General features: G+C 37.2%; 6 protein-coding genes and 1 long non-coding RNA gene across 8 annotated transcripts; 4 read left to right on the forward strand and 3 right to left on the reverse strand.

The window, feature by feature from the left end:
• Window positions 1-20,289: 20,289 nt before the first annotated feature.
• LOC121051005 lies at window positions 20,290-22,718 on the reverse strand. The gene is made up of 4 exons (XM_040512752.1): window positions 22,659-22,718; window positions 21,676-21,745; window positions 21,080-21,206; window positions 20,290-20,550 (listed from the first exon to the last, which is right to left on the reverse strand). Exons 1-4 carry the CDS (start codon window positions 22,711-22,713, stop codon window positions 20,485-20,487), a joined length of 318 nt encoding a protein of 105 aa, XP_040368686.1. The 5' UTR covers window positions 22,714-22,718; the 3' UTR covers window positions 20,290-20,484.
• Window positions 22,719-22,954: 236 nt separating this feature from the next.
• LOC112185584 (40S ribosomal protein S15a-1) lies at window positions 22,955-25,063 on the reverse strand (the record flags this gene model as incomplete). Its single annotated transcript, XM_040512804.1, has 6 exons — window positions 22,955-23,029; window positions 23,277-23,402; window positions 23,496-23,677; window positions 23,816-23,895; window positions 24,473-24,633; window positions 24,916-25,063. Coding segments are annotated over 3 exons (381 nt in total), but the record flags the coding sequence as incomplete, so codon positions are not given.
• Window positions 25,064-33,360: 8,297 nt separating this feature from the next.
• LOC112164642 (transcription factor MYC2-like) lies at window positions 33,361-33,741 on the forward strand. The gene has a single exon (XM_024300910.1). It carries the CDS (start codon window positions 33,361-33,363, stop codon window positions 33,739-33,741), a length of 381 nt encoding a protein of 126 aa, XP_024156678.1.
• A 6,613-nt stretch (window positions 33,742-40,354) lies between these two features.
• LOC112164650 lies at window positions 40,355-40,918 on the forward strand. Its single transcript, XM_024300924.1, has one exon. It carries the CDS (start codon window positions 40,355-40,357, stop codon window positions 40,916-40,918), a length of 564 nt encoding a protein of 187 aa, XP_024156692.1.
• A 7,865-nt stretch (window positions 40,919-48,783) lies between these two features.
• On the forward strand, window positions 48,784-51,951 carry LOC112188073 (G-type lectin S-receptor-like serine/threonine-protein kinase SD1-29). Of its 2 annotated transcripts, XM_040512659.1 has the most exons (3): window positions 48,784-50,422; window positions 50,577-50,761; window positions 50,843-51,951. In XM_040512659.1, the coding sequence occupies exon 1, from the start codon at window positions 48,823-48,825 to the stop codon at window positions 50,212-50,214; it is 1,392 nt and encodes a 463-aa protein (XP_040368593.1). In that variant the 5' UTR covers window positions 48,784-48,822; the 3' UTR covers window positions 50,215-50,422; window positions 50,577-50,761; window positions 50,843-51,951. The 2 variants fall into 2 exon arrangements, with proteins under 2 accessions (XP_040368593.1, XP_040368594.1); XM_040512660.1 differs by lacking the exon at window positions 50,577-50,761.
• On the forward strand, window positions 51,621-52,489 carry LOC121049225 (G-type lectin S-receptor-like serine/threonine-protein kinase At1g11280; the record flags this gene model as incomplete). Its single annotated transcript, XM_040505895.1, has 3 exons — window positions 51,621-51,862; window positions 51,943-52,093; window positions 52,187-52,489. Coding segments are annotated over 3 exons (696 nt in total), but the record flags the coding sequence as incomplete, so codon positions are not given.
• A 1,507-nt stretch (window positions 52,490-53,996) lies between these two features.
• On the reverse strand, window positions 53,997-56,046 carry LOC112188082. Its single transcript, XR_002931292.2, has 3 exons — window positions 55,783-56,046; window positions 55,539-55,682; window positions 53,997-55,417 (listed from the first exon to the last, which is right to left on the reverse strand). It is a non-coding gene; the product is annotated as an uncharacterized LOC112188082 (long non-coding RNA).
• Between the last annotated feature and the right edge of the window lie 4,902 nt (window positions 56,047-60,948).

The raw sequence follows: 60,948 nt of genomic DNA on the forward strand, positions 1-60,948 counted from the left end.
CAAAATCCTTCCTTCATCAAAGTTGTTCATCTCTGCCTCTTCTATCTGACCTCAAAATTTCAGCCCTATTGGAGTCGTTTTGAGATCTGTACACCATTTGAAGTGGGAGCTGTTCAGAAGCGAATCTGCTCGGAATTTCAACAAGTTTCAAAGATTAAAGTTCCTGCTTTCTTGTCTTTTAAATTCCTTAATTTTCTGTATGATTTTCAATATACAAACATGGGTTCGATTATTTAATAAAGCGGAATTGTGGGGATTCACGCTTAACGAACTAAGAGTATTCGTATGAACTAAGAGTGTTCATAATGCTCGGACTAAGAGCGTCCGTAAGCATCAAATTGTGACCATATTAAAACATTATTGTTTGATCTAATCCAAAAGAGATTCTTGGAAATTGTTTTCTTGGTAGCATAGCTCGGAAATCTTATTATTTTAGTTTTCGTGGAAGTTTAGCTCCGAAACTAATATATCTTCTCTTCTTATTTTCAGGATGTCGAATGAACCTAGACTCGACTTTCCCATACTTGACTCAACAGGCTCGGATTACCACAGTTGGGTAACCGATGTTGAGAACCACCTCACTTCAAAGGGAATATTACCCATAATCCAGGCACCTAACCTAGTTCGTGTGTTCGTGCGAACACCTATAAAGCATGCTCAAGCAGTTATCTTGATGCGACGCCATATGGACAAGACACTCAGATTGGAGTATATGTCGATCAAGGATGCAAGAGAGCTATGGGTAGCGCTAGAAGAGCGCTTTGGCAATGTCCAAGATTCCCTCCTCCCTGACTTGAAGGTTCAATGGAACAATCTGTGCTTTGCTAATTTCAAGTCTGTTGCTGAATATAATTCAGAAGCTCTTCGCCTACAGTCCATGTTGAGGTTTTGTGGACAACCTATCACAAAGCAAGAGCTAATTGAGAAAACTCTCTCCACCTTCCCCGTTTCAGCCATTGTGGTATCAAATCAATACTGCACTGAAGTCAATGCTGGACGGATCACGAGGTTTCATCAGCTTATCAATCTCATATATGTAGCTGAGAAACATGATAACATACTCTATAGGAATTATAATTCAAGGCCCATTGGAACTAAAAGCGTTCATGAGGCGAATTATAATGCACCCAAAAGAGGGCGCAAGGAGCGGAACCCTAAGAATAACGGATATGAGGGACGTATGGGTCCATATAACCGCCCTAACAAGGAAGGAAACCACAGGTTTGGTGCGGTTACACGTGGTGGCAATGCCACATGTGGGAGAGGTGGTCGTGGTATCCCTGGTCGTGGTGGTGGTAGGGGTCGTCAACGGGCCGGGCCGGGCCGGGCCGGGCCTTGCTATATTTTTAAATAATTGCGGGCCGGGCCGGGCCGGGCTTTATTAAAAATCAAAGGATCCAAGCCCGTCCATATAAAGCGGGCCTTGCGGGCTTTTTCGGGCCGGGCCGGGCTTAGCCTTGCGGGCTTTTTTGGGCCGGGCCTTGCGGGCTTTATTTATAAATAAATATTTAAAGACACAAGTATTTTTTTTTTTTAATCAAGCTTTGGAAATTCAATGGATAATGATCAAATACAACCAAAGATAACAATCTATATAACTAAATTGTACCCAAAAAAATCTATATTTATATATAGATACTAATTTGTTGATAAATAAATTTTTAAAGACACTAATTTTTTATAAATCTATATTTATACATCATACACTCCAAAGAGCTACATATAGCAATTCAAAGAAAATGAGAAACCGACCGTTGGATGAGTTTATTACAATAAATTATGAGTGTGGTAAAAAATTTAGCCAATTTCACCATATTTTTGAATCCGATCGGATTGGTCAACCATAGTCACTTATATGTTTTATTGGTTGACCGATGCCGTGACAACCGCGAAACGTGCTTATTTTTTCACATCACGTTTGTATATATTCCATCAATGGATGTGCGTGGACATAACATAAAAAAAAATTAATTTTAATTACAAACACATTGGTCTATACCAATTTTATTCCTAAAGTTGTATGACTTATACATTGCATTTAAATTGTTTAGGTTCATTCTAAAGCAACCATGAAGTAGAAAATGAATTCGGAGAAACCAACCGCTCGATGGAGAGATTGTAATGTTTTATGGTGATTGTAGAAAATCCAGCCAATTTGGTTATCATTTCGAATTCGATCAACTAGATCAAACGTAGTTACTCATATAAATCTATATTTATATATCATACACTCCAAAGAGCAACCCTTATCAATTCAAAGAAAATGGAAAAACCGACCGTTGGATGAGTTTATTACAATAAATTATGAGTGTGGTAAAAAATTTAGCCAATTTCACCATATTTTCGAATCCGATCGGATTGGTCAACCGTAGTCACTTATATGTTTTACTGGTTGACCGATGCCGTGACAACTGCGAAACGTGCTTATTTTTTCACATCACGTTTGTATATATTCCATCAATGGATATGCGTGGATATAAGATAAAAAAAAATTAATTTTAATTACAAACACATTGGTCTATACCAATTTTATTCCTATAGTTGTATGACTTATACATTGCATTTAAATTGTTTAGGTTCATTCTAAAGCAACCATGAAGTAGAAAATGAATTCAGAGAAACCAACCGCTCGATGGAGAGATTGTAATGTTTTATGGTGGTTGTAGAAAATTCAGCCAATTTGGTTCTCGTTTCGAATTCGATCAACTAGGTCAAACGTAGTTACTTTTATAAACCTATATTTATATATCATACACTCCAAAGAGCAACCCCTATCAATTCAAAGAAAATGGAAAAACCGACCGTTGGATGAGTTTATTACAATAAATTATGAGTGTGGTAAAAAATTTAGCCAATTTCACCATATTTTTGAATCCGATCGGATTGGTCAACCGATATGTAGAATATACATATGCACATATTTTATATAGAAGTATAATAGTATAAAAACTTCCACACACACACACACACACATATATATATATATATATATATATCTCTCTATATATATATATATATATATATATATATCTCTCTCTATATATATATACACACACATATATATTAATATATATATATATATATATATATAAACACACACACACATATATATATATATAAACACACACACACATATATGATATATTGATATATATATATATTATATTGATATATATATATATATATATCTATATCTCTCTCTCTATATATATATATATAAACACACACACACACACACATATATATATATATATATCTCTATATATATATATATATATAAACACACACACACATATATGATATATTGATATATATATAGATATATATATATATATATCTATATGACTATATATATATATATATATATATCTATATAAACACACACAAATATATATCTATATGTGTCTATATATATATATATATATATTTATAAACACACACACACATATAGATATATCTATATATATAACACACACACACACACACACATATATATATATATTAATATATATATATATATATAAACACACACACACACACACACATATATATATATATAATATTTTGCGGGCTTTTACGGGCCGGGCCTAGTGGGCTTTTGGCGGGCCGGGCCTATGGGCCGGGCCGGGTTTTTGTGGGCTTTTTTGCGGGCCTCCATCGGCCCACCAAGGCTGGCTTTTGCGGGTTTTTTGACGGGCCGGGCCGGGCCAAAAGCCCTGCGGGCCGGCGGGCCTCCATCGGCCCACTTGATCCGCGGGCTTTTTGATGAGGCCTAGGTGGTGGTGCCATGGCTAGTGGTGGAGGCGTCATGGGTCGTGGTGGTGGCACCAACCCTCCTAGGGAACGTCCACATCGTGCACCTCAGTTAAAGGGAGGCAACCACAATGACATGTGTCATCGATGTGGATCAAGTGAGCATTGGTTCAAGCAATGCAAGGCAAGCGAGCAACTAGCTTCAAGATACAGGGCATACAGGGACCTGAGGGAGCAAGAAGTGTACCTTGTAGAAGAAGAAGAAAATGGTGGAGACATCCATCTCACCATAGAGGACTTCAAAGCTGACGATGAAGTGCACAAGGATGCCGCAGACTTTGATTAGATTAGTCCTTTTATTTTTCAAGAATTTTTGTAATGGCAATATGCCTTAGTCAATAAATGACAATTGTATTAAACTCTTTCTTATGTGGTGCACCCAATGAAATATGATGTCTAGGAAAGTCATTGAGATTAATGGTACTTAAGAGAGCCTCGTTCCACCAACATCTCTCTTTACTTTCCTGGTCATATTTGATTGGAGTTACCAAACGGATAGAGTGACTACAATGTGTCTTAGTTTGATTTTATTTTGGATTAGACTTTTTGGGACCTTTGATGTAATCATTAGCTATCTTTATTAATAAATTATCATATTATTATTCGATGTCATGGACATGTTTTAAATCCTAACTTTATTATTTTTCAGTATGTTTCCTGGAGAGTTGGAATGCCTTGTTGATAGTGGCACCACACATACTATATTGTGACATAGGCAACTATTTCTATGGAAGACGCCTAGTCGATCTTCTATGACTACGATGGCTGGACCATCACAATTGATTCATGGTCAAGGACCAGCTCAATTTATGTTGCCAAATGGCACAAGTATTAATGTCACCGAAGCTCTATATGCTCCTAGGGCTGGAAGGACCCTATTGAGTTTTAAAGATATAAGAGCCAATAGTTTTCATGTGGAAATACATTGTGAGAATAGACAAGAGTTCCTTTGCATCACCTCTAATGATTACGGACATAAACCAGTATTAGAGAAACTTATGTGTTGATCTAGTGGGCTGTATGCAACCACTATTCGAATTATTGAATCCAACCATGTCATGAGAGATGACTTATGGGATTCTGACACATATAGGCTTTGTCATGACCGTTTGGGACACCCAGGTCGTGATATGATAATCCGTATATTAAAGACTTCACACAGACATCCATTTTTCAAAACGAAAAGAATTCAAAACCAAAATTCGATCCAAGGTAGGACTGGCGCCGCCTACCCCCTGCGGCCCAAAAGTTGTATTGATGCCACCAATACCTCGTTGGTTCCTTTTTCTACTTCTAAAGTCAATTATGACTTCGTGGCTCAACTGGATACTTCCCTGGTTGCTTTTAAAGCCCATCTTTCGTTTTGCAAAGCCTGCTCTTTAGCAAAATTAGGATCGAGACCATCCTGTGCAAAGGACACTAAACAAAATATTTCATTCTTACAAAGAATCTAAGGTGATATTTGTGGACCTGTTCAACCAACTTGCGGACCATATAGATATTTAATGGTGTTGGTTGATGCATCGACACGACGGTCACATGTCATGCTATTGTCCACAAGAAATGCTGCATTTGCTAAACTCCTAGCACAAATCATTAAATTAAGGGCTCACCACCCTGATCATCCCATTAAGGCTATGTTTGGGGGGCTTTTTAGCTCCCCTGCTTATAAGCACAAGAGGACTATGCGTTTGGTTAGCTGACTTATGCTCAGCTTATTCGAAAAGCCACTGCAGCTTCTCGTGAAAAGGAGAAGCTGCCTGACCCCAGCTTTCAGAAGCCAGAAGCCAGCAGCTACTGTAGCGGTACTTACTGTAGCTAAATAAATGTTTCAAAATGACAGATTCTATCCTCCCTTGGGAGAGGCAATTACGGATTGCCATCAAGCCTTCGAGATGAGATCCAAGGCCGCACAGCATTTTCATCTCTATCCCATCTCCGCTCTCCCTCTGACGCCGTCGGGCTCTCATCACAGACGCCGCCTCACCCTTTGACGCTGTTTAAACCAGAAATCGACCCCAATTGACCCAAACTCAGTTCCAAGAACTCACTGCCGAGACTGGAATGGTGACGAACGGATGATCTTCACGCCAGCAACTCAACCAGCTTCTTGGTTGTTGGCCTGTAGGTGCAGCCGAGCAAGAAACGAAGCCCAAAAAGGCCGAGGAAGTCGCCGGCGTCGGTGACGGCATCGAAGCCGAGAGGAACCCAGAAACAAAATTGTCAAAACTCGATCAAATTCAAAATCTAATTGTATAGGCTTGCAGAGTATGACGAGGAGATGAGATTTCATACCAAATGTAGCCCAGAAGGTGGCCGGAGTCGCCGGAACTCGCGGAAATCGCCGAAGAAGTCTCGGAGCTTCCAGTGGTCGATTCTCCGTTAACGGGTTGGGTAAGGGTTTGGGTGGTGGCAGAGACGCAGAGGCGTCGGCGGAGAGAGAGACGGAGCTTGGGCATGGGATTGGGAATGGGATTGAGCTTGAGGGAGGGACATGGAGCAAATAAGGATTTGATTTTGGGGTTGGTCTGTAGCTTTACTCTAAATATTCTTCCATGCTTTTCGATCATCTTCTTCAGCTCAAAATCGATAGACTGGATTGCAGTAGGGATTCTAGTACCACCATGTGGAGCCTCATTATTTGATGCTCGTCTATTGGATTTCCAAGTCTGCTCATACTCTCCCTGAAAGCACTACACACCGGCTCAAAATTGGTGCTTTTGTAATCAATCAAAGCAGAGAGGTATACCCTATAGATAGTTGCATTCATAATACTAACTTTAATATCAATATTAGTATGTAGTATCTTTCTTCTTTATCATCCAAACAGGCATTTAATTATTCTTGCCATGTCTGCTTCGTAATTGTGTTCCACATAAACTAATAGTAAAGCAAACCATCAGTTTGTAGTCTTGAACAATTCAAAATGTTAGGAATTACATGTTAATGTTGCCTTTTGGTTTGGTTAATGAGTGAGGAATCTATCCTAAGGAATGCTCTGATTCTGCGCAAAATAAGTGTTTGTACCTATTGTTAGGAATAATTTTAAGCAAAAAGGAGGTAAGGCATATGTTAGATAGGTGCTTTGTGTAGTTTTTTTAAGTCATGGAGTTGCGATGAATTCATTTAGGAGTTGGTTCTGGTTTTGTTTCTATTTGGATATGCTGCTGAATGACAAAGTTGAAAGTCTGGAGAACGTTATTTTAGCTCTCGGTGATGACATTATAGTTTCTAGTGCTGCATTGACACTCAACTTTAGCTATCGTGTTAAATCCCCACTCAATTTCATGTCTTGCATTGACATTGTAGTCTCAAGTGGTATGGTTGCATGTGTTCTGGACTTTCATGGTCATTTAAAAAGCTTGCTCACACTGTCCAATTCTGAAACTAGTGTATAAATCTAGGTATCATTATATTTTTACATGTTCAAGGGCTAATTGGAATTATTTTTTAATTCATGCATTCTGTTTCATCATATTAGGCACTTGAGACTAAAAGATGTTTACTTTTAATGATAATTGATTTTCTTTTTATAACTTACATTGCTAAACTCTTATCCATGTTCTTAATATAGTCATTTCTTTTTTTAGGTGAAGTGGGGATGTGATTTGCAGAGTGAGCGTGAGCGTTATTTAACTGAAGAGGAATTTAGTGGATGCCTAGTAATTGTCAGGGACTATCCGAAGGCATGAACTCTCCTCTCTCTTTTCCCATTTTATGGAATTACAGTAGAAGGGGAAAACAAATTTTGACGTTTAATTCCAGTTCTGAAACTAGTGTCCTGAACCTTTTCATACACCTTACCATTACCAAAGCATGAAAATGCATGTTTTGGGTCAATCAAATTGCAAAATAGTAGGGATACAGAGGAAGAGCATTCTAAAACCCCAAGGTTGTCTGTGGTTTAGCAATCTAATATGTTGACAGTAAAGTCCAGGTTCAGTATATCATGCCACTTTCAAGCTAATTTCATGTCATATATGGCATTATATGTTCCCATGTTAGGTCCAGCATGGTCTATATTTTCCTATGGTTATACTTGACGTCGTATTGTATATATGTCTATATGTAATGGGAAAGGTCGTGAATGAGCTTTAGACGAGTCTCATGTTTATTGATACTGTTATATAATATGTTGTGGTTGTGCTTTTGTCAGGTTGGAGAGCTTATCGGTGGAAGCCAGAGAGAAGAGAGGCTTGAATATTTTAGAAAACTGGTTGGATGAATTAAAGGCTGAATAAGGAGGCATACTGGTGGTATCTTGATTTGCATCGTTATGTTCAATTGAATAAGGAGGCATACTGGTGGTATCTTGATTTGAATAAGGAGGCTGAATAACAGCTGAAGAATACGTAGGCGCGTAATAACATGAACATTTGAATATGTTATGATATTTTTTGTGGTTACTTGATGCGAACCAGAAACCAATTGTTATTAGTGTTACTAATATATTTGTATAAGTTATTTTTAAAATTGTCCAATATTAATCATATAGTCACCATGATTTATAAAAATTGAAAGTTAACAAAAATTAATAAGGACATAATAAAGATTAAAAATAATAACAAGAGCATTTGAACAACATTGTTTTGTATACAATTAAGGCAAAATAATCTCTCATGTCCAATTTGGTCATTCCACAAACAAAAAGCACAAGCCAGTTTGATTTACCAAACACTTTGCCATTGCTTCTGCCACTCATAGCTCTTATAAAAAGCTAGTTTACCAAACACTCAGCAGCTTTGCTTTTCAGCCACTTATTCTCAGAAATAAGCAGAAGCCAGCTTTTCTGAAAAGCCCAGCCCTACCAAACATAGCCTAAGTCAATTCGTCTTGACAATGCTGGAGAGTTTACATCAAAAACATTTAATGACTATTGCATGTCCATTGGGATTGAGGTTGAACACCATGTTCCTCATGTTCACACCCAAAATGGTCTCACAGAAGCTGCCATTAAAAGACTTTAAATGGTTACTAGAGCATTGGTTATGCGCACCAATCTCCCTGTTTCTGCTTGGGGCTATCCAATATTGCATGCAGCTGTGCTCATTCATCTGAGGCCTACTACCACTCAACCCTTTTCTGCGTCCTAGATGGTTACTGGATATGAGCCTGATTTCTCACACTTACGCATATTTGGGTGTACAGTTTATGTGCCAATTGCGCCGCCACAATGCACCAAAATGGGTCCTTAAAGACGATTAGGCATTTATGTTGGATATGACTCTCCAACCATTATCCGCTACTTAGAACCCTTGACAGGCGATCTATTTAATGCTAGATTTACGGATTGTCACTTTGATGAGACAGTCTTCCCGTCATTAGGGGGAGATAGGAACAATAATGTTCAACAGGAACGACAGGAATTGTCGTGGTCTGTCCCCACTTTGTCTCATCTTGATCCCCGAACCGCATAGTCTGAAATTGAAGTGTGGAGAATTCTCGATCTTCAAAACGTAGCAGACTCTATGCCTGATGCGTTTTCTGATATCACTAAAGTGACAAGATCACATATACCTGCTGCAAACGTGCCTACAAGGATTGATGTCCCTAAAAATCATGGACATGGCGCCACCCATAGGGGTATTGGGCATGGCGCCTCCACCACTAATAGTGATGGTAATGTGGCTCAGGCCGGGCTCTTAGCAAGGAAACGTGGGAGGCCCAAAGGTTCGATGGATTCTCGCCCGAGAAAGAAAGCGAGTTTGGCACAGAAAGATCCATTAATCATCGACATAAATAACCCGTCTCATGAAGATATTCCGGATTATGGTTATGTCTAAGAGACATCATTGGGGGACGCTTCAATGTTAGAACTAATTCCAAGGAATAGGGTGTTCTCCATGAATTACACTAGTGTACATGAGACGTTGAATTGAGATTCTATTATCCTTGATGATGTGTTTGCATATTCTATTGCTCAAGGAATTATAGAACACGATGATATCAAACCTCGCTCCGTTGAGGAATGTCAACGAAGAGCAGACTGGCCTAAATGGAAAGATGCAATCCAGGTTGAATTGGATTCACTAACAAAGACACAGGTATTTGGGCCTATAACGCTGACACCCCTAAGTATAAAGCCTGTTGGCCATAAATGGGTCTTTGTTAGAAAGCGTAATGAGAAAAATGAGGTTGTTAGATACAAAGCCCGCTTTGTGATGCAAGGTTTCTCACAACGCCCTAGAATCGACTACGAGGAGACATATTCTCCCGTAATGGATGTTATAATGTTCCATTACCTTGTTAGTTTGGTAGTTTCTGAAAAACTTGACATGCAGCTTATGGATGTGGTTACAGCATATCTCTATGGGGATCTAGATTTAGAGATATATATGAAGGTTTTAGATGGACTTCAATTATCCAAGTCAAGTGGCTCTAAACCACGGAGTGCGTTTTCAATAAGATTGAGAAGCTCACTATATGGATTGAAACAATCCGGATAGATGTGGTATAACCGTCTAAGTAACTACTTGATTGGGAAGGGATATGTCAACAATGAAATATGCCCATGCGTGTTTATAAAGAGGACAAGTTCCGGATTTGCAATTATAGCAATTTATGTCAATGACATGAACTTAATTGGAACTCTAGATGAGTTAAAGGAAACTGGTAAGTACTTGAAATCCGAATTTGAGATGAAAGATCTTGGGAAAATACGGTTTTGCCTTGGACTAGAACTCGAGCACCGTAGTGATGGGATTATGATCCATCAGTTAGCATATACTCAAAAATTATTAAGGCGCTTTAATGAAGATAAAGCAAAGCCTACGAGTACTCCCATGATCGGTCGTAGTCTTGAGCCTGAAAAAGATCCGTTTCGTCCAAGGGATGAGGACGAAGATTTATTAGAGGCTGAAGTGCCCTATCTAAGTGCAATAGGCGCATTATTGTACTTAGCTCAATGCACAAGACCGGACATCTCATTCTCAGTGAACTTGTTAGCTCGACACAGTTATGCGCCAACACGCTGCCATTGGATTGACATAAAGACAATCTTTCGATACTTGAGAGGTACGATTGATATGGGCTTGTTCTATCCCTACAGAGAGAAAACAAATAACAAAAGTGTGGGATCGGACTCCACAAGGCAAAACGCCACCTTCCGTGCTCCTCCTCCCTTCCATCAAAATGACAACGATGTCTTGATGGGTTTTACTGATGCAGGGTATCTCTCTGACCCTCACAAAGGTCACTCCCAAACGGGTTATGTCTTTACTATAGGAACCACTGCGATATCTTGGAGGTCTACAAAGCAGACCCTTGTTGCTACTTCCTCAAATCATGTAGAGATTATCGCTCGACATGAAGCCGTGCGAGAATGCATATGGCTAAGGTCTGTAGTTAGATACATTCGAGGAACTTGTGGTTTGAAGTCTACCACAGATGAACCTACATGCATTTATGAAGATAATGCAGCTTGTATTGAGAAAATGAAGTTAGGTTTCATCAAGGGCGACAACACCAAGCATATATCACCTAAGTTCTTTTACAATCAGCAACAACAAACACTTCTAAATATTGAAGTGAATCAAATCCGTTCAGAGGATAATGTAGCGGACTTGTTTACCAAGTCGTTACCTAAATCCACCTTCGAGAAACATGTGAAGAGCATCGGATTAAGAAAGTTATCCGAACTCCCATAATTGTAGAAATCAGGGGGAGACCTTGACATCAGGGGGAGGTATGATGTCTACATGTTCGATCTCGAAGAGTGAAGGACGTGTTGTTCTCTTTTTTCCCTTCGACCAGGGTTATTTTTGTCGCACAGGGTTTTTGTTACCTAGCAAGGTTTTTAGTGAGGCAACGATCAAAACGTCATCACCGAGTTTGAGCGGCACAAGGGGGAGTGTGGAAGGATGTCGACTACTCCACATTCACGCATGTTGTGCTCTTTTTCTCCTTCGACCAAGGTTGTTTTTTCCCACAAGGTTTTTATTACTTCGCAAGGTTTTTTACGAGGCAACTTAGAAGCGCATAGCAGAGGCAACACTATTGACATGAAATATCCAAAGGGGAGTGTTGTAAATGATAATGACTATTCATGCAATAGGTATTGCTTAATGTATGCGATTGACAGACTCGTAATGTATGCGATTGATTAGTATAGCTATTATGTATTGCCTTTTATATACATGATGTAACCCTATATAAACCTCATGGTGAGATGAATACAATACAATTATCCAATTCTCTACAACAAACCTGATACGCTCAAAGCAAGCATATAATTTAACCCTAGAAATATCATTAGTAGTATAAGCAAGTAGGGATCGTTCTATTCCGGGGATTGAGGGTACACCTGTCAATGTAAGAAAATTTAAACAATTAAAATAAAAACAAAGTATAATATTCACACATAGACACTATTCACGAATTTAAGGAGGTTTTAGGTTTTTGGTTTTTCGAAAATTAAAAACAAGAATTAAAACTAAGTACAAACAAAAACACAAATACAAGAATGAAATGCAAGAAACAAAGATTAAAACCAAGTTCATGATTAAATTCGAATTAACCTTATAGTTGTTCTTCCAAGTCATGTGAAAGGAGTTGATCATGTGAAACATTAGAAAGCAAACGATTTCCCATATTTTACTTTCAACGCTAATTAATCTAAGTGAAAGCACAAAGACTAATCCTATTAAAATGCATTCAAGCTCTAGAAAGCTAGACAATCATACATATTCAACGCAATAAACACATAGAAAGGCTATCAACTCAAGTGTACAACTTAATATGAATAAGTTCATCTAATTGCAATCCTTTTCAATTGAATTCGATCTTTATCCAAAACCTTTACTACTTTCGATTTAAGTTCATAACACAAAAAGTTGAATCATGTTCTTATATCTAGCACCACTCATACATAAACCCTAAAAGTTTCGAACCAATTAAGATTAACATACAAGAGATATCAATTAAGCAAATTCAATCGAACAATCACACATAAGCAACTTTGGAATCACAACATAGGAATCGAAATTCTTTATTCAATCATAAAATTTCAGAATATAAACCTTGTTCAAACATCAATGTTAACTAGAACAATCTCTAACGAAATCAAACAAGGAGAATCAAAAGTGATTACAAGAAAGAAGGTTGAATTACACCGTGAATGGAGATGGTGATGAAGAACTCGAATGATGAACTAATGAAACTCGAAAGCAAGCTTCAAAGGAGCACGGCTTCAAGGTGGAATGATGGAGATGAGCACGGCTTGGTCTTGCTTCTTCCTTCCTTGCTTGAAAACGCAGAAGATGAACTAGAGAATGGAGAGAGCTTTCGCGTATGAAGTAATTTCTGAATTAGGGGGTTATATGAGACGTCTAGGGTAGAGAGTATATATAGGGAACGGCCAAACTTGGTCTCCAAGCCGTGGATTTTCTGTTTATTTTCCAAGGAATTAAATTAATAATTCCACATAGCTTCCACCAATGAGAAATTGCCAAATAAGCCCTAGTGTGTCATCCAACCAATCACAAAACTCCAAGATGATTCCCTAATATATTCTTGCCAAAATTCCTTGAATATATTTCTGATTTTCTTCTTGTAATTCGGCCAAAATACCATTAGGGTTTCTAGGAATGAATCTAGACGCCATTTGGTCCTTTTCTTGATTTCTTTCCTTAAACTCCACCCTAGAAAATCTCTTGGCGTAATCTTTTAATTTCCTCTTGATTTTCACGCCATCTTTCTCTTCTCCCTTTGGTTTTCACGGAAAAGCATCCCTAGGGTTTAGGTTTTGCATCACAAACCCTAATTCCATGGGCTTTCATGGGCCTTGATCCATTTTGCCGAAAATCCAACTCAAATCCATAGAGTTCTTGGGCCTTGTTGCTTCAACTTCAAGCCTTTTCATCCTCCAACGTCAAGACACTTTATTTTTCCATTTCTTTTTCATGGTTGCGTCGGAAACTTGCTTGGTAGGCCTTCCTCCATTTCGCAAGGTTTCCTGGTTGAAACAGGAAAGCCTATTTCTTCATTTTTGCTCATTTCTGTGACCCATTTCGTCTCATATTCGCTCGTCTTGATGTTCGCAAGCTCCTCTTTCCATTCGTGAGTTCATTTCCACTTTTTAGCTCGGAGGTCCTGAAAATAGAAACTACCATTAAAAATAGAAACTTTCCTAAAACGAAAATAGAAACTTTCTAAAAATGAAAATTAGAAACTTACAAAAAGTGAGAAATAGAAACTTTCCTAAACTAAGAATGGAAACTTGCCAGAAATGAGAAATGGAAACTTTCTACAATAAGGAACTTTCCCAATCAAAGAATGGAAACTTTCCCAAACAGGGATTTTCCAAGGAAATGGCGCAGAAAATGTAGGGAAATGCAGTTAAAACGTCGCATTAAAATGCTCCTATCAAAACCTCAAATTTTCCCAACTTCCAGATAATTAAACAGCTTGCAAAGCAAAATAATGGAAGAAAAAACAAAAAATGCGCTATCTGCCAAGAGAAGCCATCAGCACCCAGCTTCATAATTAAACCAAATAACCCCTATAACATCATGTCCAAGTAATAGCGACCAGCGTTTGCATAATAAGGAATGCATCAACCCATGCAAGAAAGGGAGTTAAACATGATGAAGGTAAGGGAATCCCAGATCATCCATACGAAGATAAGGAGATATATTAGGCAAAGGAGAAGCATGTCATACTAGGGATAGAGAAAGTAAGACCATGTTTACCATTCTATCAGCCACTGTATTTCCTTCCCGAAGAATATGGGAACAATGAAAGGTCATTGCTCTAATTCGTGCTAAGCAAGTGAGCCATGCAATTCGAAGCGGCCAAGGTGGAACAAAAGATGAGGATTTGATGCATGCAATTACACTAGTCGAATCACATTCAAGCCAGAGGCATCGCCAACCATACTAGAAGGCATATTCAATCCCAATGATCACACCCATAAGCTCTGAGTAGAAGGCAGATTTATGTCCCAAACCATGACAGTAACCGCCAATGTAATGACCATGGGTGTCACGAAACACACCACCATAAGCTGCAGGTCCTAGATTACCCTTTGCAAGACCATCAGTATTCAACTTAATCCAAGGAAAAATTAGAAGGTGCCAGAGAACTAACCGAGGCGCTACTCGATTTTTAGGAATAAGCTGATTACCCAACCCAACCAACAACTGGGTGTCAACCAAACCATTCGAATAACCTGGCATGTAAGGAGCAGCAAAGAGAAGTCGAGCCTTGAGAGAGCTGAAAATTCGCATGAGGGAAGGGCGCTTGTCCTCAAATCTGAGCTTATTGCGAGCTTTCCATATAGCTATAAGAGTGTAGAGACAACTAGCAAGCCAAATATTTTTTAGTTGGGGAGAGAAAGACTTGCCAATAATGGAGGTAAATAACCCAGCAATAGTGCCAACAGTTGGTAAGATAGTCCCAAAACAGCATGCTAGCCATTACCAAACATGTTGCGCAAACGAGCAAGTGACAAATAAGTGAGTAGAATCCTTGACATAGCCAAAGGTACAAACCTGGAAAACAGACACTGTTGGGATACCCCATTTTTGAAGCTGCACATCTGTAGGTAGTTATCATAGGAAAGGTGGCATGCTAGTAAAGATAACCGTGGTGGAATGAAAGAATGCCATACCTTAGAAACCTACTCATCTTCTGAAAATGATTGTCGGACTAGATGGTATCCATTAGAAAAAGAGAAAGAACCTGAGCTTGAAGGCTCCCAAATTAATACATCAGTTTCAGGTTCAATTGGTAGTGTAATTGAAGAATTTCAGCCTCCAAAACCGGAAACAAAATTGAAAATTCACTGGGCAAGGTCTATTGTTGATTAGTAATAAAAATTTTCCACCTTACTCATCAAACGTTTGGAAAAATTCGGAGCCTGTAATTTTACAATTAAGGGGGCATCCAAAGCCTTCTCTCTGTTTCAAAACAGAGTATTGGTGGCCCTTTTCTCCTCTGTCATTGAAGGCAGACTGATAGAACAGCCTTCAAGTCTTTCAACATTTTACAAAAGCACACTCTTTTAATAAGATTTAAACCCTGAATAAAGCCCTCAACCTCCCCACATTATGTTCATGAGAATATTAAAGAAAAAGTTTCCACAAAAATTTGGCTCTACATTTAACATTGTCCAACCATTTGCAAAAGAAACTAACAGGTATTATAGCTCCCTCTTAAACACTACCTAAGAAATCTGATAACTATAGATAGCATTTTCATGCTCTACTCCACTATAAATCAGAGTAATGATAATAACAATATACAGGTTACACAAATTTTACAAGAAGAAGAAGAAGAAGGTTCTTACATGTATGTGAAGCTTTCTCAGAGAAGAGAGAACAAAGGAGAGTAAAACCCAGATGAGAGAAAGCTGGAAAGACTTGACCTTTGAAGAGAGCAACAAATAATGTGAGATAGTGAGAGTAGAAGCAAGTACAGAGTGATTAAGTAGTGAGACCTTTAGGTCAACTGCAATAATTATGATCAGTTCTTATAGGAATCCAAAGTACAATGCAGATCAATGAATTAAAAAGCGCACCTCCTGAGGCTTAAAAAAAGAAAATTTGGCCTGAAATTGAGTGTGTTTCAGTGGTTAGGCGACGAGGCTACTGAGGCGTCCTCCAAGGAGCTAAAGGCATACGCGCATAAAAAATAAAAATAAATAAAAAAGTGACGTCATTTTGAAACAGATTGGGTTTAAAGCCTTTCTAGGTTGCGACCCCAGAGTAATTGAGTGTTGGAGAGCCGATTTCAGCCCTCTCTGTTCCAAAAGGTAGCAAATTTGATCCCTAACCCAGAGTTTAAGTTAGGAGTTCGATTTCGATTCGCAGCAGTCAATTTGAGCTAGATTGGAGCTCGATTCACAGCAGGCATTTGAAGGTATTGGAGTTGGATTCACAACAGGCCATTTGAAGGTATGATTCCGATCTATATTTATCTGGGTTTGAGTTGTTCCTGTCTAGACAATCATATATGTATCTGGGTCTAAGTAAATGTCTTACTTTTGGGCATCATTTGTTGATGGGTTGATTGCATAGTAAGGGACTTTTAAGTTGTGTGACGTTATGAACTATGTAATCTGGTGATTTAAGTTGTATGTAATCCGGTGCCTTTGTCAAATATAATCTGCTGAAGCTCTATCCAGCAACCCCACTAATTTGGTTGCAATAGTTTGTGGGTTACTGTCAATTATGCAAATTTTGATCTTTTAGATATTCTTTGTGGGTTACTGTCAATTTTGCAGATTTTGTGATTCCATTGGAATTGATTTAGATTTTGTTGGATTCAGTTTGAGTTTTGAGTAAAGACTTCATCTTTTTTTTATTGGGTGATCTGATATTGTCTAGCTATCCAACCGTGAAGGCTCCGGGAGTGGCTTGAAAATGGGGTTTAAAGGATCCTCTTCAGGTTCTTCTCCATCAGCCTTTTTGTGTGCTATGTTCTCGATCCTTCTCTTTTGAAGTAGTAGTTGGAAGATATTGAGATGGATTGACTTTTTATTATTCTTTGCCGTAGTAGATGAAAGTTGATGCTCTCATAGAGAGTCAGTGATGATTATGAATGGGAGCTGAACTAGGTTTACTATATTGAGGCCAAGTAGCTAGTATATGATTGTCTCTTATGTATGATACCAATTATATAATACCAGTAGAGTCTAGTACCATATTCAACAGTAATTGAGTGTTAATTTATATGCTGCCTGAAATAGTCATGTTTTGATTTTTGGCAGATTGCATGATTTTGTGTAATAGCAATCGTATATTATATGTAATTGATAGGACGCTATGTTATAGTGAAGGTAACAATGAGTTCTAGTACTACTACTAGTGGGACAACAAAGAAATATCATGCTTGGAAATGGACTAAACCAATGTGGGATATATAAGAGTAATAATTACATCAATAAAGGTCTTTTATACGTAAGACTTACGCCTTACCCCTCAAGGCGAACGCTTTCTTGAGGCTCATCAAAAAACGCCTCGGCCTATGCCTCAACATTTTAAAACATTGATGCAGATTACAGCAAGACGCTGGCTCTGGTTGTTGGTGTCGAAAAATTCCGTTGAGGAGTTTGACTCACCAATTAATGCGGACTGGAGCAGGAGCTGACTGGGAACAATCGAGAAGCTTCCTTCGAGCGTTGACTTGGAGTTTGACCGTCGGCTCGAGGAGAAAGGGGGGTACCTGCAGAAAACCCTCCGATGCCTAAGTCAGTACATTTCTCAGTAGTGGAGTAGAAATAGTCGGAATTCGATGGATTACCTGGACGTCGAGCCTCCTTTATATAGGCGATGACTTACTTCGGGAACAAGCCACCATTATTTCTTCTTTGATGGCTGCATTTATTTACACACTTATAATTACAATTATTGCTGCACTAATAACAGTTAATCATTGCGTACTTATGACCGTCATTCATTGCGTATTTATCATAGTCATTCATTGTGCACTTCTAATCATAATCATTGTGCGTAGTTAGTGTCGTAATAATTGCCGCATTCATGACTTAAATTTAACGTCATACTAATTGCAGAGTTAATCGCCTTAATTGCAGGCCCAACAGAATTTGCCTACTCCCACACTGGTCGTATGCCATTTTTGAAGCCATGCAGTTCTCTTCCCATTTTCCTTTTTCGGCAATTCCTTCCCTGTATTTTTATTTTTCTATATAAACTTTATAGCCAATTTGTCTTTTTATATCCAGTGTCAACTGCTGAATTATTTTGCTTGCTTTCTCCTGATAAACTTGAGGCTTGCAAATTGGTGGAAAGATGACAGCTTAATTTTCTTTACCAACATGCCAATGAAAGTCTCACGGGGCATTGCCTACTTTTGTTGAAATTAATCTCAGCATAATCGTTTGAACGAATTATTCGTATAATGTGATGGTGCATTGTAGTAATCAGAAACGTTTCGTGAATTAACCTTATAGACTATTGTTGCTCAGTATCAATCAAGTCGTACATCGTTTATTCATCTAATAGTATCAAATAAAGAGAGATTATTCAGAGCACCGCCGTGCACTTGCACCAACATAAATGAATGGTTAGATTGCATTAAATACACTTTTTGTTTATTAAAAATAAAGTTGATAATAAATATCAAGAGTTGAGATTATTTTATAAGTGTTGGGTCACTTACACCGTCGGTGCATAGAATAATTTCCATCAAATAAATGATTGATTAACATTAATGTTCACTGTAAACCAAATGATAAATCATTTGAGTGGATTTTCCAATAGTGATTTCGAAAACAAACAATGTTAATCCAAACACGTACACTTTATTAACTTCATTAATTTGAACATAATGAATTTTTTTTTTTCATCATGCACGGGCTAGTCACTCGTCACAAAAAAAAAAAAAAATAAATAAAGCTCCTCATGCTTATAAGCATCTGTATTAGGAGGAGGTTTTTGTAATTTAATCTTCACCAAGCTTGTAAAAAATGTTGTTGGTCAAAGTGTCGTATGGCAATTATGAAAATGATCATTTTGCTTTTCATGCGTAGAAGCTGCAGACTACTGGTGATGCTAGGGATCGTCCCTGGTAAAAGCTTGCTGTAATCTAATTTTAAGTTGGGCTAAATACAAATTACTACCCTGTAGTTTGGGTCCAAAATCATTTCAGTCTCTGAACTTCTAATTTCATCAAAAACACCCCTGCACTTTCAATTTTGATCTAATAGGTTCAATTTGTTAGTTTTCCGACAATTGAGTTATTTAACTTGTTAACGTGGCTCATATATGGCCTATGTTTTACAATGTGGTGTTGAGGTGGCCTGCATGGTCAATTTAGGAGTGAGTCCTACTATTAAAAATAAATAGTTTTTTCAACAAATAATTCAACCATAACTTGAATCCATAACAAAATATTGACGAATTGGACCTATTAGATCAAAATTGAAAGTGCAGGGATGTTTTTGATGAAATTAGAAGTCTAGAGACTGAATTGATTTTGGACCTAAACCACATGGTATTAACCAGTATTTAGCCCTTTTAAGTTTTTAATCTTTTGTTTAGTTTTCTCGGCATTTTTACAACACCGCTTCCATTAATTCATTAGGGTAAATTATTTCCTGAAAAAAATAAAAATAAAAAAGAGGTAGACAAGGAGATGAGCAACACTACTAAAAAGAATTGCTTTTGCAACGCCTATTTTGAGACGGCAAATTGGGCTTTTGCGACGGAAAAAACTTTTCGCGACGGAAAATTGAGCCTTTTGCGACGGAAATGTTGGCGTTGCAATAGTTGGCGTCACAAAATCCATTTGCGACGGTAAATTTCCGTTGCAAAAAGTATTTGCGACGGCAAACTGCTGCCGTCGCAATGGCTAAACTATTTGCGACGGTTACTTTGCCGTCGCAAAAAGATGTCATTTAAAAAAAAAAAAAGTGGGGTGAATTCGTTGCGACCGATACTTTGCCGTCGCAAAAGAATATTCCATTTATAAAAAAAAAATTTAAAAAAAAAAAAGGTGTGGATTGCACACCAAAGCTAGTATAACCCACCAAATATCATAAATTGAAAAATATTATGAAACCCATCATCTATAACCAACCAACAATCACAATTCTAAGACCAGCCAAAGATTGTTTAAAAACAAAGATGAGCCATGCCAACACTGCAACACCTTCATTAGAAGTAAAAAAAATGGCCAGATTATCAACCACAGCTGCTACTAAGCATACTTTCAAATTTTTATTAGAATCCACGCCAAAACACTTCTAGCTGGAGCAGCCCCATTCTTATCGAGTACCTATAAGGATGAGAATTTTGATCAGTTAGCTAAAATAAACTAGTGGATCATGAACAATCTATTCTCGATCAGCTGATATCATTGAAAGAATCATGAATTATATAATTCTGCACTTTTGAGAGAGCAAAGTACTTGTATATCTGAGATTCTGAAACCACTGATTCTTATCTGCAGTTTGCATTAAACCCCAATCCTATAATTTCAACTTAGAAAGAAAAACTTAAGCTCATCTATATACCAGTAATATGTTCATCAATTTCCAAAATTTCAATCAAGGCTCATGTATACATATACGACTTGAGTATTTGTTCATCATCCAAAAAGGACTTATTTGTAAGAATTTTCCTCTATTCATTTTGAATTCGTAAGTAATCATATATGGAACAACATAGCTAGATACACTAACAGATAAATGAATCTCCTAAGTATGAAAACATCTATACAGATAATGTCAGTAATTTCCATGTTCTAGGCTTCTAGCAATATCCCAAAGTAATTTTCACAAAACACCTAATCAACTACAAAATACCTTATTTAACACTTGGCAGTGTTTCAGGACTTCTATTTGTGGGTCGACCAAATCAAAGACCATTTGAATACATAATGTACTTAGCAGGTTCCAAATTCTCAGCCTCAACTTCTTCTTAGTCACTGTACTGCAGCAAAAATGGGCTCAAAGAATAAAGTGAATTAGTACCAAATAATACAATCAAGCATGACATAAAATCAAGAAGGGGGGAGCTTAATACGTTGCCTGCAAGAAAACACAATAAGGGAGAAACTCATTTTTTCCTTGCTAGGATGCTGCAGACAATTGCTTCACGGCAATTACTCTTCCATCATTAAGAGTACCCTATGAACAAAGAATCTAGGTATTATAAAAGGTATAACAGTACTTCATCCAAAACCAACTTATGACACGTATATGCTGTAATATTTGGTTTTTATTTCAGGCTAAGAGATACCATTTCGGTCATTTATATTTATAGGTGCTTGCGCTGACTAGTCAGCGTTTCCCTTATACGATCACATAGACGAATAGACGCGGATTGATTCACACTCGTACCAAAGTCAAGATCACAAAAGACAGTATTCAAATAAACACTTTACAGAACACTAAGTCACCTGCTCAGCAAGTTTGTAGCTGTGGGTTCGCATGTACTCCTTTCCAATGTACAAAGTTGGTAAATGACACCTGGAACAGAGAATATCAAGATCTTTGAAATGACAATACATCAACAATACGTTAAGTATGGATTACTTGAGAGACCCATGAATAATAAGATACTATGTACGTTTGCAGCCACAGTAAAGACCATATATTGTAAATAAATGTTGTCCAACTTTGGCACAGGTAAAAATTACAGTATGTCAGAGAATTACAGCCAAGGTCAATGCTAAGATTTTTCTTTTCTTCTCTTATGACAATCAAAGTTAAATTGTGTTCAATTCTGAATGACAAAAGCAAAGTGTACTTAAGGCTATCATGACTGATGCTAGCCTCTGAGAGAGAGAGCCAAACATGAAACAACATTATATGTTTATAGTAGAACTAACAAAAAAAGAAAAAGAAATCAGACATATCTTCTTTGCTCTACCATATAACCTCAGAGCAACCAAAGGGACATATCAAGCAAAGTCAATTAATCATACAACAATTTTCACTCAAATAGCTGTCTTCCCATATAATTTGACGAATGACTCCAATAATTTCCTTACATATTTTCTCAAAGGAGTCATAATTTCCTTACATAATTTTCTTACAAAAATTTTCACATATTTCCTTACATAATTTCCTTAATACTGCAAAGAGAGCTGATTAGTCATCCAGATTAATTATATATTCTACTGAAACTTCAATTTCAACCTAAAATCTGGATCTTGCAAAGCGATTCTAGAAGAAGATATGGTGGGAAAGTGTAGAGAAAGCATTCAACAATTAGCCGACAATGGAAATGTTGAAAAATACATATAAACAATAAAAGCATTGATGACATATTTTAAATGAAATGAATATAGAAATTTCACCAACCAACAGAAAATTTCTCAATTTAACAAAAAGGCAATTAACAACCATAAAGAAAGCACCGAGAGTTACAATAACTTACCCTGGAAACAAACGAGCAGCAGTGCGATAAATTGACATAGCTTGATCTCCCTCATCTTGAGCAGAATAAGCATTCCCATATCCTATCCATACAGGTGGAAAGTTTCCATCGACATTGGTAGCCTTACTATAGTGTATAATAGATACAAGAGAAATTAGAAATCAGAAATATATTTCAAACCCAAATAAATCAAAACTTCACAAACAGTAAACGTATAAAATTTCAAGTGCTCAAAACTATCTTCAACCATGCAGGGGCAACCCAGAATATAGGACTAATAATCATGATGACATTACCTGAAATAACGGCGTGACTGATCATACTTTTTTATACAATAGTAGTAACAGCCAACAGAAAACCATGACAAAGCCCTACACAAATTACAAACCTGATTAGTAATAAACTAAATGAATAACAAGAACAGCACAACAGAGAAATCCTAACGAAAATCCAAAATCCTTCCTTCGAGTGGCATCTCAATGGGGTTTACTGCATTCCCCAAACCCCCAAGAAACCACAATCCCGGTTGCACATCCTGTCTCATGCGCATTACCAGCGAACCACAATATACATGTCTATGCACTTAAGGTTCAAGCAGTAAGTGTTTCAACCACTCACTTTTGAAGATAGTCCTTCACTAAATTGCATGCCATAAGATAGAGCTCATTTGAATTCCCAAGTTCCATCGCAGCTGCTAGATGCACTAATGTACTTTTGAGATGTAAAGTGTCTTTTTCAAGTAGGCTGTTAAGAAAAATGACAAAACAGAATAATTATTTGCAGGAGCATTTCATAAGTAGAATGTTGAAGTTTGTTCCAAACCAGTTGCCAACTTACAAAGAGGTTAGTTCAAAGCATTTTTGATATTCACCACACTGATGGTAGTATTCTGCTTTGCACACCAGAAGGTCAGTGTTGGTTTTCAGAGTGTGAATGAACGAAAGATCGGAAGTGTTACTGTTACATCTCTCTTTTTCAAGTTCTCCAAAGTTTGCTTCTACAACATTTTCTTTGTCATACTGGAAAACACAGCAAGTAAATGCTTTAAAGTAAATCTTTATTAAGTAAAAAGAAGGCCCTAAAAAGTATAAAGATATAGAGATCTTTGATAACTTTCCACTTAAACTGCGGCATATTGGAGTTTCACTTATGTTTACCTTTTTTATCAAGCATGAGTAAAATGACGAAAGCCATCCATCTTGAGGACCAAATTGTATCGATGAAAGTAGACTTGCCTCTGAAATTCAGCAGCAAATCAAAAGGTATAAGTAGAGGATACCATCATCCTCAACCATATTATCGTTTGAGGAAATAAGGCCCAACTCATAAGCATCCTACCGATTACTAAAAATAATATCACAAAAGACTTAAAATAAATTTAAGCTAGTAGACAGAAGAAGAGAACAATGAGACACTCTGGAAAGCGGAATTTAAGAATCAAAATCAATCCAGGATGTTACTTCCATCTATGAAAAGTAAATCTTATTAAAAGAAAAAGATTGTTTTGATGACCCCTACCTTCCTCACATGTCAGCATGTGATTGTCAACAAGACATTCCAATGGTAAAATTCAAATCTGTGAAAGTCCTCAAAAAATCAAGCGATACAAATTTCATGTATTTTAATCATGTTAGATAGGACAAAGCAAATTATCCAGTTGGATTTCAATACTTGTGTAGGCAATGCTACTTCAAAACGGTATATTGCAACAACCAAGGCAAATGAAATTGTATCAACTGGGCAAACCATATTTAACATATACAACACTATGGTAACCTAACATCTAATACAGTGATGAGCTAACAAGGGCAAACCTGTCTTGACGGAAGAAGTCTAGCCGTCCAGCCTTCAATCTCCTTGACACCAACATCAAAGCGAGGACTGATAACCCCACACTTGTTCAGCCTCCCATTGAGTTCAACCACAATCTTTCCAGATCTGTGGTCATCAACATACTCAAACTCTCCAATATAACCTACAGAATTTCAGACCCAATAATCATACAACCAAACAATTCCAGACCCATTAATCACATAATAGCCAGCTTCAGAACCCATAATCAGATAAGTAGCTAATCTCAGACCCAGTATATCATCTAACCAAACAATTTCAGACCCAGTAATCAGATAACTAAGCAATTCCAGACCCAATAATCACATAGTTCGATCAGCACAACACACAACTCCAAAAGTACACATGATATAAAGATTCAAGCTTTATTTTTCAAAATTCAAAAAGGAGTGAAGAAATTACGAACCGTGCTTCTGCATAACGATAAGGAACTTGATGATGACCTTGGACGAAGGCCTGATCATGAACTGTCTCTTGCCCCTCTTCTCTGCGTTGTACATGCTCTTCAGAGCATCGTTCAAAACGCTGACACTCGTACCATTTTTCCGCTTCTTTTAGATCTGAAAGCACAAGAGAATCAAATTCAGAGTCAGAAATCGTGATGGGTCAGCTGTTATTAATCGATTCATTTTGTGGAGATAGGTGGAAAATGAAATCCAAACACTCAGAAAAGTATCCATCAGATTGATGGTGTAAACTTTATGATCAAAATTGCAAATCTGACGTCAAATCAAAGAATCAAAATCTCAAATTTTAATCAAATCTGGGAGATGAGATTTGAAAACCAAATTTTAATCAAATCTGGGAGATGAGATTTAGCCGAAAGGAGAAAGAGAGACAACAGAGAGATGGAGAAAGACAGAGTGAAAAAAAAAAAAAGGATAAATTAGAGCAAACCTAATGAGCGCCAGATTCGGTTCAGGCCGGCCTTGGAGGACCCGGCCGAGGGTGCGTTCGGGTCGGGATTCATGCAGTGCTGATCGATGAAGAAGACCGGGTAGAGGAAATTGGAGGCCTTGGAGGCATGCTTGAGAGCTGGGTTGTCGTGGATCCTCAGGCCCTTGGAACCTGAGTTTGGACAAAGACAGAAACCCAAGTTCTGAAGAGAGAGAGAGAGAGAGAGAGAGAGAGAGAGAGCTAGGGTGAGCTTGGGCGAGAAGAGAGAGAGAGAGAGAGCGCTTGGGCGAGATAGAGACAGAGAGAGCTTGGGTTAATTAGGCTACGGATCGATCGAGATGTTAGCGGGGAAATAGAAATAAGTTATGCGACGGCAAGAGAAAAAGGCGTAGCAATTGATTACAAAGTTACTACGGCAAAGATTTTCTGTCGCAAATGATAAGACTTAATTGCGACGGAACATTTTCCGTAGCAATAGAGTCTCAATTGCTACGGAAATTAATGCCGTCGCAAATTTCCGAAGCGAATGCAATTGTTTTTAGTAGTGCAAAACCTTGTGCCTCAATTCAAAATATTTCACCTTTATTCCAGAATCTGAAACCATTATTGTCAATCAAAGTAGACAAGAAACTAAGTTAACCAACCATACATTTCCATCACACCTCACAAAAAGCTCAATATGCTCATCATTTCAACTGCAATCCCTAAATAACATGATTCCTAATTAGGGCTGTCAATTCCGACACGACCCGATAACACGACTCGAAACCCGCACGAAATAAAGCGGGTTGAACCCGCACGACTAAAAAGAAGGTCAGCCATGGGTCAACCCGCCATGACCCATTTAATAAATGGGTCGGCCACGGGTCAACCCACCAACACGAAGTAAACTCGTATAACCCGATTATGCTATACTTCATCCTGAAATTTTAGACGTTGAGAGTATTTGATCATAGGATTAGACAATTTGAAATATTTTGCTTTATAATTATTGGATTTAATTATTTATGAATTATATATAATTATTTATATTATTCGTCTTGTAGAGTTTTTAGTGAATTTAATAAATTTATGCATTTTTTTAGTTAAATGGGTCGCATTATTAACCCTTAAATGAGTTATTTTGTCAAACACGACACAACCTATTTATTAAATGGGTTAGGCAGGTTGGAAACGGGTAATCCGTTTAATAAATAGGTTGGGTTTGGGTTTAAATTTTTGACACGATTATTAAATGGGTTGGGTTTGGGTTTGTATCTTGCGACACGATAAATACCTTGACCCGACACGAACCCAACCCAACACGACCCATTGACAGCCCTATTCCTAATACAACAACAAGGTCTCACTATTCAGATTTGGCCTGCCATGCATCAAGTGGTAAAGAGGCATAATTTAGTATCTGGAATATACGTTGAACCAAAAGCTTTCACTTACCAAATGATCAAAGGGTTTTCCCTTAGTTGGCACAAAGGCCACACACAAGCTCCTCATAATCTCAACAAATTGCTTGTATATACCTTGGTAACTTGTATCAATCCTCTTCTCCTTTTCAGTTTTAGGCCTAATTTGTTGTTTTGCTCTCTCAAAATTGTCAACCATGGGCAAAAGGCTCTCAATTACTTCTCCTTGAGCATCAGTCCTCACGGTAAGTCTCTCTTTCTCAAATCAGCCACTCCAACTATCAAAATCTGCTTGTAAGCGGATAAGCTTTTCCTTTAGATGATACTTTCTAGACTTATTCATTCTGCTTATTTCAATTACTTCTATCCTTGCCTCAATTTCGGATACAGTCTTTTCATCTTCAATCAAAATAGCATCCTAACCAGAACACATACCTAATACCAAGCAACACCAATCAAGAAACAGATACACATGCATATCCAATACACAAGCTAACTCTAACTAGAACACAATATTTTAATCCCAATTTCTATAGAAACCCAACTTTCAGTTCTAGATCTGTTTCAAGTCTAGAAACCCAACTTTCAATTTCTACAAAATTGCTAATGTAAGGAAATTTAGTTACCGAAATTGAATCAGAAGGCAGAGAGTAGGCGGACGAAATGGGTGGAGGACCTTACGCAGTCGTTTCGCTCCTCCTTTTCCCAACCTAATCTTCTTGCTTGAGCGCCACCGTTTTGATCTCATCGAATCTCTTGGATGTCTCAGCCACGAACCCGCGAGATTTGTTAGAGTTTTGAAGACCCAGCCTTCATTTCCCTTGATGAGCTTCTTCTTCCCACTGCGCAGAACCTGCAGAGCAAATAACCTCCTCTTTCAGTACATAGCCCTCCTCTTACATATCAAACCTGAAATCCTCCTTTACAAATGGAACCCAATCTTAAGTTGAGAGAGTAGAAAGAGGAGAATCTCATGCATCTTGAAAACCGAAAATCGGAGATCGAAGAAAAGAGAGGTTGGGGTTTGCGACTCAGAGAGAGAGAAGTGAAATGAGAGAGGGGAAGTGTGAATTTTATTATCTTTTTTTTGTCTGAGTGGATCGAACCCTAATCGGGTGTTTTGAGAATATGGGTTTCTGGAAGAAGATGGGCTTCCAAAAGAAGATGGATTCGATTCTTTAAGAGAAGAAGATGGGTTCTGCTTTTAGAATCTAGAAGAAGATGGGTTTTGCAGTTTTTTTGGAAGACTAGCCAAGTCTTGAAAACGGCTAAGTGGGAGACAATGTGCATAGGCACAGGCGCATTAAATGTAGTTTTTTACTTTGTATAATCAATTCGGACAACGCATAAATGAATTTTGGTTGTCTGATAGTCTACACTTGAAATTTAGGGACCCAGGCTAACAAGCAAATCTCTCGCCTAGTGCAAATCACAAACACAATTCTCCTGCCTAGGATTGCCATCTCACATTCACACAACAAAAATGGCTCATTCTGTTGAAGGAGCCTACAAGCATTTCACGCAAAAATTGGCTGTTTTGGGGGTAGTGACTCTCATTTTAAGGGACATCTATTTGTCTTCCAAACTTGCACAACACAAACAAAAAATGTGTTGTATGATATTTTGTAATTTACTCTCATACAACAATACTGTTGTACAAGTTTAGTCAAAATTTCGACCTAAATTTGGCAAAAGGTGGGAGGGAAATTTTTTTCATTCAAACAACACACAAATCCTTGTACATGTTGTACAACAATCTTGAACAAAAGAAAATCTGATTTCTGACATCCTTATACAACTGAATCTCATTAAACCCGTTGTGTGAAGCAGTTTTGATCAACACACAACGGAAGTTTTTTTTTCGTTGTCTAAAAAGTGTATTCTGATAAGGTTTTTGCCATAGTGTAGGTTGAATTTGACGTGAATGACTATTTGTTCTTGAGGGTCTCACCCATGGAGGGTGTGGTGAGATTTGGCAAGAAAGGAAGGTTATCACCAAGGTTGTTGAACCTTTTGAGATTCCTATAAAAAGGTGTGGAGATTCGGTGTTTAGGTCAACTTTATCTCCAAGATTTTCTGTGATGTGACATATTTTCTTATGTCTTTGCCGATGATGAAGTCTACAATGGATCTGGTGTGGTTGATCATAATAGTGTTGAAGTAAAAGAAGTGGTGAACATTGTTAATGTTGGATTGCTTTCTATATCGACTACAGAGGAACCTTGATCAAGGATGATTGACTAGTTCAATATCCTGTGGAGGCTTCGGAGGGAGAGCTTTTCTTACTGGGGAGGAAGAACTGGATTTTGAAGATGAATTTATCCGTACTTGTTGGTGTGTAGTACGTTTAAATTTCGGGACGAAATTTCTTTAAGGAGGGTAAAATATAATACCTCAGAAATTCGTTATTATTTTTCGAGGATTTTCCAGAATTAATTCAGTGGTTGTTGGTATGAGTACGTGGTTCAGGAATGCAGTGGAATTATTTTCAGATGAATAATTATTCTAATTTCACAGTTTTAAGGGGAGGCACGAAGTTTGACTTTTTATACGTTGGGTTTCTCTGAAAACTTCCTTCATGAAACTTGTAGAGCACGTCGATACGAATTTGTGGATATGTGGATTATGGAAATTAGATTTCATATGAGAAATTTACTGGCGATTGAAAATTTTCTATAAATAGGAAAAATTCTGAGATTTTTTCATAAATCCCAAAATTTTCCATTTTCCCATTTTCTTCTCCAGAATTCTCTCTAGTCTCTCTCCTCCGCGTAGCCCTAGACCTGACCCAACTCAATCTCTCTCCTCCGACCACCTCCGGTGACGGGACAAGCGAAGGACCACTCAGACCGACCTCGCGCTCCTCCCCGTGGTGGTGGCTTGTGACGGAGAGCACCGTACAAGATGGATCGAAGCCGCAAAGCTAGGAGCTTCGGGACCCGGTAGGATTTTGCCTATTCCGGCGTCACACAGACCAATTCTTCCCAATTCTGGAATCTCCTTCTCCTCTAGATCATCCCCCTTTGAAGGACGATTTTGCGTGTGGAGTGAAAGATCAAGGTTTGAGGAACAACGGTGCACAACGAATCTAGAGCTTGGTCAAACGGCAGAGATTGATTGATCTTGCAAGCTTTTTCTAGGACGATCTAGACCGATCCAGACTTAGCTCCAGGTATGAAAGTTTCTCAACTCTTCATGATGAACATGTTTGATGGCCTTGATTTTCAGTTGCCGAACTTGACCCGGTGGCGGCACCACTGCCTGTGGCAACGCTTTGGCAGTGTTTCGGCCATGTAAAGGATAGTTTTTGGTTTTATATATCATCTACACGTTGATATGAGTGTTTTGATATATAATACGTAATTTTTGGAGATCGTATGAATATGCTATGATTTTTACGGTTTCGAACCGTTCGAGTATTCGATCTGTGAGGATTTGACCGTTCGATCGACTTGTGGTTTTGACATATCAATCGGAGTAATGTTCTGAAGACTTTGGGTGGTCTCGGATGTGGTTTCGCCTCGATTGGAGTTACTTTTGGGGATTTTAGTTCAAAACGGGGGTTTCGGACTTAAATCGCTTGTGATTCTTATACTAAGTCAAGACCGTATGTGATTAGGTACATAACGAAGAACTCTTGGACGGATATTTTGTGGTTGTGCTGCTTTGTTCTGTATAGAAGACGCAACAAGAATTTCGAGGTGAGTAATTTCACAATGTTCATTTACGAACAAAGTTACCTTTATTGTTTTGGAAGTTATTTAGTTAACTGCAAACTATAGTTGGTATTAGTGATATTCCTGAGTGAATGACTATGTATATATATATATTTACGTGAAATATATATGTTCTTGTGATATGTGATGAAAGCAATATGCTTGATTTTGTTGACATTATTGTTTTGAGATGTGACTTTTCCGGAAACAATATATTTTGGAAATGATTATTTCTATTGTTTTGAAAAGTATTGAGATTGGTGTAACATTTTGGGTCCAGTGCGACTCGCTTAATGTTGTAATCTTGTCATAGATGGTGAGCAAGATTGGAAAATCTTTGAGAGATTTGTGGAATATTTTGGGTCCAATGTGACTCGCTTAATGTTTTCATCTTTGTCACAGATGGTGATCGAGATTGAGTCACAGATGATGACTGAAATTAGATCACAAATGGTGATCGTAATCTGTGTAACATTTTTAAGTCCAGCGCGACTTCTTTAAAATGTTTTAATCTATGGAGATCGGGGTCTGAAGACTAGATGGGTCTGTTCAGATGTCACAATTGGTGACAGTCACAGATGGTGACAATGGCATGTTATAGGGAACCACACCTTTGGCCGGGTGAGTGGTTACGATCAGTTAGAGTCTAGTCTGTCTGCCAGGATACTTCATGGGGGTAACTACGGGTTACCGAAGATCATGAGTACATGTTTTAATAGAGAGTCTCGAGAGTAGTCTTTCTCTTTATTGTCCATGAGGGACTTTGACTTCATATTTAAATTGTTGAGACTTCAATTAATATGATTTGTCACGGAGTGACACGTGTTTTCTTCGAGAAAAGGGTGTTGAGTTTTGGAAAAGAAAACAATGAGTGATCGAGTTGCTTCCTCAAGTAGATTTGAGTGGATTTATCATGGATTATGTGATTTTGTGATTCCTCTCAAGCATGAACTTGATTTCAAACATTACTTGAAGTGGTTTTGTTGTGAACTATGATCATGAAATTGAATGTTGATTGGACGTTGAGCATATAGATTTTGTCACGAGCAGACTTGTTGATACATGCTATTGAATTGTGAGAAATTGATAGTTGATGCTGTGATATATGCTTATTGACTATTAGGTTGAGAGAACTTAAGCATGTGTTTTTATTTCTGGTAATTGAGTTTACTCATACAAGCTTGCAAAAGCTTACTGAGTTTGTGCTTGCAACCCGGTGCACTATTCCATGATGTAGGGGTTTATCCTGCAGGTTAGGGTGAGCATGGTTGAAGCCGTAGAACTTCCTTATTGTTGCAGTGGTAGGTTTACTACCTAATTGTGCTACGCACTTCCACTGTGTAATGAGTGTAGTATGTGCAGTTACTTATTGAATTGATGTTTCAGTTTAATTTGTAAACTTTACTTAATGTAATATATGACTCTAAAGAACGAGTCTGTATTCACATTGTGGGTTCCGAACGTCGTTGGTGGCCTTGTTTAAAGGAAAAAATTTCACAGCTATTTAATATTAGTGTCCGAACCATCACGCCCGGTGCTTTGTATTTGATGTAATTGTATTATTATTTATGTCTGAAATTCGGGGTTTGACAAACATTACACAAAATTATAAGGGTTATTATCACAAATGGTACCTGATGAACTTATCCTTAATCTTATCAATGGTACCTAAACTTCAATTTTGATCACAACCAGTACCTGAATTTTTCGATTTCATTTCAAATGGTACCTATCACTAACTTCTATTAATGTTCGGTTAAAAACTAACATGTGCAAAACACATGACCTATATTCAAGAGTAGTTTGACGAAAATACCCATTTAAATAATTTTGTTTACTAGATATTTTGATCAATTAATATGTTAATAAAAAATAGAAGTTCAATTAAAAATAGAATTAAAAATGTATCTTTACCTCTTATGAAAATAAAATTTAAAAGCAAGATCTCAACAAAAATTAATTTGTTTTATAGATACAGACAAAACATTGCAAATAAAACTATAAAAAAAAATTTTTTGGACAAACTATAAAACATTTAAAACCAAAAACTTATCAAAACTTTCATAATTCTTTTTTTTTTCCTGTCATTCATATTTTTAATTGAAGTTGAAATTTTTCCTTTTGATAGTCTCATTTTTTATAGCCACAATATAAGTGAAAATAAGTGATATTACAAAAAACAAGAAGGTAATTTTACAAATTTATCCTTGAAAAATGAGTCACATGTTTGGCACATGTCAGTTTTTAACGGAAGTTAGTGATAGGTACCATTTGAAATAAAATCGAAAAGTTCAGGTACTGGTTGTGATCAAAATTGAAGTTCAGGTACCATCAATAAGATATATGATAAGTTCATGTACCATTTGTGATAATTACCCAAATTATAAATCATTACTCTCAAATTAAAGGGAAAATTTCACAAACAGTACACCAAGTAAAGACCACTAATAATTCTTATACACAAAGTTTCAAACCAAACATTTCGGTACACGAAATCTGAAACTCGACCCACTATTAGTACACGACGTCAATTTTTGACATCAAAATGTCCATTATGCCCTCAGTTCTTTTTAAAAAAAAAAAATTTCCTGTTATTATTATTTTTTCCTTCGTTTTTATCTCTTTCTGCTTCCTTCTTCCGGGCTCACTCCCTCACTCGATCTTTCGCCGTCGGGGACGGCTTTGTTCCCGGCAAGGCCTTCGGCTCCAGGACCTCAATCTGGCTGAGTGGGGGCCCACGAGCTTCAGTTCAACAACTGCGAGAGAGCCAAAGAGGCCCAAATCCACGGGATCGAGACCTTGATCTGCATCCCAACTTCCGACGGTGTTCTTGAAATGGGTTCCTCCGGTTTGATCAGAGAGAACTGGGGGTTGATCCAGCAAGCCAAGTCGTTGTTCTGGTCGGATCAGCCCGACTCAGAAACAAGACCGCTCGAGTTCATCAACCGGAACTTCTCCATTTTTGACATCGACATCATTGCCGGCGTGCAGGAAGAGGATCACAGCTCATACAATGACGACAAGAAACATGTTTTTGGTTCTAGCAAGAAGAAGCAAGGAGCTCCGAACCCAAACCCAGACTTCGCAGATTCCGACTGCCAGATTAAAACATCGCCGAAGAAAAGGGGTCGGAAACCCGGGCTGGGCAGAGGCACTCCGCTCAACCACGTGGAGGCGGAGCGGCAGCGGCGGGAGAAGCTCACCTCGCAAGGGTGACATTGGAAGCGAGGGAGTGAGTGTGGAGGTGAGGAAGGCGGCGTTGGAAGCGAGAGAGTGAGCCCGGAAGAAGGAAGAAGAAAGAGATAAAAAAGAAGGAAAAAAAATAACAGAAAAAAAAAATTTATTAAAAAAAAAAAGAATTGAGGGCATAATGGACATTTTGGTGTCAAAAATTGACGTCGTGTGCTGATAGTGGGTCGAGTTGTAGATTTCGTGTACCGAAATGTTTGGTTTGAAACTTTGTGTATAAGAATTATTAGTGACCTTTACTTGGTGTATTGTTTGCGAAATTTTCCCCAAATTAAATGAAAGTTATAATGTGGAGATATTGCCAATTCAGTTCCTGAATACAGTATAGCTCTGTATATCTCTCCTGCTCATTTGTGGCCTTAGAAGAACAACCTCTAACTTCTTTATTCATTCTGCTCAAAACATACTGGTTTCATTAATAGTACAAACATCTCGCTTCTGTACAAGGAAACAAATAAGTGGACTTGAGCTTTTTTTTTCAGAACCTGCTAGTAGGATTTTATTTTTTGTAAAACTTGATTGAAAACAATAATTGATACAAAGTGAGTTCGTTGTGAAGGGTAACTTGAGAACATAAGAATTCCTAGTGGAATGAAAGCAAGTGATTAACAAATTTATCTTTACTCCATTTCTAGTGCTATCTGAAGCCTTCTCTCTGTTTCAAAACAGAGTATTGGTGTCCCTTTTTCTCTTCTGTCATTGAAGGCAGAGCGATAGCACAACCACCAAGTGTTGCAATATTTTACCCTGAATAAAGCCCTCAACCTCCCCACATTAAGTTCATGAGAATATTAAAAGAAAAAGTTCCCACAAATATTTGGCTCTACATTTAACATTGTCCAACCTTTTGCAAAAGAAACTAACAGGTAAAATAGCTCCTTAAACGGTACCTAAGAAATCTGATAACTATAAGTAGCATTTTCACGCTCTGCTTCACTATAAATCAGAGTAATGCTAATAACAATATACAGATTACATCGATTTTTCAAGAAGAAGATTCTTACCTGTGTTTGTGTGTGGCTTTCTCAGAGAAGAGAGAACAAAGGAGAGAAACGGATGAGAGAAAGCTGGAAAGACTTGACCTTTGAAGCGAGCAAGAAATAATTTGAGATGGTGAGAGTAGCAGCGGGTACAGAGTGATTAGGTAGTGAGACTTTTAGGTCAACTACAATAATTATGATCACTTTGGAGCTCTGATACGAATCAAAAGTACAATGCAGATTACAGCCAGACGTTGGCTCTGGTCGTATGCCATTTTTGAAACCATGCACTTCTCGTTCCATTTTCCTTTTTCGGCGATTCCTACCCTTTACTATTATGTTTATATAGACTTTATAGCTAATTTGTCTTTTTATATCTAGTGTCAGCAGCTGAATTATTTTGCTTGCGTTCTTTCTAATAAACTTGACGCTTGAAAATTGGTGGAAAGAATTTGAAAACAGGTTTTTTTTTTTTTTTACAAACATGTAAATGAAAGTTTCATGGGACTCTGCCTACTTTTGCCGAAATTAATCTCAACACACTCATTTGAATGAATTATTCGTATGTGTTGTGCTGCATTGTTTGACTACGTTTCGTGAATTGACCTTATAGTCTTATAGACTATTGTTGCTCAATATCAATCAAGTCATACATCATTTATTTATCCAATTGTATCAAATAAATGATTGATTAACATTTTTATGAGGAAATTAATGTTCACTATAAACCAAATGATTCATTTGATTGGACTTTACAATAGTGATTTCGAAAATAAACAATGTTCATCCGGACACTCTTTATTAACTTCATTAATTTGAACATAATGATTTTTTTTTTCAATCATGCACGGGCTAGTCACTCGTCCCAAAAAAAAAAAAGCTACTCATGCCGATAAGCATTTGTATTGGGAGGAGGTTTGGGTAATTTAATCTTCACCAAGCTTCTAAGTTTGTTTGTTTTTTTTTTTCCCTTTTTTATCCCTAATAAACTTGTACAAAAGGGAAAAAGTCAAAAATGGCATTTCCAAGTAAAAAAAGTTGTTGGTCAAAGTGTCGTATGGTAATTATGAAAATGACCATTTTGTTTTTCATGCGTAGAAGCTGCAGACTACTGGTGATGCTAGGCATAGTCCCTGGTAAAATCTTGCTGGAGTCCAATTTTAAGTTTTTAATCTTTTCTTTTGTTTTCTCGGCATACATCACTTTCATTACTTCATTATGGTAAATTATTTCCTGAAAAAAAAATTAATAATAAAAAGAGGTAGACAAGGAGATGAGCAAAACCTTGTGCCCCAATTATTAAACTATCTTGCTGAGTGCAAGAGCAAATCCAGGATTTACACCAAGCTAAATGTACGTATATATACGTAATATTTTTTTTTTTTGGTACTTCAGCAAGAATGAAAAATTGTTAAAGGAAATGACAAGAAATATAGAGGATTGTTTAAGGAATAGAAAGAAAAATTGGAATGGACGTCAGAAAGCTTTATTTTGTTCTGTAGTAAGTTGAACACTATTCAAGGTAAGCTGAAGCTGAAAGACATCAGGGTTAATTTTTTAGTTTTAATGACCAAAGGTTTCATTTTGGTATGCACAAGTAGGTTAACCAAATTTTTTTTTTCCTCTTGAGTTAGTATATATTAATTATACTAGGCCTATACTTACATTTTATTTCTTACCATTAAATTGAGAAGGCCAGCAGCCCAGCCTTATACATAGATGCGCCATTGGTTGAGTGACACTAGAAGAAAATGTCACAAAAAATCCTGTATACACACAGCTTTTTTATCAGTACAGTACTAATATATAGGAATAAAAATAATCAACCCCTATACCAGTTTTCTTATCAGTGCTCATCTTTTCTTTTCACAACATGCATGTTAAGGAAAAACAATATCTTAGTCGATGATTTTGCATTTCCACTTGAGCTTTCTAAAGCACCTAATAACTTTTCATGTATTTTACTCTTGTCGTTTTGTGGTCCCAATTCCCCCTCATTGTTTTTGGGTCAATGAAGTTTTATTTTTTTATTTTTGAAAATTATTCACATACACATTCTATTTACCGGTTTTTTTTTTAATTTCTTTTTTTGGTAGTTTAGCATACCTCAATTTGTCTGAAAACGTGACCAAAAAAATCAAATTTGTCTGAGAAAGAAAAAGGAAAGGAGAAAAGGAAAAAAAAAATAGAAAATTACATAGTTGCACATGACCAAAATGTAAACACAAAAAACTCACTTTCAAAAAGATTTGTATAAATAAGGACACAAGTCTAGGCCCAAAAGCCAAATGATGCAAGCCTGATTGGCAATTTTAAACACGAAAGTAAAAGATCAAATAATTCTAAACACATTGATTTGAAGTATTACAGTGTTAGAGAAAGAGTAAAGCATGGTGAGATAGCTATTTTGAGTATTAACACAAATTCACAGCTAGCAAATCCTTTCACCAAGGCATTGTCAGTGGCTGCATTCCAGAAGCATACAGCAAGCATTGGAGTTTTAGCTAATCTAGATGTTTAGGTTCAGTAGAGAGTTAGTCCAGTTGGAGCAATTAATTTAAAGTTTTAAGGTTCCTGAGTTCTTGTATCTTTTGAGTTGTGATTTTCCAACTTATTTATCATAACTTGTTGGTAATGACAGATTTTATTATCAATAAATTTTGAGGTATTTCTAGTTATGATTTTGCTGCAGCTTTATTGTTTTTGTGTTGGAAATTATCATCTTGTTTTGAATATCATACTTGCAATCAGATGGCCTTGAATCATGTTTAAGCATGATGGTTCAGTTCAAGTAATAAGCAGTAAGGCCATCAGTGTTTAGTAAACTGCTTGAGTTTCTGGTTTAAGAGACATAAAGTAGGACCTGGTATGTGCCTTCTTGTTGATACACATTAGCATATATCGTATCACTTCTGGTTTGACATATGTGGATCGCAGGAGCTTGTGTTTGTAGTATTGAAACTCTTGATTTTTGTTAAAATGTATACTGTTTCTTGCTCTGCATAAGTGACTGTGATCTGACCATGTTGGAATGGATCTCTGGTTTGATTTTGTTGTCTGGCGTGCACTACAGTAAGTTGAGTAGTTTCTAACATTTTCTGGTGCAAATTATCACGCTTAATGCATGTCAGTCCAAGGGGGAGAATGTTAGAATCATTATGGACTTGTCACACATTAACATAAAGTGATTTGACAATTAGCTTAATGTCAAAACTAGTTCAACATGGACACAAACTATAAATCAATATTGTAACTTAATGAAAGAGTGTATCAATTCATTAAGATTAATAATCCTCTTCTTGGTCTGCAAGAAAGACTACAATGAAGTGTTACATGAAGGATCTAACTAGGAAACCTAATCCGATATAGACTGCTTTAATGGGAAGCTTCTTGAGGTTTAAGTCTCATATATATATGGATGAATTGGTCCCTGTTGCCACCATGATTATTGCATTAGTCCTGTCCATTGAGAAGCAAGTTGGTAAGCAACAGAAGGCCATATTTAGTGATCGAGTTTTGCAGCTGCATAAGATGGAATCCATGCCTGTGATTGCTGAAGGTAAGTTTTGGTCTTGTTGTGATTGTTGTCAAGTTGTTTTGCATATGATTGTGCGATGAATATATGGTTTTACATGGTCTCCAATGTAGAACATTTTTGTGAAGAAAAAATATACATCTTTGAGCCTACTACAGAAACCCTTTTGTTTGTGCTAATGCTAGCTTGGAATGAATATTTTGGTAAAAGCAAAACAGGTGAATTTGTAAGAACTAACTCCTTTGGTTTTAGCTTAATTTCTACCATTAGCTATAGGTTGGATATTATGAGTGCCACTTGGTCAATTGCTTAATTGTAGATTGTTTCAGCTTGAGTGCAGCCTATTGAGGAATGCTAATTATTTTAACCTTAACTTGGTAGTAGTTGATGTTGTTAGTTTACGAATGAGAGATTTGCTGGTGATCAATTGAGAAGTTAGGAACTGTGACATATCTAACATGGGTTGTTGTGGAATTTTAAAGTAGTATTATAAGTATGAATCTTAAAGACTGGTTAGGAACTCTTAATAAAGCTTGGGAAGAGTCCTTCATAAGTTTTTATTGATCTTCCTTGACTACTTGGGGCCTTGTGAATCCCATGTCGGGAAAGTTTGTGAATGTTCTTAGTTTCTACAAATCTTTCATAGGATTGCCTTGGTTTATGTCTATATACTTAATTTGTACTCAGAAGAGTGTTATTGCATTTGATTAAATTCAGCTGGCTAATCTTAAATAGTTGGATATGTGTGTATGTTATCCATGTCGATCTCAGTTGCAATCACTTGCTTAAAGTTGTTTGGAAAGTAAAAGAGCCAACAATAATTTATATGTTATAATGCATTCAAGCATCGAGAGGCTTCATTCTCTACCTTAATACTGCTATTGCTCAGATTGGTTGGAACTTTTAGTCACAACATCAGCCTAGTTGATTGCTCACATAATAATTACTTGTCTAACAGTGTCAATACAAAAAGGATGTAGCTAATTAAATCAGAGTTCAATTTATCATTGTTATCCTTCATCACCTGTTTTTTGTTCAATCACATTATAGACTTCTTCTACATGTTCCCATTCCAAAAGTTTCAATCTTTCTAACTATGATAAAAGCTATTATTGATATGCTACTATTCAAATTGAATTGATATGCTACTATATAGTTTATAGTTTATGTCAATGATATGCTCTGCTACTGTTCAGTGATATGATCTACTATTTGGTCTAATGATATGATCAGCTACTGTCAATGATATGATCTACTACTATTCAAATTGAATTGATCTAATTGCTCGTGCTCCTACTACTACTATTTCTCCTGCTTCTGCTACTACTCCTACTCCTGCTACTACTACTGCTCCTGATACTGCTACTGCTACTGTTACTGCTCCTACTCTTATTCTTGCTCCTACTCATGCTACTACTACTGCTACTGTTACTGCTCCTGCTACTGCAGATGAAGGTACTATTGAACCAAGGACATGTTTAGCAATAAAGAAGAAAAAGAAGTTTGACGCAGAGCTCTGAGATTCTCTCTCTTAGCAATGTGTAAAAGGAAGAGATTTTTTGTTTTTGAGAAGTAACATAAAGGGCTTTTGACTTCTAATAAGTAGTTAAGGGTAAAAAAATTAAATTAACTCATGACATGTGGCAAGTGGAGAGCAGATTATCCTTATTTATAAGATTTAGTCCTTATAAAAGGATTAAAAGTCAAAAGAAGCAGTTAAGGGTAAAATAGTAAATTAACTCATGACATGTGGCAAGTGGAGAGTATATTGTCCTTATTTGTAAGATTTAATTCTTATATGTTTAATTCAATCTTTAAAGGATGTATTTGTTGAGTCATCTTTTGTCAATAACTTATATGTAATTTGTTAAAAAAAAAAAAAAAAGATCTTCAACTAGACGTTGTGATGCATAAGTCCCAGCTATCCAGGAATTCATTTCCAAATCCCACAAGGAAAATGAAAACATGGAAAAACTTGCCTATAAATTATCCACCACTTACCCAAATGGAAAATCTTACTCACTGCAAATCCAATCTCATTCGGAAATATAATAGCAACTGAGTAATGGATCAAGCTAACATCAATGATCAGAAGGGAAAGGCTCTATCTTTTGTCGACGTCAGTATGGCCATAGATAATCGGATGTTTCTCGGCGATGTGAGCGACATGGACTTGGATCTTCTCGAGCAGATCTTACCTCATAGTTTCAAGACGCATTTGATCCAGATAGAGAAGTCCACAAAAGACAGAGATCTGAGTCTAGTGACTAATAAGTTGTGGAAGAGTTTCTATGAGAAGATCGAATCAACCGATTCAGTTTCGGAGATAATGAAGGAGTGGAATCTCAAATTTAAGTGGTCGGAGTTGTACCAGGAGAAATCAAAAAGAGTGAAAGAGGCTGAGAAGAAAGAAGATGACAGGAAACTGAGCCAGCAAGTTAGGGTTTGCAAGAAGGTTCCACCATCTTCAAGCGATACAAGAAACAGGCCAAAGAGCAAGTTGATGAAGAAAATTGTTAAGGAGTATTTACATGAAATGTCTAGAGATGCGAAACATACGAGCTATGGAAAAGGAAGAAGGAAGTTGATGAGCTATGAATATTCGAGATGCCAAGGGTGCTTTCAGTGAAAGTGTCTTGAAGCCTCTTGTTAGGATTCTTATTCTTGCCATAGGCTATTTTTGTCTCATGGGCTTTGTTGGGCCGTGTTACATTTTATCATGTTGGGCCATGGTGCATATAGAGGGTTCTAGGTAATTTCTACACCCAGTTGCTTAAATAGTAGGGATGCATTTCTACAAGGATTATTAAAGAATATTGAAGTTTAGTCCTCTTGTTTATTTCCTTTACCTTTCTCTTATTTTCTTTCCTTTACAATGTCATTTCTAGACTTGGATCCCAGGGTTCCTAACAACTTACTCTTGTTGGGTGGCTTTTCTCAATTAGTAAAGATCAATCTTGTGTTGTTCTTTTAATTTTTTACGTAAATGCTAAATAGCTACTTGTTATGAGTTTTTGTAGTCCAAATTAATGAGATCAGAGAAATTAATGAACTATACAGTGTTTGAATTTGATGTTATATAATGATATATTTTCTTGGTGTATGACCTAGCTATGTTGTGTTGTACTTGTAGATACATTAATACCTACATATAATCATATCAAAGAGACAAGGTAGCTAGAAGAAGAAGGGGAAAAAAAGGGGAAAAAAAAGAGGGTACGTAATATACTTTTTTTTTTTTTTTGAGTAGAAGGAGGTCAGCCATTTTTATTCAATATGAAAAAAGCAATATTACACAGTGACCGCCCTTATGTGGCAGTCAGAAAGAGACACCGCTAAACGCAATATCACTCCACCTATTGAGTGAATCTCAGGGGAGAGTAAACTAATAAGAAACTAACAATAAATTTTTTCCTCAGAATCCATCAGTAGACTCACTGACAACCTCAGACCAATAATCCCTACAGTTCCTCGTGGGCATTGATCCCAATAAAAAATTAGGTACCGACACGTAAATTATCCTTGATCCCAAATTTTTATAGAAAATTCACCAGGATCCCAAATCTGGATCCATAACAAAGAGAGCCCACATGTTACGACCCTAGTCAGCCCAATTGGGCCCAAGCCCAAATCTGGAAAGCATCGCAAAGCCCAAATGCAATTGGATTTTGCTCTTATAGCCAACTTCACGGAGCTTGTGATCTTGCCGCCGCCGCACCAACCCCCCTCCAGGCCTCCGGTAGTCTGGCAAAGTGGAACCAGTGAAACTTCCCTGACTCCTGTACCAACAAACTACCCAGATGGAGAGATGCGGCGACAGCAAACACCTAGGGAAGCCACATAGCCCTCGAAGAAGTAAGACTCTGACAGACCTGCAGCTTCCCCACAACTCCAACAACCTTACTTCTTCTCCATAGCATGGTTTCTTTGAATGCACCCACGTTGCCATTCGTGGAGGGCGGACTTCAGCTGAACCCGATCCAATCCCGGCTCAGTCGAAACCATGAAATGCCCTGGATCCCAAATCTTCCAACCACCAGCAACCACTAGATCAGTTGGCAGCCGAACGAAGCTCAGCCTCAAACCCTGATGCGAACCATATTGAGAAGGAGAGAAAGCCCTCGATCTCGACTTAAAGGAGAAAACTGGGAGGGTGGACTGAAAGTACTCGATAGCTGCGACACCAAGGGAAGGGCCGGAATTTTTCTCCATCAGAGATGGAGGCAAGTACAGAGGCGATTAGCCATAGCCGGCGCTCTCTCAAACCCTAGCAGAGAGGGTTTTGTTTTGGTTAACCCTAGGTTTGCATCAAAATAGCTGGTTTGAGTTATTGTTGTCATATTTTCTATTTTTGTCACAAGTTGTTCTACTTGTTGTCTTGGTTTAGGGTATGTAATATACATAGTTAATAGGTTTTTGTAGCCATTGATTTTGTTATTTAAAATATATACTGCATAATTTCTACAATATAACTAGCTATAATAGCTATTACATATGCAAGGCAAACAGTTGATTGGAGAAGTCATCCAAAGAGTTCTTACAGTAATACAGTATCAGTACAAAAAATGTTTTAAAAGGCTGATGCGGAGCCAAGATGTTTTCGGGAGAGCCTCAGCAAGACATTCACCTTGAGGCGTAAGGCGGAAGCCTTATGTATAAATGAGCTATATTTATGTAATTATTAGTCTTATATATAGAACATGTATTGTAACCAAAATAACATTATAAATTGTCATCCATTCATAATCAGCAAATACTAAAACCATATGATTCAACAAAATCACCAAACACCAAGCATCTTCTTCTTCTAGACTTTCCAATCCCCTTATCCCCCGACACACAGCAATTCTTGCTCGTTTCTCTTCTTCATTTGTTTTAAGTGCTATAGTGCACCTATCTTTCATATTTGGTGGAACGACTTTGTTACAAGGTTTGATTCATTTATGAGTGCCAACTAAATGTTGCTTGAACATGAAAATGCCACCAGTATTTCTTTGATCACAAAATGCACACAAGAAGTACTTCAACTCCCCAGGAATTGGTTTAATCCATCGCCAAACATGATCTTTTTTTGTTGTCCCACTAGTAATAGAACTCATTGTGCCTACACTACACAATTTCAAAACTTATATAAATTTAAAGTGGGAGCAAGACAACTAAATACACAATGCCAATTATAAACAGAACAACATGTCATGAATGAAATGTCAAAAAAAAAAAAAAAAAAAACAATGCCATAAAAACAAAACACAATGCCTTAAACCATGTTCAAAATATACAAAAGTTAATTAAAACAAATGGACAGCCATGAATATAATTGACAAAATAACCAACAATCATTTCTATGGTGACAAAATTATTAGGACACTCTATTTCTGAACCTTCAGAAAGAACTCTTTCCCAAATGTGATCTCTTCAGCTCCATTTTTATTTCTTCATGATTTCTGCTTGAAACTTCAATATTCTATACCAAGACATCTGCAAAAAGAAATACAGCAGGTAAAAGTACATGGCAATCCTTCTCATTTTTGGACATAAACATTTTGCATGTTCATTGATTAACTGTAAGGCAAATCTCGAACAGGACCAGTAAGAGACTCATCAAGCCAAGAACCAACAAAGCCAACTAAAAGCACAACTAAGACTCCGCAAGCTAATCCCTAGACCAGCAATTAGTTGTTATTTGCTAATTTCACACTAAAGATTTTGTCATGTGATGGTGAACTCCTAAAGATATAACCCACTCATAACCAATTCTATAAAAGTCTAAATGAGAGAAAGTTCATGTGATCATTCGGCTAAAGAAAGAAACCTAAATTTGTAACCGAAGTTTTTTGATTAGGAACCCTATTTCATATGATCGAGGAGTGAAAGGAAGGAAAAAAAAGTGAATGAAAAGGAACCCTGTTTCATAATATTGCAGGGTAGTGAATCAAACATCGCATTACAAATCCAAATTCCAATTGCACATAACAAAGAAACACGAAACTATACAAAGAAAACAAGGAAAGTTGATCGAAGCATGATCATACCTTAATCTCTTCTCTTCAAATTTAACAACAACTCTCTGACTCTCTTCAAATCAAATGTATTTCTTGCTCTAATTCTGCAAAAAGCCTCCTTTAGAACCAAATTCTTGAGAAAACTTATAGGCTCTTCATGATTTTATCAAATTTTTGAGTAAGCTATTGAGAATTTGGGATGGGCTGCTTTGAGAGTGAAGGAATCGGGAAAGAGACAGCTTCCAAATGATTTGCTGCTTGGTAAGTCTTCAGAACATGACCTAATTGACTCTCTCTCTCTCTCTCTCTCTCTCTCTCTCTCTCTCTCAAAACACCAAAATGACGTCGTTTTGGTGTTAAAAAAAAAATAAAAACTAAAAAAAAAAAAAAAATATATATATATATATATATATGGGCGTTCGCCTATTCTGCCTTGCTCAGCGCCTTTCACACCTCCACGCCTCAGCAGCGAAACACACTCACTTTCTTACCCTCCTCACGCTTTTAGAGTGAGGCGTGCCTTTTAATTCATTAGTACAAATCATTTACCAAAAAAAATTTCTTTTACGTACTTTTATCTTAAAACTCAATGGTATCATGATCAACTAGTCTATTATTATAAATTTTCCTTTATAAATTGTGGGTTCTGTGTTCGACTCATAACTATATAATTCAATTGTATAATAAAAATAAATATAAAAACTGTCTGGTTCTTGCATAATTTCAATTACTTGGAAAAAGGAAAAAAAAAGTTTAGCTTTCCAGCGTAGCATTGATATCATTATTCCTTAAGTAATGTTTACTTTTTTTATGATCTTTCTCCTCATTTTCTTAAGTTCGTCATTCCTCGTAAGGTCATATTTTCATAAGTTTTCATCATTCCTTATAGGGTCATAGGACCCATGTTTTCATCATTCCTCGTAGGGTCATAGGACCCATGTTAACATGAAGTGAAATCTTTGGTTGTTATGAGGAGTCATGAAAACAGAGCAACCTTGTGAAACAGAGGCACTGCCTCGGCAATCAAAAACGCAATTAATCCTGTTCAGATCGGTAAGTTAATAGGCCTCATCAAAAAGCCCGCAGATCAAGTGGGCCGATGGAGGCCCGCAGGCTTGGAGGGCTAAAAGCCCGGCCCGGCCAGTCAAAAAGCCCGGCCCGATGGGTAGAGGGTCGGGCTTGGTTTAGGGATTTGAAACCCGGCCAGTAAAAGCCCGTTAGGCCCGGCCCATAAAAGCCCGCAAACAAAAAATATTATATAAATAACACAGAAACTCTTGTGCAGAACACCTAACTTCTCTGAATTACTGGGAGCTGCTCAGATGAAATTAGGATCTGTACCCTACATGCACGGAATGCCCCGTGTGTCTAGTTTCTGAGCAATTTTACGGTTTGTGATTCCGACTTTTATAGAAGGAGTTATGGCAATTTAAGTGAAGGCAGTTCAGCTTGAACAAGAATCTGCAACACAGAAACTGTTGTGCAGAACACCCAACTTCGCTGAATTACTGGGAACTGCTCGGATGGAATTAAGAGTTGTACCCTATATGCACCGAAATCCCCATGTTTCTAGTTTCTGAAGAATTTATGGTTTTATGATTCTGACTTTTCTAGAAGGAGTTATGGCAGTTTAAGTGAAGGCAGTTCAGCTTAAAAGAGAACTGCAATACAGAAACTGTTGTGCATAACACCTAACTTCACTGAATTACTGGGAACTACTCGGATGGAATTAGGAGCTGTACCCTATATTCACAGAAAGCCCCATGTGTCTAGTTTCTGAGAAATTTTACTGTTTGCAATTCTGACTTTTCTAGAAGGAGTTATAGCAATTCAAGTGAAGGCAGTTCTGCTTGGACGGGAATCTGCAACATCTTTTACAAGTTCATGTCTAGAACCGAACTTCGCTGAATTACTGAGAACTTCTAGGATAGAATTAGGAGCTGTACCCTATATGCACAGAATGCCCCATGTGTCTAGTTTCTAAAGAATTTTACGGTTTGCGATTCCGACTTTTCTAGAAAAAGTTATGGCAATTTAAGTGAAGACCGTTCAGCTTTGACGGGAATCTAGAAGGCCCAACACATATATTTGGAAATCTTCAGTGTGCCGCATCATCATTATATGTGTGTGTGAGTGTGAATATTTTGTAATTTGGCTTATGGTGAAATTGGACGTTCTCATACTTCTATATAGAATATGTGCATATATATATATATATATATATATATATATATATATTCTACATGTCATGACAACGGTTGACCGATTCGATCGGATTAGAAAATATGGTGAAATTAGCTAAATTTTTTACCACACTTATAATTTATTATAATAATCTCATCCAACGGTCGGTTTTTTCATTTTATTTGAATTGATAGAGGTTGTCCTTTGGAGTGTATGATATATAAATATAGGTTTATAAGAGTAACTAAGTTTGACATAGTTGATCGAATTTGAAACGAGAACTAAATTGGCTGAAATTTTTACAACCACCATAAAACATTACAATCTCTCCATCGAGCGGTTGGTTTCTCCAAATTCATTTTTCACTTCATGTCTGTTTTAGAATGAACCTCAACAATTTCAATGCAATGTGTAAGTTATACAACTTTAGGAGGCAAATTGGTATAAGCCAACGTCTTTGTAATTGAAGTTTTTATCTTATGTTCACACACATCCACCTATGGAATATTTACAGACGTGATGTGAAAAAATAAGCACGTTTCGCGGTCGTTGTGCCATCGGTCAACTAAGAAAACATACAAGTGATAACGGTTGACCAATTCGATCGGATTCGAAAATATGGTGAAATTGGCTAAATTTTTTACCACTCATAATTTATTGTAATAATCATATCCAACGGTTGGTTTTTCCATTTTCTTTGAATTGATAGAGGTTGCTCTTTAGAGTGTATGATATATAAATATATGTTTATAAGAGTAACTAAGTTTGACCTAGTTGATCGAATTCGAAACGAGAACCAAATTGGCTGAAATTTTTACAACCACCATAAAACATTACAATCTCTCCATCGAGCGGTTGGTTTCTCCAAATTCATTTTCCACTTCATGTTTGCTTTAGAATGAACTTCAACAATTTAAATGCAATGTATAAGTCATACAACTTTAGGAGGCAAATTGGTATAGACCAATGTATTTGTAATTAAAATTGAAATTTTTATCTTATGTCCACGCACATCTATCGATGAAATATTTACAAACGTGATGTAAAAAAATAAACACGTTTCGCGGTCGTTATGTCATCGGTCAAGCAAGAAAACATACAAATGACTACGGTTGACCAATCTGATCGGATTCGAAACTATGGTGAAATTGACTAAATTTTTAACCACACGCATAATTTATTGTAATAATCACATCCAACGGTTGGTTTTCCCATTTTCTTTGAATTGATAGAGGTTGCTCTTTGGAATGTATGATATATAAATATAGATTTATAAAAAAAATTGTGTCTTTAAATATTTTATTATAAATAAAGCCCAAAAGGCCCGTCCCAAAAAAGCCCGCAAGGCCCGCTTTATATAGACGAGCTTGGATCCTTCGATTTACAATAAAGCCCGGGCCGGCCCGACCCGCCATTATTTAAAAATATAATAAGGCCCGACCCAGCATAAGCCCGTTTTGAATGGGCCGGGCCAGGCCCGTTGACGAGCCCTATGCACCTCTAAGCAAAGACCAAAAATTGAATCAGTTTCGTCCGTTTTAATTTCCAAATTAAAGCGCAAATATCACTAGACCAATCATTTTTATCTAGTCTCCTTTACAATAGCACCTTGATTTCTGCTCTATCTTCTTTCTTTTGTTCAAAATGAGGATAAGGACTCCGTTAAAACGTCCAAGAGAGGGTATCACATGGGTCGTGAGATGCCGAGGGAGTGAAGAAGATGCAAATAAATAAAGACAAAATATTTGAGGAATTGCTTCAAAATATTCAAGGCTTTTTGTATGAAGCTCTTACCGGATTCGCAAAAATCTAGAAGTACTTGACTTTGGAGTCTCTACTTCATAGTGCCCGAGTCTTTACTTCATAGTGCCCGAGTATTTGTGGAAACAGTCAAATTCGTTCGATGCGTTGATTTCCCTTGCTGCCCCGGTGTGTTTTGGACTTTGCTGCACGGTTTCGGGAAGAATGCTTTTGTTGGCTAATTTGCCTAAAACGAAAAAAGAGGATCGCACGGACTACTCACTGTCGAACCTTTTAATTCAACTTCAAACTATATACCACGCGAGTGGTTCATTGAAGAGGAATACTGTGACGTTTGCATGGGCCCGATAAGGTTATAGCAACCTGCTGATTGTTCTTACAATGGTTGATGGGACGGTGAAAATTCTTGATCGTTGAATGTTTAGACAAGTCACCTTTGTCCCCAATTTACGCAAGGAAATTCACAAGCTTCAAAATGTGCGCCTACTACGATATTGACAGAAGTTTGAGAACAATTGAACTTGGACTTGAGCACTATATATAAGAGTAGCATTTAATGTTGATTACTGTTTGAAATCCTATTGGGATGCCCATGGACATTAGAACCAGAAGCGTTTGTGCTTTATTAAATGGCTCCATGTTCTTCTTCCTTTTCATCTTCTTATTCAGCTTGCTTCCATCACATTATCATTGTGCTGAAGTTGATCAGATAACTCTTTTGCAACCGTTAGCGCAGGGACAAATTCTAGTTTCCCCTGGCCACATTTTTGAGTTGGGCTTCTTCAGTCCCAATAACTCTGCTAAGAAGTATGTGGGGATATGGCACAAAGATATATCTCCGCGTAAAGTTGTATGGGTGGCCAACAGAGAAAAGCCTCTTGCAGTTGCAGACACCTCAGCGAGTTTGACAGTTACTAGCAATGGGAATCTGAAGCTTGTAGATGGGAAACAAAAGTCTATATGGTCTACTAATATTGCTTCTTTGGTGTCATCATCGAATACTAGTTCAGTTGCTGCAGTTCTCTTAGATAATGGAAACTTTGTTGTCAATGATCATCTGGGAGCTGAGTTATGGAAGAGCTTTGATTATCCTGGTGACACAATCCTACCGAACATGGTGTTGCGAGACAGTAAGTCTGGAAAGGGGCACTTCTTGAGCTCTTGGAAAGCAGAGAATGATCCATCACCAGGGAAATTCTTACTTGGATTGCCCCCACAGGCGCCATCACAAGTGTTCATTTGGATCAATAATGGATCAAATGATTCACATTCAATTCCCTACTGGAGAAGTGGTCCATGGGATAAGTCGAGTTTCATTGGTGTACCAGAAATGGATCGTCGATATATAAATGGCTTTAGTGTGGATGATAACTTAAAGCAGGGCACAGTGGATTTCTCTTATAGTTTATATGACAAACCTGTGTCATATATATACATCTCTCCAGAAGGAATAGTGAGGATTAGATTTTCGAAGAATGATGGGAAGTGGTATGATCATTGGCAGACTCCGAAGAATCCATGTGACATCTATGGAGCTTGTGGACCTTTTGGAGTTTGCAAAGCTTCTGCACCTCCAATCTGTAAGTGTTTGAAAGGTTTTGTACCGAAGTCAAGTGCGGAATGGAGCAAAGGAAACTGGACAGGAGGGTGTATGAGGCAGACGAAATTGTTTTGTGAGAGACAAACAAACAAGTCAGTCTCATCAAGAGGAAAAAAAGTTGATGATGATGGGTTTTGGAAGATGGTGGGGTTGAAAATACCAGATTCTCATGAGTTCATTACTGCTCTCAATGCTGAAGAAACGTCCAACGATTGCAAATTACGCTGCCTAAACAACTGTTCTTGCCTTGCTTATGCATTTGTTAATAATATAGGGTGTTTGGTGTGGTCCAAAGATCTTATTGATATACAGCAGTTTTCGGCGTCTGTCGGAGTAGATCTTTATATTCGCCTAGCACGCTCTGAACTAGGTAACTAATAGTAGTGCTTGCACAACTCTTACAACAATATATTTTCTTAATTTTCTCTTTCATGCTTGTGTTTGTATAATAAGTTCACTTTTTCTTGTCTTTTCTCAGTTGAAGGAAAGCCAATAAAGTTAATTAGCAGCCTTACAGCTATTGTTTTTGTGAGTATCTTGGCAGCCATAGTATTCGGTTTTTACAGGAGGCGAGCTAACCAGAAGAGTAAGAGATGAACCAATTCATGCATTGGCACATTATCTCTTCATGTATAACTTCATTAAAGGATTATTATTGTTTTTTTGTTTTATTGATTGGTATCCGGATGTTGCTTGTTGTTTCGCTCAAACTCACTGTTTGATGTTATATATGCAAACAGGACAGACTCAGAACTTTGAATCGAGTGGTATGATTAAGAGTTCAAGAGATGGTCTCCTAGAATATATAGGAAAGCATGATCCCTTAGAGCTACAGATATATGATTTTGATAGCATACTAATTGCTACAAACAATTTCAGTGTCGCAAACAAACTCGGGCAAGGAGGATTTGGACCAGTTTATAAGGTGCTTTCTTTCATACATTTCATCAAGTACAAGAAACAAACATGACTTCAGTTAATAAATTGTAGAGCTCGTGGTTTACAGGGTATGCTACAAGACGGGAAAGAAGTAGCAGTAAAGAGACTATCTAGTAGCTCAGGACAAGGCATTGAAGAGTTCAAGAACGAGATGTTGTTGATCTACAATCTTCAACATAAAAATCTTGTTAGGATCATGGGTTGCTGTGTTAAAGAGGATGAGAAGTTACTGATTTACGAGTTCATGCCAAACAAAAGCTTGGATACTTTTCTATTCGGTTAGTTTCATTAGTGTTTTATGTTCAATATATTGCGGTGCAAAAAGTCATCTTCACCTATTTCAATGAAAGTATCTTTGCTGTTTGTAAATGTCGAACTTGGGGAAACAATTAAAATTTCTTTGAAAAGAAAGATCTCACCTGTCTTTTTCTTATTTAACAAGAAAAGGAATAGAAAAGTCTGAAGAATTCAACCTTATAATTAGCATAATTTGGGTTTTGGAATCACAACTGCATACTAACATAAAGCGATGAATAGATTCACACGAAATAGATTACCAAGAGACAAACAATCCATCATTAATTGACTACTTTCTAGATCCATACTGTCAGATATTGAATATGTCTATACAGTATAATCTCTGCTGTCTATTCAGTTCAGATCCCTATGTTGCATTCACTACTACTTGTCATACAACTGTTTTTGCATTTCCTAGCAATTAAAGAAGGCTACAAACAGTTTTGAAAGGGTAGCATTCTTATGACATTTCATTGTAACATGCATGGAAGTCATGATTTATGAACAACCATTAATGATTAGACTCTAACTTGGTGCATTAATTATTTTCAGATACGAGGAAGAGAGTAGTACTTGACTGGGCGACTCGCTTTAATATTATTCATGGTGTTGCTAGAGGGCTTCTCTATCTCCATTATGATTCGTATGTGAAGGTGATACATAGGGATCTGAAAGTCAGCAACATTCTCTTGGATGAAAAAATGAATCCAAAAATTTCAGATTTTGGATTAGCACGAATAGTTGAAGGAACACAAAATCTAGAAAATACTCAGAAAGTTGTTGGAACACGGTAAGATTAATCATTACCTTACTAATCCCCAACATGGTCAATTGGTTACCTACTAATTAATAATTAGTTTTGCCATGCAGTGGCTATATGTCTCCAGAGTATGCCATGGGGGGGATATTTTCTGAAAAATCCGATGTCTACAGCTTCGGAGTCTTGGTCTTGGAGATTATTAGCAGTAAGAAGAATACCAGATTCTGTTTATATGACCAACAGCTAGGCTTTCTAACTTATGTAAGTTCATACTTTAAATTCTACTGTAAAATGTGAACTCATGAGCAGTTTCTTTCATATAGCTTAAACCTTATTTTTTATCAATCCTTATAGGCATGGAACTTGTGGAATGAAGGTAGAGGGTTGGAGTTGGTAGATGCAATTTTGGGCGATTCATATTCCTCAACGGAAGTACTAAAATGCATGCATATCGGGCTTCTGTGTGTACAAGACAATGCTGTGGATAGGCCAACTATGGCAGATATAGCTTTGATGTTAAGTAGTGAGAAAGATGGTCCACAACCCAAGCTGCCTCTATTCACTATCCAAATTTCAGCTTTTCATCATCAACCACATTCTGAGAATACTAATTCCTCCAAAAAAGAAGCTACCATTACAATGATTGAAGGACGATAATTAAGGGGCAGCAAATTGTTACATCACAATGCAATTCCTTTTCGTCATTTTGAAGGGCTCTCGTAGTCTCGTACATATTGAAGCTTTTCTATTTGGTGTAAAAAAAATAAAAAATAAAAAATGTTTCTCTTGTGGTAGGTAGTATACGAATGTCTTTTCATAATGACGCAGTCGGAAGTAATGAGATTTACAAGCGATAAACCCTAACAGACATAATTCTGGAATCCACCAGAGAAAGAGAAAAATCTCTAATTTTTATTAATTTGATATGATAAACTGCTCTAGTACAAAGTATAATGGTGCTTATATAGGTATCCAAAACCCTAAATCATAATCTAACAAGAAATCCTAAAGAATCCAAATTAAAATGAAACTAAAAACCTAAAATAAAAGAATTCTAAAAAAAATGTAAGACTAGCCTAAAAATATTAAATCCCGAATCGGATGATTAAAACGACATATTTAGGCCAAAATCCGTTAGGGCTCACTAAAGTGAGTCTTGAAGATCTCGTCGTTCCCATTCTAAAAAGGTATCATGCGTCTCAAATGGACATTCTAGCCAAAAGTTGATCCCAATCTGCTTTGCAATTAAGACCTGACTTTTGTACAAGTAACTCGAAAGGTCCAAAACCAAGTCTTCTTGAATATTCCAGTAGGAGATTACACGTGAGTTACCTATTTTTCAATCACTCTTCTTGATTCTACGCCGCTTCTTTGCTTTTATAGTTTTCTGACTAAACCAAGCTCATTCTCGTCCTACATCACATAAAGAAGATGCACCTTGATTGGTGTGACTACACTTTGTATTGACAATTTTTTATACAAGAATAAAGTTTTCACCACGTGATATTTTTTCATGGTTATAATTTCAACCTTTGAAATCGATTCTTCTAGATTCATCGTGACAAAATTTGCAAGAATTCTACCATGGACCAAGACCATAGCCAAAATGAGGGGTAAAATGGGGCATTTGGGTGCAAAAAATGCTGATTTTTTGCCAGGGCCGGTCCTGACATTTTGGAGGCCTGAGACGAACATTCATATGATTTTTTATTTTCCTATAATAAATGAACTCCAATACACTAGTAGCAATGAAAAAAAATGAAACAAAAAAAAGCTATATTGTATTCTTAAATTAGAAAGAACATTGGTAGAAATGAAAAAAAAAAGTGTTTAATACCAAAAGAAACCAGAGAGAGAGAGAGTATAAAATGAAATTATTTTGTAGCAATGAGAAAAGGAAAGTGCTCAATACAAAAGAAACCAGAAAAAGAAAAAGAATGAAAAAAAGAAAAGAAGACAGAACATAAAATGCAGCAGTTTTGCCTCGAACCTGGTGGCATTCTAAGCCACACTACACAATTACCACTGAACCGCTAGGCATTTTGTTTGAAAAACTTTTGTTTAAGCACAGCGAAAACTACAAATATTTTTTAGGTGAAAAACTTGAGCTGCTGAAATCTATTTCATTTGTCCAGAACTTGAATAAAGGCTAACACGAGGTACAAATCCCAATGAAGAAGAATTCAACTCAATTTGACTCGAGACCAAATAGCAATAAGTTCTTAAACACGAAGTATGAGAAATAAGATTTAGCACATACTCCAAACAAGAGTTTACCGAACTTATTCTACACACCCAAAAACATGCTTAAACCACATATTTAAAGGAACAACAAACTTTAATGTTTTTCAACTTGAAAAGCGATGCATGATGCTTAAATACGGCGCCAAATCCAAGCATTACCTGATGGCCTATCTCATAGACTCACTACACGACCTTACCTCAAATTAATTTATCACCAGGTAAGCATAGTGAGAGCGCCCACTACCTAGCTACACACACGTACAGAGTCCGTGATTGCGGATACTCGGACAACCGGCATAGCTAACCCTCCGAAGGTTTAGGGAATCGAAACCAAGGAAGTCAGTGCCCCTTTCGCTCTCAAGCCATCACATTTCTCACAATTTGGTTAGTGTGAATTGCATTTTAACATAACCAAACCATAACACCAATCATGCATCATTTTAACACAATATATAAGAAAACATCTAACTGAGGAGAGTCCTGAATTCCTATCTGGATTCTGATGCTTTCTCTCACGTATTCCTAGAGTCATGAACCTTCCGTTCCTCAGGTAACTGGAGTCCTAGATTCCAACATTTCGATTGTTAATATCTCATTGAACAACTAAATAAAATTTCGACGACTAATAAATCGTCCAAACCAACCTTTCATGGTTTGACTAAGAGTTGACCGAGGTTTGCCTACCCTTCCTTGATTTGACCAGAATTGACCATTTTGACCAACATTGACCAATTTGACCACGTTTGACCAAATATATATATGTTGAGTGCACCCAATTTACTAAGGCCGCCCTTCTTTACTTACAATCAATCTAACATATGTACAAGCAAAGATCATGTTTCCAATTTCGTCAACGATTTATCTCAATTTGTTCAACACTCAACCTTACTTCTATTTCAAGTTCCGTCGTGTAGCAATTCCGATAGAATTACTATGGACACCCGAGCTTTCCAATTTCTACACAAGGTGGTCCAAAACTACCAAGGACACCCAAGCTTGACCATTTTTCAATTATTCCACAATCATTTCAAATAACCTGCCTTAGCAACACCAACAAAGCAATAACTTGCAAAACCAGAACAAATTTAAATCACCAAACTACACAACCTCATCAATTCAAATCAAGTTACAACCAACCCACTCTGCACATGCAAACAACATCGGATAGCCCGCACAATTTCTCAACTTTCAGGGATTAACAAATTTGACAGAACCATCGAATTTACCTTCGTTCTGTCTAGTTTACCCACTGGAATTCAAACTTCCTTGCAGCGGCTTCCTAATTGAAACTCGACGGTGAGTTGATCCTTCTTTCTCGTCAGTTTTCGAATTTGACGAACTCTGGGTTTATAGACAAGACTAGGAATTAGTTTCTAACTCACAACACCAAATCGAAGAGAAGTGGTTACCGGAAAAAGCGAAACTGCCACCATGGATGGTGGCCACGTTCTACAGAACGTACCCGACACTGTCAACGTAGCCCGACCACCTATTTCAGCTCAACCTTCCACGTTTTCGGGTTCCAGGACGATGATGACCGTCGGAGAATGAGTTGAGGGCACCCTGACGCGTCGGAGAAGTCGCCGGTGTCCAAGAACACGGCTGCCTGAGACCAAACCCAGAAACCAAGTCAATAAAACCCGATCAATATTCAAAAAATAATTGGGCGGGCTTGTAGAGCATGATGAGGAGATGATGTTTCATACCATAGGTAGCCAAAATGGTGGTCGGAATCGCCGGGAATTGAGAGCTCGCCGAAGAGGTCCCGGAGCTTCCAGTCGTCGAATCTCCTTCTCCGTTCAGTGCATGGATGATCAGAGGCTACAGGGAGGTAGGCGACAGAGAGACAAAGACATGGGTGCCCGCGAGCCGTCGTGGGGTGGCCGGAAGTGAAAGTTCCGGCCGGGTCGCGCTGCGTCCCGGGTCAGAGCTCCCAGCTCTCGCTCTCTCTATCTCCCTCGATCCTTCTGGCGTTCCCACATTCTCATTATCTCATATATATATTGATCCAATTAACGACGGAAGGCTAGGATCAAGCGGTGGAGATGGTGGATGGCTAGGATCGCTCCACTTGTTTTCTGTTTCTTGAATTAATTTTCAAAATCCCAAAACTTCGGACAGCCATGATAAATAGCTCAGGTATCCGAAAAATCTTGTGAAAATTTTCACGACCTTGTCGTATTGTATACTTTATTATCCAACTCTCAAATTGAGGTTTCACTTTATGAAAATTTCTGAAAATATTCTTGAGCAACTTAACGTTTATTGAGATCGTTGAACAATTTGTCACATGATCCCCCCTTAACCTCTATACATTTTTCCGGGGCTCACATAAATAAAGTCTATAGTGGATGAATGATTCAAAGTTTAGTTGAAATATTATTTCTTTAACATATAAGTTATCAAACCTTTGATTTAAAATTCCTCATATAATCCTTACTTTAAAAGTCCTCATGTGCCACCCTCCGTAATCTGACAATTACACACACACACACACACATGCAGTACTGCTTCTCTGCTAATGACCTCCACATATTTTAAAATATGCAAATTTCTTTGAATACACTCACTTTTCGATCGCATATCCACATCTCGACGGTTCAATTTTTGGGTCTTAGTGTATAGATCTTTCTACAAATTTTCAGCCAAATTAATTATCGTTAAGGTATCGAACAAGATTAAATCAATGAACAAAATTTTGTCCAACCTGAACCGTTCGTGTTCATAATTGTATATCGCTGTTTTGAATGCCTTAATGATTATCAATTTAGCTAAAAATTTGCAGATTATATATACCTAAAAACTCAACTGTAAAGATGTGAATATGTGATCGAAAAGTGGATTTGTCAAGGAAATCCAAATATTTTAAAATATGCAGAGGTCCTTAACAGAGAAGAACTGTGTGTATAATGGTAGATATGTTTAATTTCTTCAAACCAGTCATTGTTTATAAATTGTGGTAGTGGGGAAAAACAATTAAAAAACTAAAAAAGTAGATGGAAATGTTTGTGGTCAAGTCATCAAGATAGTGATACATCACAGTTTACATGAGTCCAAAAGGATACTGGGCTCGGAGTAGTGCTGGAAACACCATCTCTGCTTCCAATTCTGGTGATTTCTTATAAAGCTTGAGATGTGGATTTTCCCTCTTCCCCTATCTATCTAAAATATTACGGATCTGTTTACGTAAAGGCAAATACATGCAGTGTAACGCTTCTCTTTGCTGAAATTGTTGGTGAGGATAATCATTTTAGAAGTACAGATAAACGCTTATTTGATGTTTATATTCAGGAAATGTTTTCTTAGTTTTGTCACCAATACTCATCACCCACCCATTTGCATTAGTACTATCGCAGGCATTGTCATTTGAACCAATTAATAAATATAAATGGTGATTGATTGCTGCAAGGTCAGACGAAACTAAAGGATTTCAACATTGTACGTAGACAAGGCAGGGGATTCAAATAAAGTACATAAAGAAAATTTCTCAGGTGTTAATGTATTTAATAGTGCATTAGAGATCCACTTCTACTTGTCTGGAAAAGGGTCAACTCTTGATCTGGGACCTCTTATAGTCTCGTATCTGCTATATCTGTAACTCCAGGTCAGTATATGCTTATTGTTTTCCTTCTGTTACATGCCTATATATATTTTGGACAATCCGGTTCTAAGGGCGACTCCAACCATTAGTCTCATATTTATGTTATAAGTTTTATTATGAGGTTCCAAGTCTCGACACCAATATATCCATCTCCAACCATTATACATTAGTCCTGTATGAAGGTCCTATATTTTTTTTATATATTTATTTCAGTTTAGAATTAACTATATATAATATGAATTGAAATTTATGAACAATATCATATAGTCATTAATTAAAAATGAAAAATAAATTTAACTTCTTTTAAATTTTTTTTTTTTCCGTTAAAGGGTCGTTAGTTGAATATCATCCATTGAATTTAATCCTAAGAATTTCTGTGCATTCATGGTGACGACTTATGCATGGAAAATTGGTGCATAGTTAAGTGTATGCATTGGGTATAAATGCATGGTTAAGTTGATGCATTGGGAATAAATGCATGGTTAAATTAATGATGGACATGAATGGGCATTGATGAAGTGACTCTAAACAGGGGCAGAACTATCTTCCGGTTTGACGGGGTGAGGACCACTTCTACTTGTCTGGAAAAGGGTCAACTCTTGATTTGGGACCTCTTATAGTCTCGTATCTGCTATATCTGTAACTCCAGGTCAGTATATGCTTATTGTTTTCCTTCTGCTACATGCCTATATATATTTGGACAATCCGGTTCTAAGGGCGACTCCAACCATTAGTCTCATATTTATGTTATAAGTTTTATTATGAGGTTCCAAGTCTCGACACCAATATATCCATCTCCAACCATTATACATTAGTCCTGTATGAAGGTCCTATATTTTTTATATATTTATTTCAGTTAAGAATTAACTATATATAATATGAATTGAAATTTATGAACAATATCATACAGTCATTAATTAAAAATGAAAAATAAATTTAACTTCTTTTAAATTTTTTTTTTTTTTCCATTAAAGGGTCATGTAGTTGAATATCATCCATTGAATTTAATCCTAAGAATTTCTGTACATTCAAACTTTTCACTTATTTTTAATTTTTAATTTTTTTAGAATGAATATTTGGATTGTTCATCATGTGGACCGTTCATTTTGAACGAAATCAATTTTAGCCGCAAGGTTATCGTTTGCCAAACAAGCAATGATTTTCTACACATGTGAGCTTCACATGTTATTGTTAGGTTTGGCACCTATCTCTCCTTGGTGGAGATATTTTACATGGCATGAAGGCATGATGTTTATAGTTTGTGCATTCATGGTAATGACTTATGCATGGAACATTGGTGCATAGTTAAGTTCATTTTGAATGAAATCAATTTTAGCCGCAAGGTTATCGTTTGCCAAACAAGCAATGATTTTCTGCACCTGTGAGCTCCACATGTTGTTATTGTTAGGTTTGGCGCCTATCTCTCCTTGGTGGAGATATTTTACATGGCATGAACACATGATATTTATAGTTTGTGCATTCATGGTGACGACTTATGCATGGAAAATTGGTGCATAGTTAAGTGTATGCATTGGGTATAAATGCATGGTTAAGTTGATGCATTGGGAATAAATGCATGGTTAAATTCATGATGGACATGAATGGGCATTGATGAAGTGACTCTAGACAGGGGCAGAACTATATTCCGGTTTGATGGGGTCAGGACACCCCCCCCCCACAAAACCAAGGTGATTGATATATATATTAGTGTATTAAAATAATCAATAACAATAAGAATACACTAATACAAATCAGATTAATTAAAGGTGTTTTTTGAATTGATTCTATTTTTTTGAATGGGCAGTTATGTATGTGTTTTTTTTTTTTCAAATTTATTGTTGAGTTATGAATTATATTAAAATGATTTTAAATTTATATTTAGAGTAATTGGTTTTTTTTTACACTATGTCTCAAACCCCCCCCCCCCCCCCCCCCCCCCCCCCCTCTAGAGACTTCTATCAATGGTATAGAAGATAGGGGGAGCTGTGTGGAGGCAAGCAAGAGGACAAGGAGCAACTCCAAGGGTCTTCAAGACGTAGAAGACAAGGGGAGTTGTGTTCAAGGACGTGTATATATAGCTCTTGGGGTAGAGTGATCTTCTAGAATAATAGAGGGTGTACAAGGGGTATCCTATTGGATACAAGGGCTTGGGTTGGGCATAAACTTGAGCGGTGTAATCTTGTACTATGTAATTCTCTCATAATGAAGATGAAAGCTCTCCGAGGACTTAGGCATGGATTTTGGCCGAACCTCATTAAAACTTGTTTTCTTAGTTTGGTTTTTGCTTCTTTCCATCTCTACTACTAATACTTGCATGGCGGGGGATTAATTTCCTAATAGTTACTCTCCCTTTTCTCTTCTCCAACCTCATAAGAAAAGTGTCTGTGTTTTTTCCTTCCCCTCTGCCAATCAGTGGGCTGCGTCCCGTGTCTCAATTTGAGACGGATAATTAGCTCTTCAGTGTTTGAGACGAATTATGAGCCTTGATAAGAAAACTTGAAGTTGAATCCCTTAACAGAATTGAAGAATTACAGAAGTCAAAGATACAATCGGAGAGAGTGAAAAAATGAAGCCTGAAATGAAGAATGCAGAGAGCCTTATATATCTCGCAAGCCAGCTCAGCTACACATTTCTTCTAACAACCTTGCTAACTGAACCTCCAGATTTGTGACACATAGCATTGCAATCTGATGAGAAAACTTGGTAAACGAACCTTGCTGACTTATAGTATTGAGTCTCAACATCTCCCCTCAAACGCAGCTGGGTTTTCCCAGTCTGAGTTTGCCAAAGTGAGAGTTGAACTAAGGACCATGAAGTCCCTTTGTCATAATATCTGCAGTTTGTTCCTTGGTTGGGATGTATCGTAACTCAAGTCCACCTTTCAGACCCTTTCTCTAACAAAGTGATAATCAGTTTCCAGGCTTTTGATTTTGTTGAGAATATATACACATCCCACATGGGAAAAATGGGACCTTGCCTATGAGTTTATAAGGGTTTGGGCTACTTCATCCATTGCCAATTGGTTTTGGATGTCAACGCTAGATTACTTTATCATAGTATCCGAGCGGGTTACCCACGTGTGCATGCCTAAAGGCCATATGGGGCTCCACGTCACCCAAAAGTTGTCCACGTGTATGGCTTGAAAATTCGCCACACGTGCGGGGGCGTGTTGAGAATATATACACATCCCACATGGGAAAAATAGGACCTTACCTATGGGTTTATAAATGTTTGGGCTACTCCATCCATTGCCAATTGGTTTTGGATGTGA

The sequence above is a fragment of the Rosa chinensis genome, chromosome 1, assembly GCF_002994745.2.
Source record: "Rosa chinensis cultivar Old Blush chromosome 1, RchiOBHm-V2, whole genome shotgun sequence".
In the NCBI taxonomy this organism is placed as follows: domain Eukaryota; kingdom Viridiplantae; phylum Streptophyta; class Magnoliopsida; order Rosales; family Rosaceae; genus Rosa; species Rosa chinensis.

Bases quoted from the DNA above. Each gene is read 5' to 3' on its own strand.
- LOC121051005 (XM_040512752.1), bottom strand. From the start codon at position 22,713: ATGAGGGAGATCAAGCTATGTCAATTTATCGCACTGCTGCTCGTTTGT. The intron at 21,207-21,675 runs GTGACTTAGTGT...TTTTTGCTGCAG, and splicing joins GCTACAAACTTGCTGAGCAG to TACAGTGACTAAGAAGAAGT. The intron at 20,551-21,079 runs GTATTTTGTAGT...TCATCCTTATAG, and splicing joins ACTGCCAAGTGTTAAATAAG to GTACTCGATAAGAATGGGGC.
- LOC112164642 (XM_024300910.1), top strand. From the start codon at position 33,361: ATGGGTTCCTCCGGTTTGATCAGAGAGAACTGGGGGTTGATCCAGCAA.
- LOC112164650 (XM_024300924.1), top strand. From the start codon at position 40,355: ATGGATCAAGCTAACATCAATGATCAGAAGGGAAAGGCTCTATCTTTT.
- LOC112188073 (XM_040512659.1), top strand. From the start codon at position 48,823: ATGCCCATGGACATTAGAACCAGAAGCGTTTGTGCTTTATTAAATGGC.